Source organism: Sceloporus undulatus, chromosome 6 (assembly GCF_019175285.1).
Source record: "Sceloporus undulatus isolate JIND9_A2432 ecotype Alabama chromosome 6, SceUnd_v1.1, whole genome shotgun sequence".
In the NCBI taxonomy this organism is placed as follows: domain Eukaryota; kingdom Metazoa; phylum Chordata; class Lepidosauria; order Squamata; family Phrynosomatidae; genus Sceloporus; species Sceloporus undulatus.
The window spans coordinates 111,989,321-112,060,594 of record NC_056527.1 but is presented as its reverse complement, the minus strand read 5'-3'; the positions used below and the strand labels follow the sequence as shown (position 1 = coordinate 112,060,594).

The following is a 71,274-nucleotide window of genomic DNA, read 5'->3' as shown; positions in this document are numbered from 1 at the left end:
ACTGTTACAGCGGGCATTTTTTTTAAAAAAAATCTTTTGGATCTTCTTTGGTTTTGCTTGGCTTTTATAAGTGACTATATTGAGTTTAGTGCAGAGTAAAAAACGTAACTTATCTCTGCTGTTTTCAGTTCTAGTTCGGGATACATCTGGATATTATCACCTGCATTTTGCCACTGATGCCGCCAGCTGGGTGAATCCTGGGTAACTTCTGGCTAGAATCCAAGCTCAGCTGGCTGATTTGCAAAGGCAGGAGCTTCCCAGTTTTGAAAAGAGGCTGGCAGAGCACAGCTTCTAGCCAGAAATTACCCAGTATTCACCCGGCTGGCGGCATAAGCAGAAAAATGCAGGCAATAATATCTGGATGTATTCTGAATTAGAATTGAAAACAGTAGTGGTATGTCACAGTTTTTAGCTATGCACTAAACTCCTATGTCCAATCAGGTCACTGCCTCCCTACATTCCAAGGTGTGTTTTCTGTCTGCACTGTCCTTTTACTTTTTAAAAGCAGCATGCCCTTCATTCTTCCAGCCATTCTATTTTCAGGGGGAAGACTGTGTACTTTTAAAAGCTGTCTTTAAAACAGGGTGTAATCTGAGGCCCTTTCTGCATGGGCGGATGCTCTCAATGGGGAGTCTGGATGATGTACAGCTCAAATCCTGGTGCTGGTGTGAACATACCTGATGACATCCAGCCCATTCAGCATCAAACCTAGGGAATACCCCTCTTAAAACACAATATAATAACTTTCTGTTTGCTCTGGATCATCCTGGAAGATCTAGAGCCCTCTGCTGCGATGCCAGACACCTGCTTAAAATGTGCACCACTTATGAGATTAGAATAAAGTGACAAGCCAAGTGATAAAGGGTGGGCTCTTGATTCTGATCCAAGGGTGAGGTGACACTGTGGTGGCAGTGGAACTGAGTGGCACAGCAGGACTCTGGTGCAAACAGCTGCCCCACATTGAAATAGAAGGCTCCAGTAACAGTGATAAGTTTGGGAAGCTTTGGGGCCAGGATACTCCAGGTTGCCCACACGGTTTCCTGACCCATCCAGACACCATGCAAGGATAGGTAAAAGAATGGAAATAGACTTGTAGTAACAGCATTTCTATCATTTAATCTATACAGAAATGCAGTGCAAGTCTTTAAAAAAAAGCCCCTGCCTTAATAGCAGGGCAGTGTCAGGGCTAGCTATGAAAGGGAGTGCAATCTTTACTCTTTTACATCTCCCACTTGTGAGAAGGCTCACTGGGAGTGTAGTCACAATGCAGAATTAAAGCAATTTAACATCACTTAAACTGACATCTTAATTTGTAGTTTGAGGAGGTAGCCTGGTATGGTGCCCCACCAGACTACAAATCACAGGATTGTGTAGGGCTGACTCATGGTAGTTAAAGTGGTGTTGAACTTCTTTAATTCTGCACTGTGGCTACACCCTTCCACTTCTATGAGGATAGGTCAAGGGACAAAAATTTGCACTTATGGAACTTTCACTAAACTTTCTAAACCATTAGTGCTTTATAGTTAAAGTAGTTTTTAGAACATGCAGGAGGCACAGTGGATAGGAAATGCATCTGGTAAAATGGGGGTGGGGTAAGGTACACTAATTCTTCTAATATTTGGAAGGGTTGATCCTACCAGAAGTGACTGTAACAGCTTTTATTCACATCATAAAGCAAACAAACTGCAACGTATTGATTTGAGAAACCCACGTTTTTCTTCTCGTTCATTGAGAACTTGATGAGAATTTTTTAAATAAATATTCGTTCCACAAGTCCCCCTTTCAAAAGGTGATTTCTTCTCTCCCTTTCAGCAGCTAGAGAAATATTTTTCACAGATTTCTCGAATAACAATAAAAGACAAGTCGAATAATTACGCTAATTACTTTGCATTTCAAACTCAATTACCATGTCAAAAGGAAGTTTGGCAGAGGTTTAAAGAACATTCCCATGCTTAAAAAAAACCTGAAGGCACACACACAAAAGGGGGGAAAAGCCCAGTCTCAACAAATAAACTGTGATTGAAGCCCCAACAAGAAATGGTAGAGTTGAGGGGACCCTTCAGGACCATCCAGTCCAACCCCCTTCTGCTATGAAGTAATATATAGGAAAAAAATGGGATCCTAGAGGACATGTAGTCTGACCCCTGTTCAACATCAGGATGGCACTGGAAGATGGGACAAACCAAGGGTTTTCTTGGCATAAAGAGGAGTTATGCCATGGGATGCCCCTGAAGCTGAGACAGTGTGACCCTCACAGATGAGAAGGCACATTCCTGCTTGGCAGAAGTGGCAATGCTCTTCTGCCAAGCAGGAATCCTCAAGAAGGAGCAGAGTGGGGTGCGATGGCATGAATTCTGCCACGGATAAAACCTACCATGAAAGAATACCTAGGAGTTGGAGTTGAAGCCGAGAGCATGTCAATTGCCCAAGGTCAGCCAGTGAATTTCTATGGTGAACTGGGAGGCTAGTGTCCTGATCCCAGCTCAGCCATGTAAATCCACAGGGTGACATTGGGTAAGTCACACTCTCTCATTCATGGATATTCTGCACTCTAGCCTCCCATTTCACCATAGAAATTCACTGGCTGACCTTGGGCAATTGACATGCTCTCGGCTTCAACTCCAACTCCTAGGTATTCCTTCATGGTAGAAGAGGGGGGTGGTTGGATGACCCCATGGAATACCTTCGAATGCTAGGTTTTATCCATCATGGCAGAATTCCTGCCATTGCACCCCACCCTGCCCCTTCTTCTCTTTTGTGAGGGTCACATTCTCTCAGCTTTAAAGGCAGGGCATGACCAACTCTCTCTCTCTGCACCTCTCCCATGGTGAAGCTAAGGTCATGCAATAATAATAATAATAATAATTGACAAGGAGAGTGCACATTCTCTCAGCCTCAGAGGCAGGGCATGACAAACCTCTCTCCAGCTCTCTCAAGGTGATGCTAAGGCAAACCTACTTTTATTTTGCATTTTAATATATATATATATATATATATATATATATATATATGGGGTAAGGAGAGTTCAAAATATCCATGAATAAGAGTGTGTGATGCAACCAAAAAGAGCATGGCATAAAGGGCAGAATGTCTTATCTACCACCAACACACAAAATGCCTCCCCTTTTGTTCTCTTTTGTTTTTCAAAGTAAAGCTGTGAGTGAGCAAAGATGGGGGAGGAATCACCCTAACAAAGGAAATAGCCTCTGGTAAAACCCAGGATGAATGGTAGCTTTTCTTACACAAAATACTCCAAATCCCAGCCATTGTCAGCTGAAAGTTTCGTCTCTTCACTTCATTTGGAAATGATTAAAAATCAAAATTCTTACGATCAAGAAGTGATCAGAATTTCTTCTCTATAAAATGCTTTCGAAATTTTCGAATTAGACATATTTCTACTAATTTTCGAATTTTGGAGAATATTCTTTACATCCCTAAGTTCTGGACATTCTGAATCTGAGAATGGAAGGTTTCAGTATCCATACTTTCACATTTCAATGGGTTTTGAATAGCATGGCATGGCATCCAAATCACTGAATTACGACCTGAGATCAAGTTAGAATTGGGATTAGGACTGCTCAGCCTTGACAAAAATATTATCCTAAATTATGCTTATTTTTAGATTAACGTCATTACAAAAAACAAGCCATTAGTCACAACTGGTGAAAATCCCATTGTTTCTAATAGAATGCACAGCTGCTAAACTGGGTTTATATGATCTTTGAGTCTATTCCCCTTCTTATTATCTGTTCTGGCTTATTTAATTCAGGGAATACCAAAATAATAAAGCATTTGGGGATAAAAAGGAAGCTCAGTAAACCACCACAGGAGGCTAAGATGGAGAAGACCTCCACAGCCACCATGTATTTCCCCTTGGTGCTCAAATAGGATGGAACAAAGGACAACCAAACACTGCAGAAGACCAACATGCTGAAGGTGATCAGTTTGGCCTCATTGAAACTGCTAGGCAACTTCCTGGCTAAGAAAGCAACAGTGAAGCTGACAATGGCTAGCAGGCCCATGAAGCCCAAGACACAGTAAAGCATGATAGCTGAACCTTCATTACATTCCAGGACAATTTCTCCCTTCATGGAGTGCCTGTCAATATCTGGGAATGGGGGAGAGGTTGTCAGCCACACAGTGCAAAGAGTGGTTTGAAGCAGAGAACACGAAATGACAATAGACCAGGCAAGTCTCCTCCCCACCCATTTCCTCATGCTGGACCCTGGCTGGGTGGCCAGGAAAGCTAAAACAACAGTCATGGTTTTGGCCAATATGCATGAAAGGGCCACTGAGAAGATGACCCCAAAAGCAGGTTGTCGAAGGAGACAAGACACCTTCTGGGGCTGACCAATGAACAGCAAAGTGGAGAGGAAGGCAAGCAAGAGGGCAATCAGGAGAGTGTAGCTGAGGTTGCGGTTGTTGGCTTTGACTATGGGAGTGTCTGAATACTTTGAGAAGATCCCAAGCACCAAGGCTGTGGTGAAAGAAAAGGAGAGAGCAACCATGCCCAAGCTGATCCCCAAAGGTTCTTCATAAGACAAGAAATCTATCCGTTTCTGAATGCATTGGGTCTTCTCACTGTTTGGAAACAGCTCTTCCGCACATTGAGAGCATTCAGTCATATCTGGAGAACAGACAAAGAAAGAAAATGAGCTTCAGGAGAAAAGTCTACTATACAAAATGGCAGAACTGGTACCATCAAGTTTTATATTAAGACTTAGATAAGGAATTCACTGGAAGCTGTACTTAAAATCATTTCAGATACTTTTTGTTAGAATCAAGAAAGTTTTCTCTGGTGTAGAATTATTCCTTGCCTTGAAAGGTAAAGAAATAAGTGACCATACACTTGTATATATTTTACAACACAGCTAAATTGTTTTGTAGTGTGTATCTTACCTTTCTGAATTGAAACCTCTCCTTCAGGACATGAGAGACAGTCATAGCAGCAAAATGGATACCCTTCTTTCTCAACCTTCATATAGCCTGGGTTACACCTTTCGTTGCACAGAGAAATGGGCTGTGCCTGTCAAGATATGAAAGGAGAATGCTGTAATACCAATGTTGTGATGTAAAATAATTATACCGCTATGTTCAATTTGTTGCTCTGAATTTCTACCATTTGTTGCTCTGCAGAATACTATGCTTAGTATCACATACACTGCATCTGCTCTGCAGAAATAATGCATCAGGACATGCCTCTTTAACTGCCATGGCTCAATGCTATGGAATCATTGGATCTGAAGTTTGTCATGGCACAAGAAATCTCTGACAGAGAAGGCTAAATATCCCACAGAACTACAAATTCCAGTATTCCATAGCATTGAGCCATGGTAGTGAAACAGTGTGAAACTTCACTATTTCTGCAGTGCAAATCCAGCCATAGATATCATGGGCTAGAATATTACTAGAATCTCTTGGGCAAATCCATAAATCACATGGTTTCAAACAAATATTCACAGAGACCTAAAATGTTTAGAAGTTCAACAATATGAAACACTTGCACATGTTTTTTTTGTGATTATATGTCTACAGGAAAAGAGTACTCCTGTTAAGCAAGGCATAAAAAAAAAGAGATGCCATTCCTATGAATCAATCTTTAAGGAAGAAACCATTAGATGGAATCCTTTTTGAGTTTTAGCACAAAATTGAGAGTACTTCCCAAAGCCTTGGGACATAATACTTAAAAGAGGCTCAGGACTTTAGATACCTTAGTTAGAGTTTGCCCTAAAATTCAGGGCAAATTCTTAGCCATTCTGGCATGGAAGACACCAGTCACCACTTCTTCTGTAGCTGTGTTAGCACTATGATGCAGCCACTGTTTCTGAATATCCACATATTTTGCATGCAACCTGAGAGGTGGAAAAGACCTACCTGGTTGAACATTTGGGGCCAGGTAATAGCAGCTGCAGAAATGTCCAACAGCTTATCTGAGGGAACCATGGGGTCAACCTTTCCAACCTTGACTCTTCGGAAGGAATCATTTGTGATTGCAATCCAGTTGATGATATCAAATCCAGTTTCTATCTTCCCATTCTTATCGAAGGAAACCTTTTCCCCAGCACTGTTGTTGAATGAGACACCTTGCAGAAAATGATGTAGCTAAAAGGAATCAAACCAAGGTAATTCCTGAAGATATTCCACAATGTGTATGTATCGCTAATGTTTATTTACTTTTATAGACTCAGCATACTGACATGTTCCAATCAGAATCTGTATATTTACTATCACATCTAGTGATCTCTCTACTTGGAGGCACCTCTGTAATATAGCAGAGATGGCATGAATCAACTAGTGATTAAAGAGAGAAGTCTACACCAGAACAAGCGAAACTGGAGCAGATCTAGAATTCAGGTGCCAATATTCTAGACTGGGTGGATACAGTTAAACATAGGAATATTATGCACACTCCTGCCTGTAGTTCAGTATAGATTACCTTCCAAAGATGTTGAGTCAGTAGCATCTGCCCGCCATTATCAGCCATTGCCCTGAGAATGAATCTAGTTGAATGCAAGGCTTGCAAAGCATGGACCACAGTATAGACAGCATTGTAGACGCTGTAGCTCTGGCTAGTCAAACCCATTTCAAAGTCAGACCCAGGAAGGTTTTCTAGTTTCTCCTCCCCAGTGCAAGCATTGTCAGTTTTCTCCTTTGAGGTGGCACTAGGAAGCTTGCACTCAAATGCCTCTTCCCAAAAGATTCTCATCAAACCATCTTCTTTTTCAGAAAAAGGGTTCCTTGACTGAAGAAATGCCTGGAATCCTGCTACCTCTTTTGAGGGAACTGCAAAGAATATTGCGCCATGGAAGGCATCTAATGTTGTTCCTCTTAAAGGGGGAACTGAGGTGAATTCCATCTGAGCTGTCAGAATCCAGACTCTGCTCTTTGCTTGAGTGGCAGAAAAAGTTGGCGCATAGGTAATTAATCTCAAACCAATCATGACCTGGTTTTCTCCATGTATGATCACAACAGTGGCAGTGTGCTCCATGATCTGCTTGTATATTTTAAGATAGCCAAGCGCCATATCGTAAATTTCTAAGAAATAAGATTCTTTATTTATTGGTGTTACAAAGGCAAAGCATACACCATTCTCAGAAAACATGGGAACTATGTTCTGTATAAATCTTTGACCACTGTCATTATCTACATAAACCACTCCAACCCATGTCCAGTTGAAATGCAACAGCAACCGTAGAATCCCTTGGTTCTGATGGTGGTCACTTGGGAACATCTGGTGAAAGAACGCAGTCCAAACTGTATTATCCATCAAGGGAGCAGATCCATATATGAGCTAAGGAAAGAAGATTGGATGATGGTTTTAAAACAAAAACAAGCATGTCCCTATTTCCATCTGTATATTTCTCTGTAGAATAAACTACTCAGCCATGTAACGATCCCCCAATATATGTGATTACTTTGCCCACTGTTATTGTTTTATGTAATTTTAACCTTAAACTGTTAATTCTTTTTTAAGGGGGGGGGAGTATTTTGTATATATATCTTTTAGTATGGTAAGCCACTTTGATTGTTTTAACAAAAAGCGAGGTAGAAATAGAAGTTTTATTTATTCATTTATTTATTTATATTTATTCAGGAACTAAATTCTAATTTTTTCCTACTGATGGAGAAATCCCATAACCGGCACAAGAGACTATGCACACCGAACAGAAGAACAAGTAGCCACCCCCATGACTAACTACTGAAACTTTTTTCAACATAAAGAATGGGATAACAGCCTGAACGTCACCTTTGGGAGGCAGGGTACTTTGTCAGCACAGGGTAAGCTCTTTGGAATACAGATTTCTACTTCAGTGCTTTGCTGCCTCTCAATAAGCTACCAGAGACAATTGTTTAATTCATCATATTACTAGATTTCCTTTGGTTGTGTCTCCCCCCCCCCCCCCCGATCTCTGAAAGTTTAAGAGACGAATAGATTCTCATATCAGTAGATTTAAGTTCCACCTGTTGTTAATATTCTTTCAGACTTTCAGGAAGACAGCATTGGTTTTCTTTTTTTAGATTTGATCCATAAGCAACATGAAGAGGTAAATCATTTCCCCTTCTTCTTCCTTTATTTTTGGCATACTGGCTTCACCCTGCTCTCTCATTTCACTGGTGGAAGTCTGCTGCAGTCAGACAAGACTAGTTTGGCAACTGCCAGCTGCCCCTAAACTGTGGAACAACCTGCTGGAAGAGATCCAGCAGCCGAGTGCACTGTTTAAAAGAGCATAAAAGACAAATCTCTTCCTGTATCCAGATGATTTTTAAACTGTGAAATTTACATTAGGAATTTTAAATGTGGATGGTGCTAATATGTATACATTTATTTCTCCTTTAACTGATGTCTTTTAGCTAATATTGTTTGTCTGTTAATTGTTGTTTCCTGCCTTGAAGAAATTATTAAGAATTATTATTATAATTATTATTATTAGTAGTAGTAGTATCCATAAGCAATAAGAAAGAGCAAGGTTAGCGTGCAGGACTGGCTACCCTCCATAATTTTGGGAGCACATCTTACCTGTGGAATCTTGTAAAGATGGAGCGCTGTCGCCACATATTGACAGAACTGGGGATTGGGCCCCACAATAACTGAGACTACACTGTCCTTGGCATCACACTTATAGTTAGGGATGAATCTATTGTGTGTGGAAAGAAGCTCCATTGAGGCAAAATAGGTCCACCTTGCTGTGAAATAGTTGTTGGAGACAGAAAAGCCCAGGCTGATATTGGGTAAGATGTGGGGATTTTCATTGATCTCCTCTACTGCAAACACCAAGGCCAGGATCTGCTGGTAGTTTTGAAGAAAGTATCTATAAAGGGAGTAAATCTTTGTAATAGTACATCTGCTTCAAAAACTGATTTTTGCCATGTTTGATTGTAATATTATTTGCAAATGGCATTGCTCGCAAATAGCCTGAAGGGTAAGGAGGACAATTTGGGGAGAACTGGGACCAGGATGTCTTGTTCTTCCAAATATCAGCTGATCTACCAAACTAATTTCATGTCATCATCAACATAGCAATGTCCAGTGTTTGAACAGAGCATTTATGATGTTATTTTATTTACACTGACACAAATCCAGCCATGGATTGTGGAGCTGACCATGAAGTGTGAATATTAAATCTATCAGAGTGTCAAACCCAATTTAAAGTCCATCCCTATCAATTTAAATGGATGGATAGATTAAAGGATAGACTCAGTCAAAGAAATCATGGCCCTGAGCCTACAGGTCCTGAGCAGAGCAGCTGAGGACATGGGGTTTTTGGAGATATCTCATACACAGAGTTGTCATGAGTCAAATATTACTCAAAGGCAACTGACAGCAACAATACTCCAGACAGATGGTGATATTGACATGACATATTAGAAAATACAATAATGCTTGGCTCAGTGGAAGGCAACAGATAAAGAGACACTATGGTGTAGATAGATTGGTAAATAAAGAAGAGTATCCCTCTGCCTTTGCAAGCCCTGAGCCAGGCTTTGATGACTAGGATTGCTGACAGTCCTTCATTCATAGGATTTTCCTATGTCAAAGCCAGATTACAGGCAAATAACAGCAAGGTATCCCTTCTTATTACTTTTGGAGCTATACATAAGTATTATAGGACTATAATGATCTCACTAACAAGAACTATTGGAAAGAAAATGAAGATGGTAATATTCATAGCAATAACACCAACAAAACCTCATGACAGCAGTGGCAATATTACATCAAGAAGGGAAAATGGGCTTGTTTTAATGCCTCTCATTGACCATCCTAATAAATATAAAGTCATTCAAATGAGCATACAGGAAATATTAGATACAGTCCAACTCCAATGTTATAGCAAGGTGGTGGGATTTCTTTTTCAGGGCATAGGTTTGGTATGCAAACAGTAGGCTGGAAGATCAGATGAAGAATTCCTGGGCCAGTATGCTTTTTATAGCCAGAACTAGACACAATACCCCACTCTCCAACAGCCTATCACTTTCAAGGCATCACCAATTCTTTAAAGAAATTGGTTAATAAGAATTGGTACTTAGAGAAAAAGATTTGAAATATGGGGTATTAGGATGGACAGTTAGAACTGCTGGAATGAAATCAACCAACCTAGTAGCAACTGAAGCAAAACCAAACACAGTGAAAATCACAAATGCAACTTGATGGCAGGAGAAAATAATGGCTGCATCCACACTGTAGAAATAATCTAGTGTGACACCACTTTAACTGCCATGGCTCCATGCTATGGAAATCTGGGAAGTGTGGCATGTTGCAGCACCAGAGCAAAGCTCTGGAGCCACGGCAGTTAAAGTGGTGTCAAACCAGATTATTTCTTCAGTGCAGGTGCAGCCATGGAGTGCCTTTCTGATTTTCATGCCCCACCCAAGGAAAGTCAAAGTGAATTGAAGAAGCATGCTTGTAATATGATCTGAGAGAATGATTAAAAACAGCTACTCCATACAGGGGCTGATGAAGTGGTGCTGCAGATGGATCTGCTTGGAATGTTACCTCCTCCGTGAACAGGAAGAAATGAGGAATAATGCCACCAATGAGGAGATCTCCTGGACGATAATGCTTGGGCTTAATAAAAAGAGGATTGCTGGTGCCACATTTAGTAACTGGAATATTCATTCTCACTTGAAGTAACAAGACTAGTATAGACACCATGAATGGAACCATCTCGTGTGAAAGTGTATCATCCAGTCATCAGTTAACACCTCCAAAATGGTCTTTACATTGAGCCTTCATGATTAAGATAATCCAACAGCTATGCTCATTGACTCACTGAGTTGAAGACAGAACACAAGGCATATACGGAAAGTAAGGAATCAGACAGATGGAGCTGTGTCTGCTCTCTGCTCTGATTTACGCAAGATATAATAGCATCATACTTGTGATCAAGTTCATTATTTTCGTTTGTTTGCTAAAATTCTTTGCTAAAATTCTTCAGGGACTTGAGAAGAAGAAGTGGTAGAATTCAAGAGAATAATTATTTGGATAATTATAGAGTAGATAGCTGTATAGTCATGTTCTTACTGCTCTGTGACACTGAAGAAGAAAACAGTTATCTTAACAATAAACACCCTAGGGATCACACTAGGGATAGCAAGAGAAACAAGTAGACTTCTAGTAAACAGCAGGTGAACACTAGCGGAGGAGTAGCCAGTTATGAGAATGGGGGGGGGGGAATAACACATACAGTCGGCCCTCCATTTTTGCAGGGGATCCGTTCCAGGGACACACACACCCTGTGCATGAAAATGTAGACTCGCCTATATTCAAGCCATATAAGCTTGAATGATGCACATGCCCAAGAGCATGTGCAAGGCATGTGCCGCATGGGTGTACCCCACTGAAAATAGGAGAGGTCACCCCTCCATGAATATTCAAGACCGGGGACCTCAAGTCTATGAGAAATGGGGGTCAACTGTAAAGGGAAATGTTTGTTACAGCTGTATTTGTAGGGATGGCACAGGTTTTCTTCAGGTTCTAAACTGGGCCAGGTTTTCAGTATGAGAAAGCTTAAAAAACCAAATGAAGTTGCAGCTGAAATGGAGTGATGGCGGATTCTTCTGCCTCACTTTTTAAGTTCATGTCAGCAGACAACTTCCTTTACTTTGACTATACAAAGTTAAATAAGCAATTAATATCCTTTTAGATCAGATCTTTTCTATACCCTGGAATTATGAAGAGAGACACCTTAAATGGTTTGAACAAGGAACAAGAATTTTACTGTAGTTCATTTCTGCAATATCATTAAGCATTCTGTTCCCAACTTCATACCTTCCATACCTTCAGCTCAGTGCAGGTGTCATTGCTTACAATGGCGCGTTATAGAGTGCCGAAAAGTGGCGCTCTGCCTGCGCTGTCATTAGCTGCGCCGAGAAGCCCCAGCGGTCAAACCGTGAGGCTTCCCAGCGCAGCTAAAAAGAAGTGCCAAAATGGCGCTTATTCTTGCGTTGCAGAAATGACACGACAAGGCGCCAATGGCGCACTCGATGCATCATTCTCGCGACACTATGTGTGGACGTTAAGCGTCTGGCATGTAAAAATGGCTACTCCCGTGTGTATAGGGCGCGACCATTTTTACACCCCCGTCACGTGCTAGGGGTGAGGCTGGTATGGACGCTAGGTCCTCGGCCAACCCCTAGCACATGACGGGGGCACCACAAAGGCCAATGTAAAGTAAAATGCTTACTGCCTGTTCTGTTTTACAAGTTGTTCAGGTAATAAGAAGGTGGTATTCGGACTTTATCACACCAACCTGCTGTCCCATCATAATCGTACTATTTGAGGAATGGAAGTACACTGGTTTGGCATCATTTATTATCACACTTTTCACCCATGATAGTGCTTTGGCAATCCTCAGTTGCATGATCTGTCTTCTGCCAAACATTGCCTTCCAGGAGGAGGAAGGGAATGAGTAATCGCAGTTGCCAACCACTTCCTAAAGCTGGCTACTGTCTGAATATGCACACAGCAGTCAGCTTTGGAAAGGTGTTGGCAGCCATGATCACTGTTCCTCCTATCTCCTGAAGCATAGGATTGCTATGTACATATTTACACAGCATCCCCAAAAGGGGTGGGCAAGTGATCATAGCTGCCAATCACTGCCTGAAGCCGGCTGCTGTGTCTTCGGGAACCTGTTGACAACCACAATTGCTGCAAAGGGGAAGGGGAGAAGGAGAAGACAACCCAAATGTTTTGCCTCCAAATCTCCTATCTAGAGGTAGGTAAACTTTGTAGTTTTTCCAGACAGCTAAGGCCTTTTTTCTAACAGGAGGTGAACTGGAAGTTGACATCTGAGCCATTGCCTATGGCCAAAACAAGTACCACCTTGAGCCTGTAAGAGAGAATCAGGGTTTTTTTTGGAGGGGAGGGGGGCTGCAATTTAAATAATAAAATTGACCAATGACCATCCATTCAAATAGTTTAAACATGGCAAGAGTCTGACTATGACAAGAGTCTTGCATACTTTATGCAATTTAACAAAGAAATAGGATACTAGAGGTAGCATCTTTCCACAGATTACTATGTGCTCTTGGGGAATTGGTTCAGTGGCTGCCATAGCATATTAATGAAAATCATGCACAAAAAGTCATCATCAATGGCTGCACTTCAAACTACAAGGAGGTCTCAAGTGGAGTGCCTCAGGCTTCTTCCCAGGGGTATTATCTTCAACATTTTTATCAATGACTTAGATGACAGGATGGAGGAAATCTTTATCAGATGACTCAAAACTGGGGTAGTAGTGGTGGCTAACACATTGGAAGATAAGAGGAGAATTCAAATGGACCTAAATAAACTTTTTTAAAAGGCAGAAATTAATAAAATGAAATTCAATAGAGATGAATGTAAAATTTATGAATATAAAATTTGACATTTAGGCCACAAAAACCAAATATATACTTATAAGATAGGGAATACATGACTCAGCAATACTAGGTGCAAAAAAGGACCTTGAGATTATTGCTGATCATAATTTTTTGATAAATAAAAGATTATTTGCTGTGAACCGCCCTGATCTATGGAAGGGCGGTATAAAAATAATAAATTTATTATTATTTATTATAAATTGAACATGAGCCAACATTGTGATGCTGCAGCAAAAGTGGCAAATGTTGGCCTGCATTGTTTCCAAGTAATAGTCCCACTATATTCTGCACTGGATAGACCTCATATAAATTACTACATTCAATTCTGGGTGGCTCATTTTACAGACAAGTTAGAGTAGGTTCAGAAAAGAGTAACAAGGATAAAAATGGACATTAAGAACAAAACATATGAGGAAAGGTTGAAGAAGTTGGGCTTCTTCAGCTTGGTGAAGTGGAACCCATTGCATAGAGATGTAGTGGGGCCTCTTTCTCTGAATGTATTCAAAAAGAGAATGAAGTACTGAGAATGCTTTAGCTGGAGATCCTGTAATGAACAGGGTTTTTTACTCAATGGCCCATGAGGCTCCTTTATGATTGCATGATTCTATGAAAACCGCTTGCTGTAAAATCCAATTTCAGAAAATCCAGTTTTCATTAATTAACATTAAATAAGCATTTTCCATTAATCCAATGTCCCAAATTTCTTTGCCCAATTACCTAAAATTAAATCATCCACAGTTTAACTACACAGTATGTAAAGAATGGAAAGCAAGATCCATTTGGGTTTTGCAACTGTGATATGGGCTTAAATCTCATATATACTATTATTTTGCAAAATATGTGGATACAGATATTGTGGAGCTTATGGTTCCTATGTAGTTGTGGCATAAGGAGATAATTTTTTGCTGCTTTTCTGTGCGGTGACATTGTGGCTTGGAGTTGGCTTATCCTAACGCTCTAAGATATCATGAAGGATTCTTTTCCATTCTGTGTATTTACAAATCCTTGTTCAGGCAACTGCTAGTTCAAAACTATCACTACTACTTTCAGTACAGGTCTCTGATTATTTGACCCTGAAGAATGACTTGGGTATGCCAGGCATGACAGAGAGATAACCTGCAACAGACATTTGTGATCTATGCAGCCTTAAGTTTTCACACATCCACAAGACCACTATCATCTTTTTAGGCTGAGCACTCATCTACACTGGGCAGGGTGGGGAGGGTTCTGATGCAGAACTGTTCTTGCATCATGAAGATAGTTCTCACTCAAATCAGGGATTTGGCCCTGTGTTGTGAAGATAGTTCATTGTGAGGGTGGGGTGAGACCATTTTATTTCCCCTGTGTAGATGAGCCCTTAATCCTTGCTGGAGAAGCCAGTGACTGAATGGTCTTTTATGAAATTGGAAAATTCATTGGCTATGCCATGCTTCAATCCATGGGATTTCATGCTAAGAAAATTGTCTAAAGAGCAGACACCTCAACATGATTTCCCTTGTCATCCCCATTATCTTAGGTAGCTTATAGGTAAGGGAAATCATGGCAGAAACTGAGAACATGCTGAACACTATATAGAAATGTATCCAGAGGTCGCTGTGCTGTGCTGGCCATACAGCAAATACTCTCTCTCTCTCTCTCTCTCTGGCTTTGCTTCGCGAACAAAGATTCAGGAAGGACTCATCCCACGCTTTGTACAAGCATGTTGGTGACTAAAAAGGCCAATTCGGGATTAACAGGTCCGGTTGCAGAAAGCACAGCAGAAAGTCTCCTTGGGTGATGTTTCCAGGTTGCGGTTCTTTCTGCGTTGTCGTTTCTCTTCGAGGCTCGTTCGGCGTGAGCTTTCAAAGAAGGCTGCAGCGTCATGGATAGTGTGTCTCCATGCCTCCCGATGCAAGGCCAGGGAGGACCATTGTTGGTGATCTATCTGGCCAAGCCTGAGAAGTTGTTTCAGGGAGTCCTTGTATCTCTTCTTTGGAGCACCCTTCTTATGCTGACCCGTGGCGAGTTCACCATAGAATGCTATTTTGGGGAGGTGATGGTCCTTCATCCTAGAAACGTGTCCTGCCCAGTGCAGCTGCGTCCTCAATAGCATGGCCTCAATGCTGGTGATCCCTGCTTGTTCGAGGACAGCAACATTTGTCACATATTCAGTCCAGTGTATATTTAGAATTGTGCGTAAACAGCGCTGATGAAAGCGTTCAAGGAAAGCGTTCAAGGATTCGTAGGTGTTGCCGATAAGTGACCCATGTTTCAGACTCATAGAGGAGAATAGACAGTACAGTGGACCCTTGTTATACGCTGGAGTTTGGTTCCAAGATCTCCCGTGTATAACAAAATCCGTGTATGCTCAAGTCCCATTACATATAATGAAATAGCAAAATGGTGTCCCTTATAAAAAAATGGAAAAGTAAGGTAAATTTATACTTTTTGGGAACATTTTCAAACCATGTATGCTTAAATCCGTGTATAAGAAGGGCCGGCTGTACAATGGCTCTATACACACTGATTTTTGTGCTTCGCCTCAAGTGTTTGTTTCTCCAGACTCTTTGGTGAAGCCTTCCGAATGCGCTATATGCCTTTGCCAGTCTGTGATCAATCTCTTTATCAATCTTGGCGTCTGAGGAGATGATGCTTCCCAAGTAGGTGAACTGCTGGACAGACTTAAGCACAGATGTGCCTACGGTGATGTGGGGATGGTAGTGTTCTTCCTGTGGTGCAGGCTGGTAGAGAACTTCCGTTTTCTTCAGACTGACTTCCAGTCCAAAGAGTTCTGCAGCTGTAGCAAAACAAGATGTTAGGCATTGCAGAGCTGCTTCCATATGGGCAACGAGGGCAGCATCATCAGCAAAAAGCATCCAGAGGTCGCTGTGCTCTGCTGGCCATACAGCAAATACAATAACATCCAAAATCCACAAAAGAGTGTTTTTTTTTAGGCCAACCAAAGTGCACAAAATACATGGTGCAAGCTTTTGAAGCTCTGCTGGTTCTTCATCAAGCAAAGGTGCTACAAATCATACAGAAGAAATAAACATAGGCATGTAACTCTAACATTTTGTGCAGTCCAAGAAGAAGTAGTCTTCTAGAGTTTACAAGAGAAATGGGTGGAAGAAACTCCACTTTGCATTATTCTAACTCAGATCAAAGTTTCATCTGGGTTCTTTAACTGTCTCAGTTTGAAAACCTGGCCCAGTTTGGGACCTGATTCAAGCTTCTGAAATCTCAACAGTTACAGACATGACAGACTTTTTCTTCTATTTCCCTACTGGCTGTTTTTCTACCTGACCTTGTCTGGCTTTGCATTAAAAGATCATAGGTTTTTCTTGTTGTCAATCAGATGACCTCAAATTGTTTCTGTTGAGATGGGATCAACATAGTTTCTTCTTCACTATAACAGACAAAGTAAAGAAGAATGCATGGTTATCTACCATATAATTATGAAAATGCTACCTTCCAACTACTTCTGAGGTCTCTAAGAAGTATCAGAGAACAATGCAAAAACATGACTGGGTTTCTATTAATACTCCAGGCGTAATCCAGAACAGAAACAGTCATAGTTCCATCTGCCTGCTTCTTTGCAGTTCTCACTTGCAGTCAGTAAGTCAAAGCATCATAGTTGTCACACTGAGTTTTCCAGGCAAACAAGATGTTTTGACAATGTTGGAGGATGAATTTATGGCTACAAGGCAGAATTTTGTGCAGGATAAAGATTCTGTTCATGACACCAATATTAGTGTTCCTGACTCAAGTCATCTGCAATAAGCCTATTGCTAAATGTGTTGCCAGTGATCCTCTTTATATAAAGCACAGTCAGTATCATTCTGGAGATATCATCGTTGCTGGCATTGTTTCTCAGTTCTACAGATTCTCTGACCTGATAACATTTAGAAGACATCCTTTGGAAGAACAACATGATGAGATCATGTATGGAGTAGCCATTTTTATCCATTCCTTAAGATCATAGAATAGCTTCAAACAGGCTGGATTGATTGACCTTCACCCATTTGGAGAATGAGAGGCAGAAAAGCATTCAGACTTTCATTTGGCCTCTTAGGATGGTGGTTCGTCTTTCTGCTATTACTGTTACTAATGCCACTGTTGGTTTCTACAAATGAATCCTGATTCTACCATTATTCATCCTGATCTCTGATATTGCATGTCTTTCACTTTAGGATGGCTCAATTGATACTTTAGAAAATCCTATATAAAAAAAATCACGTCTTGAAAGTGGAAGTTTTGAGTGTGAAAATGTGTGATGGATCATAAATGTTATATATAATAGGTTAAAGTTAATTCCTTCATCTAGGCTCTAAGTTCCAATGTGGGGGCTGGCAAAAAAAAAAATACCTTCAGCTTCCTCCCTCCTCCTCCTCTAATATCTGGAGTTGGAGTCTTTTCTCTCAAAGCACAAAGTCCCTGTTTTAAGATGTTATCCTCTCACCAGCCTAATGCTGGATTTCTTTGTCAGAAAGAAATCTCAGACTTTTTTCCCGCAGGGTGTCCCAACTATGCCTAGCCACTTCCAGAAACAAGAGATTATGGGCCTGAACAGACAGGCCAAAATAAAGCTGCTTTGGGTCACTTTGGAGGTATGCTGTTTAAATGATGCATGGTGTCCTAAGAGGCTGGAAGCCGCGCCAAAGCCACGCTCCAGTCCTAAAGTCTGGAGCACAGGTTTGGTGCAACTTCTGGCCTCTTAAGATGTATGTGTCATTTAAACAGCATAACTCCAAAGTGACCTGAAGCAGCTTTATTTTGGCATGTCTGTTCGGGCCCTGTAATATCTAAGTAAAATATGAATTCCTCTTGCAATGGCTTTTGGGTTGAGGCATTAAGAAGAAACATTAGATACAGAATTTGGACAATCAATGGAGGAAAATAGAGTTTTAACAAGATAATAAGAATGATCAAAATTAGAAAAGCTTGTTCCAGTGTTACCAACAGTTGGAGGAGATTTCACAAAAACCTAGGCACACCTTGGTCCAGAGTAACTAACCTTAGGTTTCTTTGAATGATTGGTTTTATCTCTAAGCAGATTGTTCCTGTTCTTCACAAAGAAAAAGAGGAACCCTTGTAATGAATTGCTACTGCTCTCTTGTCGTTATTTTGCTATTCTCTGTGTTGCAGTATTTATATTACAAGCCTAGATAACACCCTTTTAGGCATTTCTTGGTAGTGTGGTTAATATGTATAACAGGAATGGAAAGGCTATTTGAATGTATCTCAAAGCTGGTTACAAAAATGGGTTTCTTCAATGTCAAAAATTGTTTTGGTAAAAATCTTCATGGTTTTGGAATTATTCTGCACGAAGCATGTGGGTAGGGTTTTTCACAGGAAAGAGCATTGATAAATTTCTCATGGTGAGGAGAAGAAATTGTAATAGTATTTATTTTGGCTTGCAAGAATGAAATTTGCAATTTTTATGTCCTTAGATTTTTTATGACATACTTTTTTGTTTTTACTGTTCACTGTTTTATTTATTGCTAGTATTCACTAATGCTACCTTTCAAGCTATCAATTCTGCCACCTTCATGAAACTTTGAGTCTTGAATGTGGCCAAGGTAAAGGCAGATATGGCATAGCTGCCCCACAGGATCTCAGCCAAAGTATGTTTGAAGCTATATTTTAACACTGTGCATCTCTGTGTCCCTCTGGATCCCCAATTAATGTTGCTGATCAGCGGATAACCAGAGGAGTAAAAGATCACAGTTCCAATTCCCATCATTCTTCCCCAAATTCACACTACTTGTATACAAAGCCACAATATTATATTAAAATATGTTAACTAGCAATTTCTGAAGCAGGTAAAGTGTCCCCACAAGATCTAAATCTCTTTATAGGTACTTTTATCAAAACTACCAGCATATCCTGGCCTTGGCATTTGCCATCGAGGAGATCAACAGTAGTCCTCTTCTTCTACCCAATATCACCCTGGGCATCCATGTCTTTAACACCTATTTCTCACCAAAATGGAGCTACCTTGCCACAATGAAACTTCTCTCAACTCATGACAGATTCATTCCTAACTACAAGTGTGATGCCCAGACCAACATAGCTTCTGTTATAGTGGGGCCAAACCCCCAATTCTGTCACTCTGCGGCAACCATTCTGCAATTTTACAAGCTTCCACAGGTAAGCTGTTGCTCATGATTTTTAGGACACCAAAAAGTCACTCACCCCCCCACCCCCTTTTGCTATTTATATCACTTTTTTGCAGACTTAGGATAGAAAGCATTAAGTGGAAAAGAAATGTTGAGAGAACCTTAAATGCTGGTGAGAGATCAACACCTGACCAAGGAGACAATTATTTGGATTTATTTGGGATTTTAAAGGATATACCTTACAGGTGTCATTTTATCCATATGTGCTGGTTATTGGAATGGAGATGATTGCACCATTTCTAGATTTTTCATGGTTGTTGTTAAACAAAAATCCAAAGGAAAATCTGATTTGATTTCTCATGGGGAGTCATATCAAAAGGCAGAGTGAGGCAGTTGCCTCAGGTGACATATGATGAGAGACAGCAGAAAGTTTCATCCAGAGAATAATGTGTGCTGTTCTGTTTTAACGAAATGACTATTGCTTATTGCTCAGGACAACGTTTTTCAATTATTTGTGTGGCAAGTCATCATCCTGGGTCCACAGGTCAGGTTAAGTTTTTCATGTTAATTTAGAATAAAAGTAACAAGGACAATGTAAAAGAAGAAAAATACATCATAAACCACACCTAGTCTTTGTAAGTGCTTACAAAATATTGTCAGGGAAACCTTCAAATAATGCATGGTTGTTGTTTTTTTGTTTTGTTTTGTTTTAAATTCTATATGGAAATACGTTAGATGATTCAAAAGTCCTAGGGACAGAATGCTCCAGGGATGATATCCAATGGATTCTGAATTTGTTTTTCAAAAAGGATGCTGTACTCCACTGCCCAAAATTTCAGGCAAAGCAGCTGGAATCCTGTTGTTAGTCTGATGTGAAACACATCAATTTAATCAAAAGGATTTATTTCATCTTGGGTCACCATTAAACAATTCATTCAGTGGGTATACTCTAGCTGGGACTTACCAACAGTATTTAGACCAAGTTGTTAATCATGCCAAAATCTAATAACTATGCCGAGATGTACATAATCCATGATCAATCCAAGTATGGATTTTCATATGTGACATCAATACTGTATATACTCGACTATAAGTCATCCTCATGTATAAGTCGAGGACAGATTTTGGGGCCAAAATTGTGGCTTTTGATATAACCCATGGATAAATCAAGGATAAAACTTAGAGGCACTTAACAAAGGATGTAAAGAATGAAACAAAAGGAAATGATGCCAAACAACTTACAAAGTTCAAGCAGACTTCACTGTTTGTGTTCACACTAAAAGCTGAATGAATAAGAAAAGAGAGGGGAATTAGTGCTTCCAGGACAGATTAAGCTCTTGCCTTTCATCAGAGGTTGGTTCGTTTTTTGGTAAGAGTGAGCACAGGGCACTTACATTGAGCCTTGGATAAGTCGATTCAGGTTTTGGGGGTCAATTTTTTGACTAAAATTTCTAGACTTATACATGAATATATACAGTATTTTGTTTTGGAAATGCATTTTCCAAAATTCTCATTTTCTCCACTTTCCTTAGCTGACATATGGATCTACCCCAATGGTGAATAATAATACAGAGGCTGTTTTTTCCTACCAGATGTTTCCCAATGAGTACCATCAAAATATGGGGATTCTCCAGTTGCTGTTGCATTTCAAGTGGACCTGGATTGGGGTGCTTTTTATAAACAATTATAGTGGTGAAAGATTTGTGCAAAATGTGCTCCCCATGTTTCCTCTAAAGGGTGTTTGCTTTGATTTCATCAAGTCATTACCTAGGGAGTCTTTTTCTTCAGATATTTGGAATATGGTAACTAGGAATTTTGAACTATACAAGCTAATCATGAACAGCAATGCTACAGCTGTGATCGGACATGGAGAAAATCAGATGATGATCTCTCTTAGAATGCTACACTTGATTCCAGATTATGTGGGCATTCCAGCAAATAGAAAAGTCTGGATTCTGACTGCCGAGATGGAATTCACATCCCTTCCCTTTCAGAGAATGATGAGCATAGAGTCCTTCCACGGCACAATATCCTTTGCTGTTTCCTCAAAGGAGGTACCAGGCTTCCAGAAATTTCTTCAAGCAAGGAATCCTATTTCAGAAAAAAAGGACAGCTTATTGAGGATTTTTTGGGAACAGGCATTTCAGTGTTCTTTCCCAAGTTCTATTTCAAATGAGAATTTTGGAAATAGGTGCACTGGAGAGGAGAAATTAGCAAGTCTTCCTAGCTCTGTGTTTGAAATGGGTATGACCGGCCACAGTTACAGTGTTTACAATGCTGTCTATGCAATGGCACATGCTTTGCAAGCCATGCATTCACTGAAAGTTAAACACAAAAGAATGGCAGATGGTATGGGAGTGAAGCTTCAGACTCATCAATTGTGGCAGGTAATGTCTTCTGCGCATAATGCAGGAGTGCTGTGCAACTTATCTTTTAGGTTTGTTCTTCTGCTTTGTTTGCATCCTGCCTATACATGTCCCAAGATATTCCAAACTAAATAGAATAACAATGCATATGTCCTGTGTGCATTTGCAGGAGCCCTGTGTGTGCTTTGTTGTCATCATAGCTATGTGTGTGTAACAAGATATTTAAAACTGCATAGAATGTTGTGTGTCAAATAAGAAATGACAAATGCATTTCACTTTTGCCCACTAGACTTGAAACCTTGGCACACCAATGTATAAAGAAAACTGTTACCCACACTTTTATTCTTAAAGTCAGACATACCTGCTGCACTGAAGACATTTACCATAAAACAACCAGGGGACACTGATTGTGTATTCCTGCATGGCAGGGGCCTGGACTGGATGCCCCTCGGTATTTCTTCCAACTCTATGATTCTATGATCTCCTTCAGAGAGAGTTTCCTTCTCATATCATTGGTAGGAAGAGAATAGCCAACTTTCCAAGAAATTATCTTCTCTGTGTAAAAGACCAGCAAAGCAACATAAGAACATAATTATGAAAAGGGATATTGGAGCAAAGACGCATTGGTGTATCATTGAGATTAACTGGGACAAAGGAAGAAATTGGTAGCATAAATTTTCATAGACTTCAGTTTACTTCCACAGCTGCATCTGAGAAAATCAATTAAAATCTATTAAGTTTATGCTAACTTCTTTCATTCTCTCGCTTAGTCCCAAAAGTGTTCCAGTACCCCTTTGCTACAATATCCCCTTGCAAACTGATCTAGACTAACATGGATATGCCTTTGAATGAGAACATAAGAAAAGCCTCACTGAATTATACCAAGACCTATTTAGTCCCACATTCTGGAGAAACAGTGGCCAAGCAATTGCCTACAGTAAATCCAGCAATCCTCCTATTTTCACCCCTCTTCCTTCTTTAGAAAATAGAATGATAGAAAATAGTTACATAAGAGCTAAATAGAAGGTATAAGTATGTCTATTTCCCAGCCTGATGATCACTAATGATATTATAGTCATTATAATTGTGATAAAAATATGAATGATACAGTTAATGATGTTCTATAATAGTTCTGATATTCTAGAATATTTCAAGTGTTGGATTAGTACTCTGGTGGCATGTGTAGCAATTTAAAGGGGAGCATTGTCTACCTTCTTGAAAGATTTTTGTATGTTCCAGCATACGTTTGCTAATTGTCTTCTTTTGATTCCTTTTAGCTCCACCACCATCTGAGAAGTGTTTCATTTAACAATAGTGTCAGAGAGAAGGTGTCCTTTAATCAAAATGGGGAAATAGATGCTGGTTTTGATATTATGAACTGGATCACATTCCCAAACATGTCTTTCCACAGAGTCAGAATTGGAAAAGTGGACCCCCATGCTCCCCTAGAGAAGCTGTTAAGCATGTTTGAAAGTGGCATCACCTGGCCCAGGAAGTTTAATCAGGTGAACAGCGCTCTCCTCAATCAAGGGGGAGCAAGGCTATGTTACGCCCATCTCTTGACACCAGGTTTCTCATTAGCATGTTGAACATAGGTAGATGAACAGCTCATGGGCAAAATGTTCTAGTATTATGTTCCAAAAGCTCATTGTATTCCAAATGTTCTGAAAGCAAAACTAGTACGTAACCATTTTGGATCTGTGTAGCAAAACAAAACAAAAAAACCAATGTTTTTTTTAAAAAATCTTCTCCCATTTATTGACAGACACAGCCCATTTCCTTGTGTAACGACAATTGTCATCCAGGCTACAGTAAGATAAAGGTGGAAGGGAAGCCATTTTGTTGCTATGACTGTCTTCCATGTCCTGAGGGAAAGATGTCAAATCAAGAAGGTAGGATGTACAGGATATAAATGTTTTTTTTAAATATTAGGTATGTTACAAACTATGGGCACGCGCAATGGATAGAACAGATCTAGTTGTGTTAATGTTATCAAAAAAGTTATACAGAGTTTGAGAATCTTTTTCATTGCTTATATAGTTATGTCACTGTACGTTGGAGATCTGGTTCTCCCTGACTCTGGACTCATTTTGTCAGGAAAACGGAGAAAGTGACACTAAATCAATCCAAAAATTATTTGAAAAGAATATCAACTTAGCACTGAGGGATCAAGCTAGATACATAACTCATTACCAATTTATGAATTCATTAGTGCTTAATTCCTTACAACACTCATTTATTCATTAATGTTAACTGCTCATTATTATCATGTACTATAAATATATTTATCCTGTAAAAATCGTTTTCTTTTCCAGATATGGATGACTGTTTGGCATGCCAAGAAGATCAATATCCAAACAATGGAAAGGACCAATGCATCCAGAAAGATATAAGTTTCTTGTCTTATAAAGAATCTTTGGGGATCAGTTTGAGCACTCTTGCAATCACCTTTTCTTTCATCACAGTTCTGGTGTTTGGGATCTTCCTTAAGTACTCCAACACTCCCATAGTCAAAGCCAACAACCGCAGCCTGAGCTACACTCTCCTCATTGCTCTCTTGCTCTCCTTCCTTTCCACGTTCCTATTTATTGGCCAGCCTCAGAAGGTCACCTGCCTCCTTCGACAAACTGCTTTCGGGATCATCTTCTCAGTGGCTGTTTCTTGCATATTGGCCAAAACCATCACTGTTGTTTTAGCTTTCCTGGCCACTCAGCCAGGGTCCAGAATTAGGAAATGGGTGGGGAGAAGACTTACCAGCTCCATTGTAATTTCCTGCTCCTTTATTCAAACTATTATTTGCACAGCGTGGCTGGTAATCTCTCCCCCATTCCCACATTTAGACAAACACTCCATATCTGAAGAAATGGTACTGGAATGTAATGAAGGTTCAAATGTCTGGTTTTATTTGGTCTTGAGCTTCATGGGCTTGCTAGCCTTTGTGAGTTTCATGGTGGCTTACTTAGCCAGAAAGCTACCAGACGCTTTTAATGAAGCCAAATTTATCACCTTCAGCATGTTGGTTTTCTGCAGTGTTTGGATCTCCTTTGTTCCAACGTACTTGAGCACCAAGGGGAAATACATGGTGGCTGTGGAGGTCTTCTCCATCTTAGCCTCCAGTGGTGGTTTATTGGGTTGTATTTTTTCTCCAAAATGCTTTGTTATTTTGGTGCACCCTGCATTAAACAAGCAGGAGCAGTTGATAATACGAAAAAGAGAGAGAAAGTAAGCTTATATAACATCATTTAATCAGAGATAAACTCAATATCACAATACAAGCAGTGGGATGTAGCCAATTGGGACTGATTGATCGCTTTAATCAATAGTCAATAAATAGCTGGTTTAATCAAATGATGAACACACAATGCAACTTCATATTTACATTATGTCTATATGAAAATGTAGCCATTTTCTGCAGTTTTGATGTGCATGTGCATATTGAAATCCTAAGAAATGTTGGGATATGCAGTTATATTTGTTCTTTGCTGTCCGTTTATCTTAATCTTAAATCCAATAGTCAAGGATGCCTTCTCCCCTTTCCTTGTTGAGGGGAAATCTACTGGAAATGCAATACATTCCCAAAGGACCAACTACAACAAGTTCTCATGGCCCTCCACCAACCAAATCTCCATTGGACCTCCAGCTTATTCTGAGGCTCAATATTTTCTGGAGAAGCCATTAATTAGATACAGTGAAAATACTGGAAAATCCATTGGCTGTGCCATTGTCCAGGCACATTCCATGCTCATATAATGAAATGTATGTTAAAGCATAGTTATCTCAATATAAATTTCCTTACCAACGTGCCATGCCAGGTGTTTGGATAATTGGACCAAACAAGCCCAAAGTATTAGATATATCCAACAGCATAGAAGGGAATGGTGGTTAAAGATGAGATAAACAAGAAACTCATCCCTTCTGCCTATGCTGTCCATCAGTTGCTATTGCTAATGCCTCACTGACCACAGACATGGACACTGAACCCAAAGCCTCAGAATGAATCAGAGATTATTTTTGCTAGTACGTAAGGCATCTTTCCAGAAATGCACATCTTGTTATGCATTATAGCAATAATTTCCTTTTCTAAATCTAGAGTTTGTGTAGCATGGACTGATAATGTTTCATCATACCAAAACTACATAGGAGCCATAAGCTCCACAATATCTGTGTCCAGATATTTTACAAACAAATGTATATGTTAGGTTTAGGCCCATATCACAGATTGCAAAATCCAATGGCCATCTTGCTTTCTATTCTTTACACAGCATGTAGTTAAACTGTGCAGCTCATTACCACAAGATGAAATGATGAGTCCAAGCTTGGGTGGGTTTAAAGGGACAATAGGAAAAATAATCATGAAAGTGAAATTTGCAAATGGCTACAAGTAAGGATGCCACCAGTATCAAAAGCAGCATATCTCACTATATCAGTTACTGATGACCAGGGGAGAGAGTGTGGTGTTAGACTCAGGTCTTGCTTGTGGAATTCCCATTGGGAACTGGTTGGCCAGTATATAATCTAGCTGTAATAGATGAAAGGGATCTAGGAGTCCAAGTAGACCCCAAATTGAACATGAGTCAACAATGTGATGCAGCAGATAAAAAGGCCAATGCGATTTTAGGCTGCTTCAATAGAAATATAGTGTCTAGATCAAGGGAAGTAATAGTGCCACTGTATTCTGCTCTGCTCAGGCCCCACCTGTCCAGTTCTGGGCACCACAATTAAAAAAGGACATTGAGAAACTGGAGTGTGTCCAAAGGAGAGTAACTAAAATGGTGAAAGGTTTGGAAACCATGCCCTATGAGGAACGACTTAGGGAGCTGGGGATGTTTAGCCTGGAGAAGAGAAGGTTAAGAGGTGATATAATAGCCCTATTTAAATATTTGAAGGGATGTCATATTGAGAAGGGAGCAAGCTTGTTTTCTGTTGCTCCAGAGACTGGAACGCGGAATGATGAATGCAAACTGTAGGAAAAGAGATTCCACCTCAACATTAGGAGGAACTTCTTGACAATAAGGGCTGTTTGACAGTGGAACACACTCCCTTGGAATGTAGTGGAGTCTCCTTCCTTGAAGGTCTTCACACTGAGGCTGGATGGCCATCTGTTAGAGATGCTTTGATTTAGATTTCCTGCATGGCAGGGGGTTGGACTGGATAGCCCTTGAGGTCTCTTCCAACTATGATTCTATGATTCTATGAACCACCATGACTTTTTTTTGTGGCCTTATGTTGTTTCTAGCAAGTATAAGTGTACGGTCAGTCTGAATTCTGGAGGGGAAGATGATCATGAAATAGAAAATTATGTTGGAAATGCACTTTCTGAAATGTTAATAAATTTGTGGTTCCTTGTGCAAGCTATTTGAAAGGTTTTGTGTACTTATTCTGGATGCAGAGGACATTCAAACTGGAAGAATATTAAACATTTCTGTAAGGATATTTACTAATTATTTTATTTTTGTGAAGTCAAAGAGAAAACAATACGCTTCCTGAGTCTGCAATGCAGAGAAGACTTTTGCTTGTATCTTGTTTCTTCTGACACTGAAGATTCCATTTAAGTGTTGAAACTTACTTGTATTGAAATCCTGGAGTGATTTGGAAGTTGCCACCAATGTTATGCACAGATATAAATGGAAACCCAGCAACATGTTCCTTATTGTGTCAGTCTATCATCTTAATTCAGTTCTTAAGTCTTGGTCTACAGTGGCTTTTCTGAAGTACTGCAGGACATTACGTCTTTGGTTGACTGCCATCTGTTCTGTAATTATCGAAGTAACCATTGTTAATTCTACTTCTTCATATGAAGCCCCTAGGAGTTCTGGTGAACAAAGGAAAACAATAAGCTGAAACGGATAGATGTGGTCAGTATTGGTTAAGGTATTCAGCGCTGCAGCTTGATGCAGACATTGCCCCCATATTTTCTGATTCTTTCCACTGAACATTTCTAGTTTCAAATCTCAGATGCATCTGAGGAGTAGACTAAAATCTACAAAAGCTCATGCTGCCAACGTCTTTATTTCAGTTAGTCTCAAAGGTGCTACAAGATCTCTCTACACCTACCACAACTTTCTAATCTGTTGTGAAAAGTCAAAGAGGACTTCCCCTGCTAAACAAATTTTCTTTGGCGATGCCAGTTACAACCTAACAATTCCAAATAGGTCATTATCTCCCTTGCAATTAGCAAATTCACCTATTTAGTCTTCTTCTTCTCAAATCCCTAGAGGATTCTAGTAGCCACTAGTATGGCTATGAAGCAAAACTAGAGGAAGCTATTAATATTTCCTTTGACAATCAGGGTGCAGGGAACACAGAGTAAAAGATCTATCTGATTTTTCAACACTATACATAATATATTCCACATGCATAACCAGTCAAGTGGGCTGTGGTTCAAGGCAGGTTTTTTCATTCAGTTATTTGAATGGATATAGAGGTCATCCAGCACCTAGAATTAATGTTTCCATTAATAATGGCTATATTTCTGACGTTGGTATTGGTGCTGCTTCCAGTTGGTGTGTGTAAGATTCCCGTTGCTAAATATACCATCAGTGGACCCATGCCTATTCTTCACAAGTATTATCAAGCAGGAGATCTTACCATTGCCAGCATAATTTCTCAGTCCCTCCTCATTTCAGATGTGGTAACATTCAGAAGACATCCTAATGAAGAAATGATCCATGAGACCATGTAAGGAATTTTTTGTCTCAGTCTTTAACCTCTTTCTAGGTAATCTCCACAAAACTGGCTTGTTCTTTCAATTCACATTTGTTTCAGTTGCCTGGGGAATATTACCTTAGTGTAATATGTATTCTGTAACATGTATTCCTATGCAGCAAACTTGAAAAGTTCCAAAGTGAACTAGGTACAATGGGCATGGAATTAAGGTGACTGCAGACTAGTTTTTAATGGTAATCTGTCCCATCCTTGTCCCACTGAATCTCATCTGTAATCTATATTTCTGGCCTATTCCTTCTGCAGACATGTCTGTACTCTCTCTCATTTTCAGAAGAAACATCCACAAGAACCTTAAGGGGATAAATGCATCCTTTGATGACAAAAATATATATTTAGAGTAATGAGAACAGAAGTAGATTATTAAATAGTCCAAATGGACTCTCCTGATTGTGGAAATGGAAATTAAAATAACAAATGAAATTCAATCTAAGCAAATGTAAAATGATGCATATTGGGGCAACTGCTGCCCAATGAGCAATAATTTCCATATATCTAGCGATCAAATCTGAGCTGCCAGTAACTGACCAAGAACAGGATCTTTTATGTGTGATATATAGCTCAATGGAAATGTCAAGTCAGTGGGACTGCTATTTTTTTAAAAAAAAGACAAATTCATTATTAGGCACAATGGGAAAGTGGAGAAAACAAGGAGAAAATTTATATTGTTTTGTCATAGTACTAGAGCCCAGAGTCATTCACTGAAGCTGAACAGTGGGAGACGCAGGGTGAATATTTCTGCATATAACACTAACTGTGATATTCGTTACCATAAGAGATTGTAATGGCTGTTTACTTGTGAGATCTTTAGAAAAAGAAATGAAAATAAAACTAGCTCTATCATCCTGCTCTCAGCCCCATTTATAGTGTAATCATATCTGGCATTCAGTGTCATTTTCTACTATCTGAACCTAAAAGACTTGGTGGTATTTTATTATTTTCTTATAGTAAAAAAATCTATCCATTGCCTACTGTACATAGAGTGTAAATTTTGGAGGAATCAGTCTTTATTCTTGGCTCAGAAAGCCAGCAGTCATGGTTACCAACACAATATTTTGTCATTTTAAGGATTCTGTTCTGAGTTATTGTTGTCACTTTTTCTTTTCTGAGTCCTTTTCTAGTTTTGTTTGTGTTAAAAATGATATACCATGTGTGTGTGAGAGAGAGTGTGTGTGTCTATCTATCTATCTATCTATCTATCTATCTATCTATCTATCTATCTATCTAGGTTAACCTGAGGAGAGATATTGTAGAGCTGGGAAAAGTGACAAAAATCAGCCACAGAGGGCCTGAAGCAACTCCCTTGTGAAAAAAGAATGACTATATTTGGAGATATAGGAGAATTTGGTTGTTTTTGTTGCTGTTGTTGTTGTGTGCCTTCAAGTCTTTTCTGACATATGGCAAAACTATGGTGAACCTATCACAGGGTTTCCTGGGGTTGAGAGTGTGTGATGTGCCTGAGTTTCCATGGCAGAATGACAATCACATCTCCAGTTCTCCTGATCTCCAGTCATAGTCCAATGTTCAAACCACTATACCAACTTGTTTAACTCAGGCAAAGAATTAATAAGGGAAGAAATTACAAAGTTGTATACAATTATGCTTGATGTAGAGAAATTAGACAGGAGAAAGCTTTATTTCCCACTCCCCCAATAATACTTGAAGCCAAGATCATCTACAGCAGATGAACACTAGGAGATTTGGGAGAGATAAAAAAACAGTGCTTCTTCTCACAGTGCATAAACAATGGGAACTACTGGCACACATTGTAGTTGGCAGTAATAAATGCCATAGAGAATAGGGTAAAGTCATTGAGGTTTGGGCCATCTTTGGCTAGTAGTCAGGATCCCTACATGTTACCTCCAGTATCAGAAGCACTGTGAGATAAAGCATGAAAGAAAAATCCCTGATGGCCACTGTGGGAACAGAATGTTAAGACTAGAGAGATCACTGGTCTGATCCAGCAGGGTCATTCTTATTTTCCTTTATTCTTCACATGGCAATGCAAAATATCTCTGTACCTACAATATTTGTCAGAAACTCGACCACGTTGATTCCCTCAGAACAGGCAACTTTCCATGAAGATTCCAGTTTTGTAAAAGACTAAAATAATCATTGGAACTTCATTCATTTACATGAAAATTGTCCAGTTCTTCACAAAGGGTCAAAATTCTAATGTGTATATGTCTGTCTCTGTGTCTCTGTGTAAAAATCTCCTTCCTGAACTTTACTAAAAATTGTTCAAAAATTATACTAGATCATACATTTTAGTATAATAGAGAGGCTCACAGTGTTGAAATTCTTGTGAGTCCTGAGTTCTTCATAATTGCCTGTGTTGGTTTCAAGCATTGTGCTTATTCATGTTTGTGTGGTAAGTATTAGCTTCATATATCTGTCCATCCCTCTTTAGGCTTTCCTGGACTGAGATTAAACCATCTAAAGAGATTATCTCACTGCCCTTTTCTGTCCTTCCCTTCAGACATAGGCGAGGGCTGAAACCTTTTAAGCATGGATTTTATCACATGCCTCCATGCCAAGATCGGAAGCATTCCATACCCGATCATGGATCCAGCACCTGATCTGGACTTCTCCAACACATTTTGAAAGAAGGGGTTTTTCTTGTTCTTTACAAAGTATGGGAGAAGTCCAGATTGGGTACGGGATGCCATGATCGGGTACATGATACCTGTGACCTGGGCACAGAGTTGCTTGATAAAATCCATGCTTAAAAGGTTTCATCCCACATGTAGGTCCGGAGAGGACAGAAAAGGGCAGTGCGTTTTAGTTTAATGGTGTTCATAAACCTACACTGAAATGATAAGTGGCTGGCTTCACATTCTGAAGTTGAGGCACCATGTTGTAACTCTCATTGCAGGGTATTCACTCAAATCTATCAGCACATTCTCGCCTTGGTATTTGCTGTAAAGGAGATCAATGAAAATGTTCAAATCCTACCCAACATCAGCTTGGGATTCAACATTTATAATAATTATTTTAGACCAAGTTTAACTTTTCAGTCCTCAATGGAACTTCTTTCTTCAAGGGGTAAATTTATTCCTAACTACAAATGTGATATACAGAATATTCCAGTAGCAGTCATTGGGGGACCTAACTCTAACATCTGTCTTCACATGGCAGCCATCCTGAGAAACTACAAGATACCACAGGTAAGTTGTGTACAAGAAACATTAGAGATCAACCAGTCATTCACAATTCTCTTGCTATTCAATGTAGCTTGACTGTTTGGAGATTAAAACTGCTTTGACAGAAACAGGAACAGTGCATAGTGCTTGACTTGCTTCAACATGTGAAATAAACAAATTCAGGGCATTCCTTTATTCATGTGTGTCCCCAATAGTATGATGGAGTACATTTCATGTTTTCCAAATCCTGTTGATACAACTTTCAAGGTAAAAGATGTAGATAGGGATAGATGGAGTGGAGGGAGCATAGAGATTTTTTTGACTAGCAGTATCAATTTGCAAATTATTTGTGAATCACAATTTTGATCCTGGAGTCAGACCTCATTGTTGATTCAGACACCAGTTTGAGAAATGCCTTGGACCTTTATGGTTGTCAGAACTGATGAAGCCTATGCCTGGTTAGGGATGGATAAATCTGAAAGGCTTGTTCTCACCATTGCAAAGCTGCATACTGATTCTGTATGAGTTGTGGGGGTGCATATAAATGTATACATGTTCGCCTGTGCATTGTTTGATGGCTTTTCCCCCCAATGTGCATATCTTTGAACTCATGCAGCCATTGACTGAAGTGCGTTGTACATTTTAGAACTGTACATAGTTTTTTTCCCCTAAAAACATATTTGAAGTGACTTTTGTCTTGGTGTTCAAGAATATCTGGTACTTTCAGGGTGCTCTGTCACTTAGGGTAGCTGTTTCACTCTGCCTTATGGCTAATTTTGGGTGTTTTACCACCACCACCCTGGTTTAATTTGTTGCATTATCATTTTAACTTTTCATAAACTGCTTTCAGCAATCTGTGGAGGTTACATATAAAACTTTAACACAGAAATGTTTTAACTTTCCTCTTTTGACCTCCTATGTTTCCCTTAGGTCACCTATGCCCCAGCTCCAGAAATAAATAGCCAAACCCAAGGCCGTTTCTTCCACTGGATGTTTCCCAATGGGCACCATCAATATACAGGAATTGTCCAGCTGCTGCTGTATTTCAAGTGGACATGGATTGGGGTGGTTTATCTCAGTGTTGACAGTGCAGAGACTTTTATACACAATATGCTACCCATCTTTATCCAGAGTGGTATTTGCCTTGATTTTATAGAAAAAATACATCTTTCTAGTGATGTTGCTGGAACAATCATATCAGGGATTGCAATGTACAACATCATCCTGGAAAGCAGTGCCAATACAGTGGTCTTTCATGGTGAAATTCAGGATATGACCTATTGGAGAATTTTGCACCGTTTGTTTGAATTTGAGGAAATGTCAATGAAGAAACAAGGCACTGTCTGGATTATGACTGCAGAAATGGATTTCACCTCAGTTTCCTTTCAAAAAAGTTGGGACACAGATTTTCTCCATGGCGCTCTGTCCTTTTCAGTTCAGTCAAAGGATGTGCCAGGATTCAAGAAATTTGTTGAGTCAAGAAAGCCATATTTGGATAAAGAAGATGGTTGCATCATGGACTTCTGGGAGCAGGCATTTAACTGTTTTTTCCCCACATCCATGGTACAGAAGGCTGGAAATGTCTGCACTGGTGAGGAGAAAATAGAGACTCTCCCAGGATCTGTTTTTGAAACTGGCATGACCAGCCACAGCTATAGCATCTACAATGCTGTCTATGCTGTGGCATATGCTTTGCATGCCATCCTTTTATCCATTTTGAAGCACAAAACAAGGGTGCACAGAGAGAGATGGATACTTCTGAATCATCACTCACTTCAGGTAACTTTAAGAGCATAACATTCAGGAGAGCTTATCATTTGTGTGGGTGTTAACAACTGAGATTGGACAGTGTGGATATTGTCTCTTTCCCTCTCTTTTCTTTCATGCCCAGATATAGAGATATCCCATATGTAGGCTAATACACTGCAATGGTCTAGTGCAATGCAATCCTGTTTGAGAAATAGCAGTGATTACTCTAGATGCTCTAGAATTCAGAGACATAGGACTTTATTACACAGAGAAAATCAGGGAAAAGTGGGGGTTTAAATGGACATTAGCCCGTGAAAATCACACGATCACAGTGAAGATTTTCACATGCATCACAATTAAAGAGGATTTATTCCAGAAATAAACAGGTAATAAACAGCAACAAATCATTCACAATCATTGTGAATGATTTGGTGCTGGTTATTACCTGTTTATTGCCAGAATAAGTCCTCCTTACCATGATGCATGTGAAAATCTTCACTGCAATCATGAAATTTTCACGGGCTAATGTTTAAATTTTAAACCCCCGCTTTCCCCCCAATTTCCCTCTGTGTGATAAAGTCTATAGCTGTGTTAGTCTGGAATATCAGTATGGGATAAAGGGATATTGGGGCACCTTTGGGACAGTGTGAAAGAAGTTGTAGCATGAGCTTTCATAGACTTGGTCCGTAGATGAATCTAAGGGAGTTGACCAAGTCTAATAAGGCTCATGCTACTTCTTTTGCATGGTCTCAAAGGTGCTGCAAGATTCCTTTGCATCTGGATACTCTAGCATGGTTGAAAAGGAAAGAAAAAAACTTGTGTTTATTGTTTCAGGAAATCCCTCTAAGGATAGGGAATGATATAAATGGAAGAATTAATCCACAATACAAGAGGCCTGTGCATGAAAGCAAGCTGGCATTAGGATTAAAACCCTAATGCCTGAAAAAAATGTGGGTGGGATCTAAAGAGACTGTCTAGCCTCGTTGAAGAAAAAAGCAAGTAGAAAGTAAGCCAAAAAAGGGAGGGACTGCATAAATATACCTGAGAAAAAGACAAAGGGGGAAACACTAGTGACTAACCATCTATCTATTGACCCTCACACTGATGAATTGGTGGCACTCTCTCCAACATTTCATACATGAAAACTGGGACATGTGTAGCCAAGTGACATGGGAGTAGGGTCAAGATGGCAACAGTTCTTAATATGGAAGAACACACCAACTAGGAGAGGCTGCAGCAGTTTGCTTTTGTCTCAGCCTACTTGGAAAAGGAAGCCCATGCCCCCTTTCTCTCTGCTGAGTTAATGGAGTGTAGGCTACCTTTGCACTTTGAATTCAACTTGAACCAACAGAAATAAGTAAAGAAGGAAGGAGGAAAGTAGGAGGAGGAGAAAAAAAACTGGGATATTTTTTAAAGTGTGGTGACAGAGGTTTAATTGGAACCGCCTCTGCCAAAATAGGACAGTTGGAGGACACAATAGCCAGGTTACACCCCAAAGACAATACTCAATGAAATGTCTGCACTTTTCTGGGGTTGCTCTAAAGTGGCATGCTGTAATGGAATATGGCAGATATATATAATTTTTCCCCCTTCCATTCTCCTTGCTTCAACTTGGTATAGTTTGTTCCTACTTCAGGGTTGCAATTGGGAAGCAGCCAATACTGAAGCAAAGTAGGCGTAAGTCACTGGCAGACAAATTGTGGCCTGAGGCCCACATGTCATTACAAACCTGTTTTATGCCCCCTCATTCCTTATAGACACAGAGTGGGTCCACTGAGAGAGATAAAATGGAAATACTTCTCCATTGCAATGTAAAAATAGTTCTTCTACTAATCACACCACCATTATAAGATGACATTAATCTCTATTTAGTCTACAAGTGTATTTATGTCTTTACATTATTCTCATTCTTATTCTTGGTTTAGCTTCACCATTTTCTGAGAAGCGTCTCATTTAACAACAGTGCTGGAGAAGTGGTTTCCTTTGACCAAACTGGAGAATTAGTAGGCGGATTCAATATTATAAACTGGGTCACTTTTTCAAACCAAACTTTTCTTAGAGTAAAAGTTGGAAGAATAGATCCCAACGCTCCTCCAGATAAAGTGTTTGAAATTTCTGAGGATGCCATTGTTTGGCCCAGCATATTTAACCAGGTAGGTTTCCAGCACAAGCCAACACATCAACAGTGATTTCTCCAGTGTTTAAAGACTGGTTCACATCCTATGGTAACCACACCATGTTCTGCAATGATCCAGCCTAGAACACAAAATTAGTGTGATTGGAAAGAATGAGATGATTTCAAACTGGGATATTCCATTCCTTCTACAGTTCTTCTTAGCCTCAAACCTTCAAAGATAGAAATTCCTTGATGTATTTTCCAAACTCTAAAGTATGTCTTTTTCATTTATGAATAGATTAAGCCTCTTTCATTGTGTAATGACAATTGCCACCCAGGTTATAGAAGGACCAAGGAAGAAGGGAGACCATTTTGCTGCTACAGCTGCCTTCCATGTCCAGAAGGGAAAATTTCAAACCAAACAGGTGAGAATGGTATGTACAACCTTTATCAGATATGTTGGCAGTGATCTACCATTGAAATGTTACATTAAAACTGAAAAGACTGCATGGTGAAAGCAGTAGTTGGTAATATGAAACTTAACCTGCTGTCTCAGATGTCAATGTCGTATTAGCTATACAGTATTTAGGACCTTATCACACTAGCTCAGAAACAGGATTTAAAGTAGATTTAAAGTAGAATATGCTCAAAATGGCATGTGTCAAAATACAACCTGTCTGGATGCGCACATTTTCTTTTCCAGACACAGATGACTGTTTTCAGTGTCCAGAAGATCAGTATTCAAGCAGTGACCATAATTTATGCATATCAAAAACTCTAAATTTCTTGTCTTACCAAGAACCTTTGGGGATTTGTTTGGCCATTTCTGCTCTTGCTTTTTCTTTCATCACAGCTGTAGTACTAGGAACCTTCATGAAGTATCACAAAACTCCTCTAGTCAAGGCCAACAACCAGAACTTATCCTATACTCTTCTCATCTCCCTTCTGCTCTCCTTCCTTTGTACATTGCTTTTCATTGGACATCCTGATAAGGTAACTTGTCTTCTTCAACAACCAACCTTTGGCATTATCTTTTGTGTGGCAGTTTCTTGCATGCTGGCCAAAACAGTCACTGTGATTATAGCTTTCATGACCACCAAACCAGGATCCAGAATTCAGAAATGGATAGGGAAAAAACTGAGTGGCTTCATTGTCCTTTTCTGTGCCTTCATCCAAGCTGCTATTTGTACTATCTGGCTGGCAACCTTTCCTCCCTTTCCAGATTTTGACACGTATTCAGTAACTGGAGAAATCATTGTGGAATGCAATGAGGGATCATTCATCATGTTTTACTGTGTACTGGGCTTTGTGAGTTTCCTGGCCCTTGTCTGTCTCACTGTAGCATATTTAGCCAGGAAGTTACCTGACACTTTCCAGGAATCCAAATCTATCGCTTTTAGTATGTTGTTATTTTGTAGTGTTTGGTTGACCTTTATTCCTACCTATCTTAGCACCAAGGGGAAATATATGGTGGCGGTGGAGGTCTTCTCCATTTTGGCTTCCAGCGCTGGATTATTGGTCTGTGTATTTTTTCCAAAATTTTATATCATTTTGCTGAGGCCTCATCTGAACAAAAGAGAACAGCTGATAATTAGAAAAGAGTGGAACATGAAGGATGAAGAATGAAATCATTCTGATACATGCTGATGGAGAAAAGTGAGTGAACATACAGACAGATTCCTTGCAGACGTTTCCTCTCACCAGGGTTTGGCTCCATTATTAAGCAATGTAAAGAGGACTTTGTTGAATAGAAATTTCACCATTCATTACCCAATAGTCAATTGTATTATGAGGATGGTGATGATGATTTTCAAGATGAGGGGTGTCCTCTGGATATTTTTTACAGCTCTACATAATTGTTCAGGTGATGAAAGTCATTATAAGCCCATGATATTTGCTACCACCGAAAGGAAAATGAAATCTTGTACTGTAAGAACGGACAACTGGGGCAGATACTGTTGAGCTATTTCAGACAGATGTAGATGGAAGCATTAATTGCAAAATATATACAAGGAAATAACGAAGGTGGAATTATGTCAAGGTTGAAATGATGCAACAAAGTTTGCTTCAAATAGAATCAAAGAGTGTCAGATGGTCCTTATTACAGTCGGACCTTCTTATCTACGGGTTTTTTATACACAGATTCAAGCATCCACGGTTTGAAAATGTTCCAAAAAAGTATAAATTTCAAATATTAAACCTTGATTTTCTATTTTATGTAAGGAACACCATTTGCTATGTCATTATATTTAATGAGACTTGAGCATCCATGGATTTTGGTATCCACAGAGGATCTTGGAACCAAACCCCAGCGTATAACAAGGATCCACTGTATTATGAGATAAGGACCAAAGCCAAGCAATAATTCTAAACTCTGCAAAGTTGCTTTGTTTTTGGGTCAGCAAGTTCACCAAACAAGCCATACAAGGGACAAATTCTAAGAGGGCATAACATCAGAAGCTTTGTTATATCTTCTAGGGTTAAAAGACCTATTATGCATATACACACTTAGAACTTATCTTATAAGGAACAAGGACTATTAATCATATGATTCATTATTAATTAGTGGATGTAACATCACAGACTGTCAAATGGTGAGGAGCACTGTGTTTGAAGTCCTAAAAGGCATACATTTTAATCCTGGCAAAATTCTGTTTAAAGGTCCAGCTATAGAGACACACCTTTTCTTGGTAGAAATCTGTAAGCTGTATCCACACTGCAAAATGAAGGTGGGTTGACAGCACTCTTAACTGCCATGATTCCATCCTAGAGAATCTTGGGATGTTTACTTTAGTGAGGAACCTGAGCTCTCTGACAGATCAGGCTGAATACCACACCAAACTATAAATCTCAGGATTCTGTAGGAAAGGGTCATGGCAGTTAAAGTAGTGTCAAACTGCTTTGATCCCAAAGTTTGGATACACCCTGAATCTTCTACTGAATCTGGTTGGAATACTTGCAAATAAATACATTGTTATTATCTCTCTAGTCTTGTTTTACTTGCATCAAAATATGCTTTCATATTCTTGGGATACCTGCAGTGAAATTTATTTTTATTGGTTGTGCCTATAGTTTTGTATTTCCACTTGTTGCATTGTTTGATATTATAAAATTTTGCAAGTAAACTGTTTAACTCTGGTGGTGAAGGTGTCTCTCATATTTACTAATTGTAGGTGTGTACTCTGGTAGATCACAGAGTTTATCCAGGTGTAACACTTGGTCCAGTGGGAAAACAATATGTTCAGCTAACCACTCAGCCTGGAGTTGACAATCTGCAGACAGCATGCTTTCAGAAGAAGTCTGCACTAGCATAATTTGCCATGAAACTTGTGTCTCTCCAATTGCTAATGGATTGAACTCCCACCAGCTCTAGCCAGCATGAGCAACAATGAAATATGCAACAAGCGAAGACTGCATCTTCACTGTATAATTAATACAGTGTAGCTCAATGCTATGGAATTCTGGGATTTGTAGTTTTGTGAGATATTTAGCCTTCTCTATCTGAGATCTCTGGTGCCACAACAGACTGCAATGCCCAGGATTCCATAGCACTGAGCCATGGCGGTTAAAATGGTGTCACACCGCATTAACTCTGCCCTGTGGCAACAGCCTTTGAAACCTTGGAGAAAAAAGCATGTGTATCCCATCGTCGCAGAAATCTCTTTTTCTCCTCCCCAATAAGATAACTGGCTTATGTTGATCTATATCAAAGAAAAGGAAGGATGAAAACAACCCCTTTAAAGATATACTCTGAAGAGGGATCAGTCTGCAAAGCATTACTTATATAGTTACTATTTATTACCCCACCTTTCTCTCAAGGTGATTATGTACCATGTTTAGACACTTACTCTAGAATACTGTGGTTCAAGATGCAAAATGAAAACTTCGGGTGGCTTAGAGAACCAACTAGGATTTTTCCTTGGTTTTATTTTCATTTTCAACTGCTAACTAAAGGAGCCTGAAACATTTTATTCAATGCTCAGTCCTCTAAAATAAGCAAGTAGTTGATTATTTTGCCAGACTGGTGCTTAGCTACACAAAAGACCTTGGTAGATGAGGATGTTGGGGATAATGCCCAAAGAAGGCTGAAGGAGTGTGTTTGTCTGTACAAAAGTACTGCAAGTACAAAGAAGAAGAAGAAGAAGAAGAAGAAGAGCTAGCCTGTGTGTATTTTTGTGCATGCACAGTTGAGGATTGACTGGTTTCTGAAATACCAATGGTAAACATCTTCACCCATTAGCCTTCCTCCAACCTCCAACTATCTTTTAAAATGCATTTTCCATTCAGCCTCTCTGTATGTTTTGACATTGGTGCTGCAGGCGCATGCCCCTCAGTGACCATGACACAGTTTCTTGGGTGGAGGGAGAGGGAGGTGAAGAGAGGATGCAGGGAGTTTGAGAGCTCACAGTTAAGTTGGAGGGCACATGTCGCACAAGAGGCCCATAAGCATGAGAGAGGTATTATCAATAGGGCATTATCTCTGAGGTGAATGAAAATATTTGCACTACACAAACAAAAATATTTTTATTCATATACTACATAGATGGAAAGGGGGTCACAGGAGCAAAAAAGTGTGAGAACCAATGGTATAAATAATTATTCCTTAAAAGAAATTTTCTAAGCTCCGTATGGGCCATGGAGAGCTAGTGAAGAAACAAATTAGTCCTACAAAGAAAAAGTCTGATCATGACTTCAATGGATCAGTACATTTAGAGATTTCTTTTTCTTTCACTTTGAAATCTAGTCATTTATGTGATCATCATGAACATGTTCCTTTAGGAAGTCAGAGTTAGGGCCATGATGTTACATATCAATGTGATGTGTTTCTCAGGTGAAAATGGCAGAAATAAATCATCACACCCATGAGACTCTTTAAAAAATATACATTTATCTCAGCAATTTATTCAAGTTAAGAACTCTGAGGAAGCTTAAACATTAAAACAGCATATTCTTTTACATCACAACTGGATTCACACAAAGGCTTCTGCTACACTGACATTCAAAGGAAGGCATACTTTTACAAAGTGGTCTTCTCTGCAGGTGAAGTCAGTCATGGTAAAATCTCATTGGAAGAATGAAGCAAGGGGTTGCATTCAATTCAGCATCCAAAACTAATGAAAAATGGATGGGTAATCTTAGTTGAATCAATGCTAAAAATTATTAGACTGTTCAGTTTGTTCTCCTTATAAGAAGCTCCTTTTGGTTTAGTTCAGGCCTTAATGTAATGATATAGCACTTGGGCAAAAATAGACAGGCCAGTAAGCCAGCAGTGGAGGTTAAGAGGGAGAAGATCTCCACCACCACTGTGTATTTCCCTTTGGAACTGAAGTAGGTGGGGATAAAGGTGACCCAAATACAGCAGAAAATCAGCATGCTGAAAGTGATAAATTTGGCTTCATTAAAACTATCAGGCAATTTTCTGGCCAGAAAAGCCACTGTGAAGGTGACAATGGCCAGGAATCCCAAGAAACCCAAGACACAGTAAAACATGGTAACGGACCCTTCATTACATCCAAGCACAATTTCTCCAGTCATTGAATCCATATCATTGTCAAGGAATGGGGGGAAAGTTGCCAGCCATATAGTACATATAGAAGCTTGAATAAAGGCGCAGGAAAGGACAATGAAGAATGAGAGTCTTTTCTGCATCCATTTTATCATCTGGAATCCTGGCTTGGTGACCTTGAAAGCCACAACTACCAAGATGGTTTTGGCCAACACTGAAGAAACTGCTACGGAGAAAACAATGCCAAAAGCAGATTGCCGAAAGAGGCAAGTAACTAACTTAGGCTGACCAATGAATAGCAAATTGCAAAGGAAGCAGAGAAGGATTGAGATGAGAAGAACATAGGTGAGGTTCTGGTTGTTTGCTTTGACTATGGGAGTGTCCCTGTGCTTAATAAAAATCCCAAACACCAAAAGTGTGATGAAAAAACAAGAAAGAGCAGCAGTGGTCAAGCCAACACCTAAAGGTTCTTCATAAGCCAGAAAGGTAATCTGTTTTGAAACACATACATTCTTTTCATGGTTTGGATACTGATCTTTTGGGCATTGGAAACAGTCATCCATGTCTGAAAGAAAAGCCCACTGAATTTGAGTTTGAAACCTGGCACCTGGATGACAGCCAACACATGAAGTTATGTCTTACCGTGTTTGTCCGAAATCTTTCCTTCTGGACAGGGAATACAGTCATAGCAGCAAAACGGCTCCCCTTCCTTTTTTGTCTTACTGTAGCCTGGCATGCAATTGCTGTTACAAACAGAGCGTGGCCTATCCTGGACATTAATGAGAAAGAAGAATGTTTACAACTAATACTCAGAAAGACTGCTTTTGGTTTTTTATGGCTGAAATCCGATTTATTTGTCCCCCACTGGATCAGTTTTTGAAACATGATCCATTTATAATGAAGTGACTCAATAGATAAGCAAATCCAGTTGATTTAACAGCACCTCTCTAGTTAGGACTAAGAAGAATATTTGGGCTTGTAACTCATTGTTCCTTTTACGATTTCATGAATCCATGAAATAGTTTCCAGAGAAGTGGAAACAGTGGTGTCACTAGCAGTGTGCAGATGGTGCAGTCCACACTGGATGACACCATCAGAAGGGGTGAGTGCCCAGTGGGGCAGTTTCTTACTGTCCATTTGACACAGACACCCAGGCTCTTCCCTCCATCAGCCAGAGAGCCTCTGCCAACTGTCTGCTGCAGCTGCTGTTGGGGTACTGCTGCCACATGGCATTCCCTCCTGCATTTGGCAGAGCTAGTGGCCCAGCTGGGAAAGAGAGGTGCCAACAGAAGTGGCAGAACTAGTGACCACAGACTCATTCCTTTTCCAGAAGGGAAAGAGTCCTTGGGTGCCACTGCTCCCACTGCTGAATGGACCTGCTGCAAGTATTCGCCACTTTATCCATGCCACTCCCTCCCCTAGTTACCTAGGTTTATCCTGGATTCCTTAACTGTTCCAGATTCACAACTCTACCTAGGGCCTCAACAGACAGGCCAAAATAATGTTGCTTCGTGTCACTTTGGAGGTATGTTTTTAAATGACACATGCATCTTAAGAGGCCAGAAGCTGCGCCAAAGCTACACCAAAGAGGCTTCTGGCCTCTTAGGATGCATGCAGCATTTAAACAGCATACCCCCAAAGTGACCCAAAACAACTTTATTTTGGCCTGTCTGTATGGGCCCTTAGTCATAATAGTGACACTATTGCATGAGAAGAAAGCTGCATGTGGAGAAAGAGTTCCATTCTGCACATGGACAAATAACATTTCCATCAGTTTAGCTGGGGATTGGTCCAGGAGAGGTTACATAGATTATTGCACTACACTCTTAAAGCATTGCTATTCCACCTGAACCGCTCTGGCTGCCTCTTGTTGAATTCTGAGACTTGCCGTTTAGGAAGGGGCATTTAGAATATTCAGCCAGATTGGTTTTAGGCTTCACTGAATTACCAACCCCAAAATGTAACAAGAGGCAGTCAGAGCAGTTCAAGTGGAATAGCATTACTTTAAGAGTGTAGTGCAATAATCTCCCTGGTCAAATATCCTTAACTAAATAGCTGATATGGAATACAGGCTGCTGTTTGTAAAAAAAAAAAAAAATCTACTTCTCCTCAGCCATCTAAATGTAACTAGGCTGACATTGGGATTGGGACGCAGTCAGTGGTCCATGTGACATCACCACAGTCATGTCTCCACTGCTACTTAGAAATGTGGAGGCTCCTTTTAGTTGAATGATTCATGCAGAGACCTAATAACTGGACTTTGGGGCAGAGTGCCTAAAAGCTGGACCACTTTTTGAATATTGGTTGAAAAAGCTTGATGTATCACAAAAAGTTTGTGGCCCTTACCTTGTTGAACTCATTGGGCCAAATGATGGCATCTTCAGAAATAGTGAAACCATTGATTGAGAGGGCATCTGGTTCAGTCCTTCCAATTCTAACCCTACAAAAAGACTGGTTTGGGAAAGTGACCCAATTTATAATATCAAACCCAGCTATTAATTCTCCATTTTGGTTGAAGGAAACCATTTTCCCAGCACTGTTGTTAAATGAGACCTTTCTCAGATAGCGATGGAGCTAAATCAGAAAAAGAGGGATTAATGCAAATATACGCCATAGAAAACACAGAGCTGGGAGCTGAAGTATGTCTTTAACTTTCAAAGAGAAATAGTAATAGGAGTCATTGCATTTGTTACATAGTCAGAAAAACATGAAAAGCTAAGTGGTGGTGGTGGTGGTGTTACTTTTGTCCCCTGTCAATGTACATGACATTTCATCATGGAACTGAAATCAGCATCAATATGGCTCAGTTCTCAAAAAGTACAAAAGTACCAGACATAGATGCCAAAACAACTCTGTGTGTGCGTGTGCGTGTGCGTGTGTGTCTGTTTAAGAGTCATAGGGAGGTGTACAGTATCTACACAGTTTAGGACCATTTTATTGTTTTCTTTTATGGAAAGGTTTGGGATTTGTTTTTGCATTATTTTTCTCACAATGTTACCTGCCATGGCTGTTGATTCAGAAGCTTCTGTCGTCCTCCCTCCACCATTTCTCCATGTTTGGCTATAGATGCCTGCAAAGCATGTGCCACAGCATAAGCTGCGTTGTAGATGCTGTAGCTGTGATAAGTCATGCTCATTTCAAAAACAGACCCAGGAAGTGTCTCCAGCTTCTCTTCCCCGGTGCAGGTATTTTCAAATTTCCTACCAAACCTGGAGTTTGGAAATGAACAATTGAATGCATGTTCCCAGAAGTCAAGGATGAAGCCATCTTTCTGTTCCAAACCAGGGTGGCTAGTTTCAAGAAATTTCTGGAATGCAAATATCTCTTCTGAGGGTGTTGCGAATGAAATAGAACCATGGAGATAATGTAAGTCCCAATGTCTTTGAATGAAATATGATACGAAATCCATTTGGGCAGTCATTATCAGGACTTTTGCCATTTTTGGCATATCCAGAAATTCTAGTGCCTTGATTATGTTTTGCAGACTCATCATTGAATGAGTCTCACCATGTAAGAGCCATACATTAGCAGTACTTCTCATGACAACTTTCACGGTTTCTGTCAATTCCTCTGCCACTTCAACAAGAGCATTGTAGAAAGGCATTGTTATAAATTTTCTTATGAAGTCAAAGCAGATCCCTGTCTTGTAAAATTCTGGAAGGACTTCCTGTACAAACCTCTTTCCACTGTCATCATCCAGAAAAAGAACTCCAATCCATGTCCACTGGAAATGAAGTAGTAACTCTAGAATTCCCTTATACTGTTGGGCTACACTTGGGAACATCTGTTGGAAGAATGCTCCTTTGCTTTCATCAGTCATCTGTGGAGCAAAGCCATACATCACCTAAAAAAAACAAGAAAGAGAGCAGATGCACATATTTCAAATGTAAAAGTTTTGTGTTTCTGCATATTGGTATTATCAACTGAGTGAATATGAAATCGAAGGCTTTCAAGGTCGGCATCCATATATTTTGGTGGGTTTTTGGGGCTATGTGGCCATGTTCTAGAAGAGTTTATTCCTGATGTTTCGTCAGCCACAAATGCTGGTGAAACAACAAGAATAAACTATTCTAGAACATGGCCACATAGCCTGAAAAACCCACAAAAAACAACTGAATGAATAATTTATTTATCTTGTGGTCTGGGGAATATGTATCCAATTTAAGCAGTAAGCAAACCAAAACTTAATTATCCTTCCAAATTTGCCTTCTTGACATTTTATAGTAGTATTCTCCAAAGCATATTCTGGGCTTCACAGTGTCAAGATCAAGGGAAATAACAATGCTACTATTCTGCTTTGGTCAGATTTTATATGGAGAACTGTGTCCAGTTCTAGTTCACGAAGGGTTTTGGCGAGCTGAAACATGCCCAGAGGACAAGAGTCAAGATGATTAAAAGACTGGAAACCAAGAAATGGCTTATGGAGCTGGGTATGTTTAGCTTGGTGAAGAGAAGATTGAAAGGTGACATGATCACTAATTTTCAATATCTCAAGGGCTATCATGTAGAAGACAGAGCAAGCTTATCTTCTTCAGGGACAAAACCATAATTCGGTGGATTCAAATTACAAGGAGAGATGTTCTATCTAAAAATTCAGAAGAACCTCTTTACTGTAACAGCTGTTTGAGAGTGGAATAGACTGCTTGAAGGTGATGGACTCTCCATTTTTGGATGGGAATATTTCAGTAGTCCTTTAGTTGTGTATTCCTGTATGGACTTTATAACACAGGGGAAAATCAAGGGAAAAGCAGAGGTTTAAACTAACATTATCCTGTGAAAATTGTGCGATTATGGTGAAGATTTTCACACACATAGTATTTAAAGAGGACTTATTCCAGCAATAAGCAGGTAATAACCAGCAACAAATCATTTATGGGATTTCCCTGTGAATGATTTGTTACTGGTTATTGTTTGGGCTAACTCCTCTTTCATTGTGATATTTTGTGAAAATCATTACTGTGATCACATAATTTTCATGGTTCATTTAAACCCCCGCTTTCCCCTGGTTTTCCCCTTGTGGTAAAGTCTTATGAACTAGAGAATCCTTGCAATTTCTTCCAGCTCTAAGATTCTAGGACCGAAAATGTGGTTATTAGAAGAAAGTGCACGTAAAATTTTGAATATCAGTGAAAATAACATTTAAATGAATTGTATTTAGAAAATTGTTTCAAAACGTGTACATAAGGCAAAAAAGTGTAGGAAAAACTATGTTAGGGAAATGCACAAAAAATGTTTATAGATTTCAGTTCAAATTAGAACAAAGGATATATATTTGGTGAAATAACCTTAAGATGAGAAAAACTGAGGAGAAATTAACTTATGACTAGAAAAATGAGAAAGTGAGAGGAATTCAGGCTCTAACTGCCAAATAACAGTTGTAGTAGTAGTAGTAGTAGTAGTAGTTGTTGTTGTTGTGTGTCTTCAAGTTATTTCCAACTTATGATGACGCTAAGTTGAATCTATCATGGGGTTTTCTTGGCAAGTTTCTTCAGAGGGGTTTGCCATTGCCATCCTCTGAAGCTGAGACAGTTGACTTCCCCAAGGTCACCCAACGGGTTTCCACAGCCAAGCCAGGATTGAACACTGGTCTCCAAAGTCATTGTCCAACACTCAAACTACTACACCACACTGGCTCTCCCCATGTTACACGCATCTAGTACACATTTGGCTTTTAAAAACAACAACCCACAGCTTGTTATTTATCATCAAAGTGATAAATGTAGTTGTAGATATGTAGCTGTGCAGCTCTCTGAAGTCTGTCCTGAATTTTCACCTCTTGGAACGTCACACAAAGCAAAACAAAACCCACATCTGCATGGTTCAGTTCCATGCAGACATGTTACCTGTGGAATCTTGTAGATATTCAGGATGGTTGCCATATGGAAGCCAGTCTCAGAATCAGATCCTGCAATGACGGCTCTCACATTGTTCTCCTGACCACATTTGTAATTTGGTATTGATTTAACCCTTGTTGAGAAGAGCTCCATGGAAGCCAGGTAGGTCCAGCTTGCACTGAAATAGCTGTTAATGATGTGTAAGCCCAAAGTTATGTTTGGTAAGATGGATGGGTTTTCATTGATCTCCTTCACTGCATATTTCAAGGCCAGGATGTGCTGGTAGTTCTGAGTTACCACCCTAAAAGAAAAACTACATGTTTTCCTTTTCTTTCAAGATATATGCATTGCATTTTAATTTGTTATGCACTGCAGACTACTTTATCTTCAACTGGATTGTACTGCAGGAGGCCAGGAAAGTTGACATTTAACTTTGGCCCCATACAGACAGGCCAAAATAAAGCTGCTTCGGGTCATTTTGGAGATATGCTGTTTAAATGATGCATTAAGAGTTTGGAAGCCATGCCAAAGCCGTGATCCAGTCCTAAGGACTAGACCACAGCTTTGGCGCAGCTTCCAGACTCTTAGGACGCATGCATCATTGAAACAGCATACCTCCAAAGTGACTTGAAGCAGCTTTATTTTGGGCTGTCTGTATGGGGCTTTAGACAATTTGACTAATGACTTACCCAAGCATGGCTGCCACTTAACATAGGTACACAGAAATCAATATATACATTGTATAAGAGTCTGAGCCTGCTTATAGACATACCCATGTTTTGATACTTGTTTTTTTTAAATAAATATGAAAATCTATAATGTGTTGTGTGAGATGAAATGAGAAAAATGGCTGGAGGCCACTCATCCACTGACTAATATTATTTCAATAATTAATAAGTATCCCTATATAACTTAGCCCTTGACTTAAAAAAGCTAAAATGGGGTTTAGGAACATCTAGTCTGCACTTATTCCTGAGGGAGGCATAAGTTCTCTATACCCACAGTCTCCATAGGGCTGCCTGGATGATCTTTGCTAAGGACTTGATGTTTGACCTCAGTATTTACCTGTGTTCCCTGTCTCAGCTGTATTCATATTGGATAGATTCCAGGTTTATTTGTATTTAGAGCAAAACAATTGAAATTCATGCAGATTAACTCAACCCTTATAACCCATTTATGTTAGTTCATCTACTCTCTGTGTGAATAGATCTAGATGCCACATGTTATATTTTTATTAAATAGACTGTTTTACATGAAGTTGTACTTTAAATCTGTTTTCAGCAGTGAATGGACCAGGCATTGGCATCTTCTGAGGACCATTTTTGCTCTCCCCAGATATTGTTGGGAAATATGCCCTTTTCTAGGGGAACACTATTTGCAGTTTAGAGATACTCCTGTGAGCCTATTTTAGGACAGAGGAGCCATTTGAAGGACTAACAAAGGCCAGGGACAAGATTATGTTAAAATTTGAGGCTTCCTCTAGCTTCTAGGTCTGCCCTTTGCCCTTTGAGGGGACAATATAGATAGTTGATATGTGGAATAGAACCTCCTATATAAATAACTCAAATAGTCCAAAGTCAGAATTTAGTGCAAAAACAGAACATTCAGCTGGGGTTGTTCCATTGTCTGTTATCACATACCCAAACAAATTTGGATAGATGGTAGCTTGTATTATGAAAAACACATATATGATAGTGGAATACTGACTTGATTTCTTATTTCTCTTTTTCTCTTACTGAATGGTGCAAAAGAAGTTGGTTAGCCTGCCTTATTTTGCAGTGGGATGGAGGGAAATAGTAATGTGCCAGGCTAGACATCCCCAAGGCTCTCTTAAGTCCAAATGATTTTTTACCTGCCATTTGATTGGAAAAATATAAGTAACTAAATGAAAAGGGGTCCTTACTCGAGTTCATTCAGCAGTTCTTCAGTGGGAGGCATTTCAAAGTCTATTGGACTGGAGAAAATGTAGATCTGTGAAAGGATACCAGCAATGAGGAGTTCCCCTGAGAAATAATATTTGTGAAGAATGGCATGGCTATCGATGGTACATTGATCAATCAGGATGGTACAAAGCACCAGCGGCAAGAGCAATAATGTCACTGTCAGTATCTTTGTTTTGGATGCCAGTTCATTAATAAATAGTTGTGAAGAGCAGCAAGGCCACTGGTAGTCCATAGAGCATGAGGACATATTCATATCACCAGAGGCAACAGCATAAATATCAGCATCACAGGTAGCAACACTTGAAAGGGACACTTTTCCTTTAGGCCCCAGTTCATATATTCCCCCATTGTCAGTCCAGCTTCACCTCTCAACTTGAATACATTAGTTTGAATCACTTTGAATCTCCTTGAGAATCCCCCTGATGTATGGCACAGGCTATGTTGTTGAATGTACCAGCTAAACTACTGGCTGGTACTGGCTAAACTCTGCCTATCCTTCCTCCCAATTCTGAATGCTGCAGGTACTATTTATTGTATTGTTCTATGCAGCTCTGTTGTTCATCTACTCAGCTCTGGAACCCTCTTGGGATTTGGACAAGGCTGGAAACAATCATATGTAATTTTAAAATTACAAGGAAGGAAATCATACCAGCATAATATGATCTGGCAGACATTACAGGAAAATAGCAAAATCAACACAGTTGGTGACTTGTGGCCTGTCTATCCAAGCTACAGAAGACCCTCAATAGAATTTATCTATGTTTTCACTCATGATTCAGGAATTGATTCAATGGGTTTACTCTACTTGGAACTAACCAATTCAGGCCTATATGTCAGTGAGTTTATAATCTTCTTGGTTTTAATGTGAACCTTGAATGAATTCTGCAAGGTTCTGAACCTATTTTGGAACCTTGAAAATCCTCTTTAAAGTTCATGTAGGACACCAGGCACAAATGAGGGACAATGGGCCGAGACACATTGGCCAAAAGTAGTGTGCAGATGTTGAAACTAGAGTTCTAGAGCATACGGCAACCGTATGCTCCAGAACTCTAGTGCATATGGGCGTTATAATCATGGTGGCATCCTGTCCACATGGGAACTGCCATGATGCCGCCACCACTGCACATTGCTGCATGTTGCGTATGTCACGAATGTGCCAATGGCGCACTCGTGACGTACGCAACACGCCACAAAAGAACCCGGAAGAAGCAGGTTCTTTTTACTGCAGAGGGACAGTACGTGGTTTGGTGGCTGTGCCATCCTTCCACAGTTAACACAGGTGATTCCAGCTTGCCATTTCGGGGCAGTCTGTACTGCCCCAATGTCCTTTTTCAGCAGAATGCCATTCTAGTTATACATTGTGGAGGCACAAGGACAAACTGAATGAGGTGTTAAATTCATCCAACCATCCATCCATTCATATGCTGCCCTTTATTTGAAAAGAGCCTGCATGATGTAGTGGACTATGATTCTGGAGATAAGGGGTCAGGTTCCTGCTTGGCCACAGATACCTACTAGGTGACCTTGGGTGAGTTGCATACTTTCAACCCAGGGATAAGTTCACCCTAGGGTCTCCATCAGTCAGAAACAACTTAAAGGCATACAACAACAAAGAAAACAGCCTTCTCCCAAAGAGGAATCCAAGGTGGCTCACAAAAAGAATCAGCTAAAACATGATAAAATTTTAAACACGGTTAAAAATCATCATATTAAAAAGCATAAAATAATTTTAACAACCTACAAAAGAAAAATAAATAAAAAAGACCTCCCCCCCTCCCCCATTAGAAGGTTCACTTCAAGCAATTATACAGTAAAGGCCTGGATAAAAGTATCTTTGCTTGCTATCAAAATGACAGAGAGCCAACCTAGCCTCCTGCAGAAGGTAATTCTAGAAGCTAGGAGGAACCACTGTGAAGGCTTTCTCCCATATCCTCACCAAATGAGTCTATGAGGGTGGTGGAAGTGAGTGAAAGCCAGCCCCTCCGGATCTTAAGATTTTGTCAGGTTCATATGGAGACATATGGTTTTTCAGAATGTGTGGACCTAGGGCTTTCCATCTCTCTATCTCATATGCAAGAGGCTTTTTAAAGAAGCTGGCTTATACAGAGAATATTACTCCTTGCAGAGCTAAGAAAAATCTGTGCAGCTTGAATTTATAATGAGAGGAAAACACAAGTCTGCACCAAAAACTCAGAGATGGAAAACCTATGACTAGGATAGGATCGTTGGAAAAGCTTATGACTTTGTTTCATTTATTTGAGGGGGGAAATTTGTGAGAATAATATCTTGTCTCTATGAAGAATGAATTAGTTCACTTGAGTCTTCAATGCACAATGTGTGTTTAAACAAATAACAGCAGCTGCAAACTTCCGTCAGGAATAAAAGGGCCTCTGTGCATGGAAGACATGTCCCTGTGTTGCTATGCTCTTTCCTACCGCCAAAGAGAAACATCCATTGTGCCCTTATCCCTCCAACCATTGGATCTAGGGTTGAACATGGTGCACTTTAGATGTAACATTGCACTTTCTCTTGTGGTAAGGTGATTTATATTTCAAGAGTAGAAAGGCAAACATTCATCATCCACCATTCCCTGAGAGGATAAAGATTTATTATGGTACAGAGCAGCGTAAGAACAACAAAATACACCATGCAAAATACTATATACAATAACAAAACTCATAAAAGATGTAAAATACATATAAAATAAATATATACAAATACAGATAATCATCTGTCAAAGGACAGAACTGACAAAGCCCAACTAGATGTTCAATTACTAATCCGATGTGCAAGTCTTCACCTGTCAGATTTTAATTACTGCTGCACAATATTTTACTACTTTATGAATTATAGTAGGATTAATATCTGACAGCGACAAGGTAACAAAATGCTACTCTGAACATCCTGAATGTTTGTGCAGTATTGGCAAAATAAACGTAGGGTGCAGATGTCTTTACTATAGACACTGAAAAAGTACATGTTCCACTGACTCTATTTGACCAGAACCACAAGGACAGTGCCTTTCCAGTTATGGGAACTTCCTATAGCAACCTTCAAGGACAGATGAAGAAAGACCACAAGATCAAGTCAAGGTGAAGGCATTATGGCGTATGGGCACTTCTACATTACTTATATGTGCCATAAAAGCTATAAAATATATGATATTTTCACTGGAAATAAAGGAGGTCCTAGGTATATTGGTGTTCTATGTCAGTGAAACATTGTTTAATAGCTATTTTAGCCTGATCATATCCCCTACTAAGCATTCTCTGAAGATGCCAGCTACAGATGATGGCGAAACGTCAGGAAGAAACTCTTATAGAACATGGCCACATACCCTGAAAAACCCACAAAAAACAATGAATTAATTGTTAAATGATCAGTCAACACTTTCATACATTCTGTTGATTCAATGGACCTAGTTTGAGGAATCCAGATGATTTAGGTCATTTTCATCCCATATTAATGTCTATGCCTAACCTATAATTATATTCTAAGTGCTTCCCTCCCTCCCTCCCTCCCTCTTTTTTTCCTTCCTTTTTTCCTATTTCATTCCTTCCCTTTCCTCTTTTCCTTTCTATCATTTTTCCTTTTCCCCTCCCTTCCTCTCTCCCTTCTTTCCCTCTGTTCTTTCCAATCTTTTGTATTTGCAATAAAACATACATGATTCTCTGTTGTGATATGGGGAATAATCCTCAAGATTATTTTCACGTATGAGTTTGCAAAAATAAATGAACTCCTAGGTGAACTCTACAGTATCAGCCACATTTGCACCCTAGAGCTGAGAGTGGGGGTAAATCTAACAAGCCAGTGCAGAACACTATCTAGGTATATGTCAACATGACTAAACTTCACAGGAGGAAAAGTGGACTTGTTTACCAACAGATGCCACATTGCTAACAAAGAGTGACTAATGTGTCACGAGCCTTGGAAATTGCATTCCACATATTGGGCACCAGGACTAAACTGAACTTTCTTATGTCACAGCTGCCATAGGATTTCACTGTGCTTGTGGTTCAAAGTAGTCTTTCATAAGTTCAGTACTTTCTTATCATTAACTGCTGCTTGTTGTTCAGCTCAGGCCTCAACACAATGATAAAGCATTTGGGGAAAAAGATGCAAACCAGCAAACCAGCACTAGAGGCCAAGATTGAAAAAATCTCCACAACCACCATGTATTTCCCCTTCGTGCTCAGATAGGTAGGAAGAAAAGACACCCAAACGCTGCAGAAAACCAACATGCTGAAGGTGATAAACTTGGCTTCATTAAAACTATCTGGCAGTTTTCTAGCTAGAAAAGCAACAGTGAAGCTGACCATAGCTAGAAATCCCAAAAAACCCAAGACAGCGTAGAACATAGCAGCTGACCCTTCATCACATCCCAATACTATTTCTTTAGGCATCAAATGCATGTCAGAATTTGGGAATGGAGGAGAAAGGGACAGCCATAGTGTACAAATCATGGCTTGGATAATGGAGCCGGAAATAACAATGGAGCTGGCTATCCTTCTCCCCACCCATTTCTTCATGCTTGACCCTGGTTTCGTGGCCAGGAAAGCTAGGACCACAGTAATGGTTTTTGCCAATACACAAGAAACGGCCACTGAGAAGATGATGCCAAAAATTGGTTGTCGAACGAGACATGTGAATTTATCAGGTTGTCCAATAAATAGCAAAACACAAAGGAAGGATAGCAATAGTGAGTTGAGAAGAAGGTATGTGAGGCTCCGGTTGTTGGCTTTGACAATAGGTGTTTCCCGATATTTAATGAAGACTCCAAGCACTGAAGCTGTGAGGGAAGAGAAAGCAAACACAAAAAGGGTCAAGCTAATCCTCAACGGTTCTCCATATGTCAAGAAAGTTAGATTTTTTGGAATGCATAAATTCCGGTTGTGGTTTGCATAGCTATCTTCTGGGCATTGAAAACAGTCGCTCATGTCTGAAAAAGAAAACCTGGGTTGCATGACAATGCTTCATATAATCTTCACAGTGTTCACACTGAATGCCATGCTGGAAATGTCCAAATCTGGAATGCAAACATGTTGCCTTCTCACTCAATCACATTCCCATTCCCAAACATCCATACTGAAGGATATTTCTCAATAGTCTTTCCAGCCCTAAATCTTGAGGCTGCTGAACATGTTGAATGTCATCTTTTCGTTCTGATTCTCTTTGGCTGCTGTCAAATTGCAGATTTAATGCAGTTTGACCCCATTTTAACTTCAATGCAAGCTTTTTTCCCTGCATTTATTTTCATTTTAATACATAAAATATACACACATAGAAAAACACATATCTACTAATACATTATTATCCTTTCTCCATTATAATTCCTTTTCTTCCTGTCTTCTCCTAGCCATCTGTTACCTTTTTTATCTATCTTATCTTATCCAGTTTTATCTTATCTAGTCTTATCTAGTTTTGCTGACCCTTATCTCGATCTTCATTATTTCAACTTTTTATCTAGGTCTTTCTTAATTAACCTTTACTATCTGTCTCTATATTTTCCATGCAGTAATTGGCATTATTGTTTTTTGTATACATAACTTATAATTGGTTGCAGCTCCTTTTCAGTCAAATCTTATGGTTTGTCATGTATTAAATTCATTAATTGGCCCATCTCCATCATCTCTTTATTTTCTCAAATCAATCTTCACCTAAAATTCCTCTTTAGATTTCCAATTCTTTGTTATAATTAATCTACCTTCTGTTACCAAGTATGAAAAACAGTGCTGTTCCCTGCTTGGCATCTCCAAGCCTGATTTATCAATTTGATTTATTGCCCATGATGAAAGATACTATCTGTTTACGATTTTGAAGTAGTTCTCCTTTAGATTTTGGGATGCTCTAAATTTGTTAGTATATTTCCAAGCCTTTCCCCATTTTTCTGGATCTATATTGTATCCTTCAACTTGCGCCCACTTTATCATTGTTGGCTTGATCAGTTCTTGTTCTAAATTCCTTTTCCAAAAAAGATTGTACAGTTTAGCTACTTTTTGTTTATCTATCACCCAAAATGCAATGCAAGATTTTAAATCAAACCCAATGAGGGTTATGAGGGAAGAACGTATTCACATACAGTAATGTGCACATGTTAGATCACAACAAATAACTGCCATACATTCTGTATACAACCCCTCTTACCTGTTTGGTTTGAGATCTTCCCTTCTGGACATGGTGAACAATCATAGCAGCAAAATGGTTTTTCTTCCTTCTTTGACTTACTGTGGCCTAAATGGCAGTTGTCATTGCACAAAGAAAGAGGTTGTACCTGCCCATAAGCAAAGAAGGAGACTATTTTAACATGGTGGAGGAAGATACTTTGACAGATTGTGTCTTAATGGGGAATGTATAATTAAGCAACGGATGGATTGATGGATGACATTTCATAGTTTAATGATATCACCTTTTCAAAGAAAACCTGAGAATAGAAAAATTCCTTTTTTGGGCTAGAACTATTAGAACCCCACAGCCAACATGAGCAATGGCTATACTGGCTAAAGTATTCTGATTATTGTAGCAAAACAGGAAGAGAAGAAGAGAGAACGCTCTCATGCATAGAATGCAGTGACCCCCACATAAAGAAGGGGGCACTCCCAAAAATTTGGGACTGACACCACATTCCTAGAGCGGAAAATTTATGGACTGAGATCCTGGTCAACAGCAATAGATCATATATTTCTATATGCATATTTAAATAAATGGCAAGAACAGCGATGGCCATTTTGTTTCCATTCCTGTTAATGTTATTGCTCTCATAGGAGTGGAGAACTGTCAGCATGAAGAACGGTGCCTGCATGCTGACTGGCCTTTAAGCCAGTCCATTGCATTGCAGGTGAATGGGGCACTGGAAATTACCTTACACAAATGTGAAAAGAGCACAGCCAGCAGCTTTATCAAGAGAGATCTTGTAGCACCTTTCAGACCAACTGAAATAAAGAAGGTGGCAGCATGAGCTTTCGTGGACTTCAGTCTACTCCCTCAGATGTTTTACAGGCTATTCTACAGACTAACACAGCTCTATCTTTGAATTCTAGCATTCTCAAGAGTAACACTACCATAATACCTCAGCAAGATGATATCTCTAGTGATGACCTGCACTTTTTCTTACAATGCCAGTGTGTCCACATTTGCCCAATGGCTGTACAGCCCGGCTTTAGCCGAATGTGGATGGCAACTGCTAAAGCTGAGTTCTTAGGGTGCATCTATACTGTAGAAGTAATGCAGCTTGACATCACTTTAAAGGCCATGGCTCCATCCTACAGAAACTTGGGATTTGTAGTTTTACAAGGTTTTTGGCCTTCTCTGCCAAAAAGTGCTGGTTCCTCAGAAAATTCCAAAGCCCAGGATTCTACAGATTGGAACGATGGCAGTTAAAGTGATATCAAACTGTATTATTTCTAAAGTGCAGATACATCTCAAGTTGATAATTGATTCTCCAGTAAAGACAGGCTATCCAAAGGACTCTGTGAATTTTCCTTAGGAACAAATCCCTCTTTCTTCAGTGTGGCTTGCAATATTGCCCCCTTGCAATATGGATGACTCAGAGCCAAAATGTTCACAAAGCTTCAGTAATTTGCAGAGACAGAAATATATGCAAGAGTCATATAGACAAGTCTCTTTAACAGTATATCCCACTGGGATATCTATTTCCAGGTAAGTATACAGTATGCAAGGTTGCACCCCCAGTTTTAAAACTTTAAAATCTTTCATATTTTCTTAATAGGTAGTATGCATCCAAGCTGTTCAAACAATCTGTTCTTGTGACATGTAGTATGCATCCATGGAACAAGGGTTTATTTCTCTAATTTTAGTCATTGGAGGTGGTCCTTATAAGAAATGTATAATATGCAGAGAGCACTAGGGATGGAAAGAATATTTAAAAATATTCATAAAATGGTCAAAATGCATCTGAGGAAATAGACTGAAATTGATGAAAGCTTATGCTGTTCTTTCTTTCAGTTAGTCTTAAAGCTGCTACAAGATCTGTCTGTATACTGATTCCAGAGACTAACAAGGCTATATCTTTCAGTTGGTCAAAAACATGTTTCTCAAGTGCTGAGAAGCCCTCACAAAAAGAATCCTGGGCTGCAAGAATCTTCACAGTTTGGGAGTTATTCTCTACAAAATTTGCACATGCCATCTTCTGTGGGAAAATAGTGTGTGCGTATTTTATATAAAATGAGTCCCAAATTGACAATAATCTTCAAGATTGTGCAGTGTTCAGATTCTTTTGCAGTGGGAAGAAAATTACTCAAAAGAAGAAAATACCCCCAATATATATACATTCCTAGAAAGGAGAAATATCCCTTATCTCTGTACCATGAACAGAGCTAAATCTCTCTGGTTCTTCTTGCCTTATGGAGGTAGCTACAACACTTGGGAAAGACATATTTAGCACTGAGTCTGACCCAGGAGTGGAACTAAAAATAATGCTTTGAACTATTGTGAAACAAAAGGAAACATAAGAATGCAGCTCTTACCTGGTTAAACCAGCTGGGCCATATGATGGCATTCTCTGAAATATGGAGCATACTGTCTTTGGGACCCATGGGGTCTACACTTCCAACTTTGACTCTAAGAAAGGATCCGTTTGAGAATGTCACCCAATTAATAATATCAAATCCTGCAACTAATTCCCCATTATGGTCAAAGGAAATCCTTGTCCCAGCACTGTTGTTAAATGAGACACCTCTTAGGAAGCGGTGTAGCTACATTGAAAGAAAGAGATACATTTAAAAAAAGATGTAAATAAACAATAAGCAGAGATCACCATAGATGAGAATACCTATGATCTTCTTGGTAGAGTATTAGCTCCCTTTGGATTAATGTCCTGGGTAATAATAGTATTGAATAGTGAATAAACCAGTGTGGTATAGTGGTTTGAATGCTGGGTTAGGACACTGAGAGACCAGGTTTCAAACGTCCAGTGAGCCATGGAAACCCACGGGATGATCATTCACACTGTCTCAGCCTAAGAAGAAGGCAATGGCAAATCTGTGAATAACCTTGCCAAGTAAAACCCATGATAAAATGGGGCTGACTTGAAGTGGCATAACATACACAGTAAAGAAGCACTAGAAATGCTGTCGGTTGTATCAATAGCAGCAGCAAGAACAACAACAGCGAGAACAGCAACATTCAACCCACTGCAGTTCCTGTGATATAATAGGAACACCACGTGGGTACAGAAGTAGTTGGCAAGTTCTCCATGGATTTAATATGCATTTAATACATCAATGCATTAAATTTAAGGTGCATTGAATGCAACTTCAAAAGGGAATTTATGACAGGTCCAGCGTTTCAGTTCCTTAACGCCATCCCCCTTAGAGCAAAGATTGACAACTGTGGTAGATAGGCGGGGTGCAATTCTCTGCTCTTAGGAGTCTCTAGGTCCCAAATGGATGGTTAAAAAGATGGCAATAACACCTTGCTCCAAGAAAATGAAACCTGATGTGGGTGGCCGTCCTTTTCTGGTTATTGGTTTTAAATAGTACATTGGGGCCCTATTATTGAAAAGATGTGTTGATACTACCAGAGGCTTCCAAAAGGTCGAATCTTCAATACAGAAATAATTTAATTTCACACTGCTTTAACTGTCATGGCTGCATCCTATGGAATCCTGGATCTGTACCTCATTGTGGCACCAGAGCTCTCTGACAGAAATATCTCACAAAACTACAAATCTCAGAATTCCATCACATCAAGCCATGGCAGTTACAGTAGCATGAAACTGCATTATTTCTACAGTGCAGATTAGATCAAAGACAATTAGTCGGGGGGGGGGGGGGGAGAAGAGCCGTTTGAAAAATCTGGAGACATTGCGTGCTTCAAAAGCAGGCTTGAGAGCCCCATATGATCCCTGGTGCACACCCTTCCTTAGAAGAGCCATCTTTCTACATAGTCCAGGCACTAACACTGCAACCCCAAATAGGATGAGCTTCCCATATTTGATTACTCAGGACAGGCTACCTGCCATGGCTCTTGATTCTGAAGCTTTTGCCTCCTTCTATTCACTGCTGGTCTCTGCTTGGGTTTGGATGACTGCAATGATTGCAAAGCATGTGCCACAGTGTAGACAGCATTGTACACATTGTAGCTGTGTCCAGACATGGTCATTTCAAAAGTAGATGCAGGAAGAGTCTCCAGCTTCTCCCTACCAGTGCAGGTTCTCTCAGATTGCTCTTGGGTTTCAGGGCTGAAGAAATAACAATTGAAAGCCTGCTCCCAGAAATCCCTAATAAAGCCATCATGTTCTTGTGAAGCAGGATTTCTGATCTGAAGAAATTCCTGGAATCCTAACCCTTTCTTTGAGGGAGCTGCAAAGGATATAGCTCCATGGAGGAAGTCTATGTTCCAGTTTCTTTGAACGGAAATTGATTCAAAATCCATCTGGGCAGTCATAATCCAGATCTTTGTCTTCTTTGGTATATCATCCTCCACTTCATGCAATTGGAGCAATGTCCAGAACAGTGCCATAGTCTGAATTTCACCATACAAGACCAGCACATTGGCTGTGCTTTCCATGACAACTCTGTACATGTCTGTTCCTTCATCCATTACTTTGAGGAAGTCGCTGTAAAAAATCATTAAGAGGAATTTTCCTATGAAGTCAAAGCACACACCATGCTGGGAAAGCATGGGAAGCACATCCCGTTCAAACCTTTCTCCATTGTCATTATTCACAGAAAGAACACCAATCCATGTCCACCTAAAATATAGCAGTAACTGTAGAATCCCTCTGTACTGATGGACCTCATTTGGAAACATTTGTTGAAAGAAAACTGACTCAGTTGGATTGTTCATTACTGGAGCAGAGCCATACGTTAGCTGGAAAAAGCAGAGGACATAAATAATAAGGTTTGTATATTCTGTTTCTGAACTCTAATAGGTTCAGTTCTTTGAAATGTTACTGGTTTTTGGAGCACAACCTCTCTTCTTTCAAGCTCAGCTAGTGACAAAGGTACCACATACCCTCCAACTACTCTGATTAATTAGGACAGTCTTAATGTTTAAACCACTTCAAAAATGTTCCAGTTTCTTTCTCTTCCACCATCTTTCTCCCTTTGCCCTTGGCTTACTTTGGAGGTTTTTAAACAGAGGCTGGATAGCCATCAGTCAGGGATGCTTTGATTGTGAATTCCTGCATGGCAGAATGGGGTTGGACCTTGTGGTCTCTTCCAACTCCATGGTCCTATGTCTCCAGAACATTCTGAGTTCTCCCTCTATGAGTTTGCCCATAGGGGGATCCTCAGAGGAAATGTGTCTCTCCATCCTGCCACCATCACAAGTGTATTTCGTGGGGATTTGGGTCAGACCCTCTTAGTTGCTGCTCTTGACTTAAGCAATTTTCTCCCATAGAAGTGATGGATGGCCCTTTGTTTGCTAACAAATATATGTGACAGGTCCCTTTACCTTTACTCCAACCCTTAGCAATCCTGTCTCTCACCCTGCCCTTGTTTCCCCATTTTTTCTTCCTGGGATGGTTATAAATGACCCATAAAATTCCCAAACTATGTTCCATATGCTCGACTTACCAGTGGCATTTTATAGAGGCTAAGGGTGGGTGTCATGTGGAGACAAATGTCAGGTCCCCCAATAGCTACTATTGGGTTTTTCTCCAAGTTACATTTATAGTTAGGGGTGAATCTCCTCCCTGAGGAGAGAAGTTCCATGGATGCAAGATGAGTCCAACTTGGACTGAAATGGCTGTTATAGATGCTGAAGCCCAGGGTGATGTTGGGTAAGATCTGGGAGTTTTCATTAATCTCCTCTACAGCAAATACCAAGGCCGAAATGTGCTGATAAGTCTGAAAAAGTACTCTGCATTGAATGGCACATGTCGTGTTACAGCACATCTGCTTCAGAAGAGGACACTTCTAAATCTCAATTCAATAAAGAGCCAATAATTATGACATTGATTATTTGGTTACGGTCCATGAAAGTGCAAAATGACATTTCTCCATGCACTTTCCATTTTTTTTTACTTCTCTGAACACTCGAAAAATACTGGCATTGCTTTGGAAAATATCCATTATGCATCTGAGGAAGTAGTCATATCTACAAAAGTACATGCTACAGCCTTTTCTGAACAGTTAGTCTCAAAGCTGCTGCAAGATCCCTTTGTATACTGCCACCTGTTACTCAGTCGATGCATGCACAATTCACAGTAGCCCAAACCAGGTTCAAGAAATTGAATGTGATTGAGCCTAAGGCACTCAGAATTTAACCCCAAGCAAAGAAATTAGGTACGGCTAAATTAAGACCCCTGAATTTCTTTACAAATGAGTGTAGCTCACTTAATCTCTGCCCATTTCTAACCTTCTAATCTGTTGTCTAAGGTTAGAGAAAATAAGACAGTGTGGAGTCATTCATTCCCTGACTCATGAAACATCAACATTAATGAGGCATTTCCAGTTATTAGAAATCATGAAATTTATAAAACAAGACTGCTCAGACATCCTGCATTTATGCATTTATTTGAAAGATATGTGTTATAATAACCCACTGTAGTCTAACTTGAGAATCATTTGATTCAAAGGAGAATACCAGCCTTTCTTGTTGTTAATTGCCATCAACTTGATTTTGACTTATGATGACCCTACAAATGTGAGGTTTCCAAAACACTCGGTCATCAACTGCCCTGCTCAGGTTTGACACATTTAGGACCTTGTCTTACTTGATTCGGTCTATACACCCATAATACAGTATTTCTCTTTTCTTATTGGCTCTTCTTTAACTAGCATTATTTTCTTTTCTAATGACCTGTGTCTTTTCATGATGTGTCCAATCTCACTTTAGTCATCTTGGCTTCTAAGACAGTCTCAGTTTAGTTATCTTGGCTGCTAAGGAGAGGTCATCTTGTATTAATCTTGTAAGTAAATAAATGAAGAACTTACACCGGTTGACCACCGAGTTCTCCAGAGGGATGTTTTTGGAAACTCATTGGATTAGAAAATCTGTAGATGTGAGAAACAACGGCAGCAATGCTGAGATCTCCAAACTGATTGTACTTGTGAAGAATAGGAATAGGATCACTAATATTGCATTTCACAACAGGGACATAGCATACTGACTGAGGCAGCAAAATGAATAAGCACACCATCAACAGCACAATCTTGCATGAAAGTCTTCTTCCTTTATATTGATTGATTGGATTCCATAGTGTCGTTTCAATGTGTCTACATGACTGCCTCACTTGGTTTAAGCCCAGAATTGTAGAGCATAACATATTAATGAACAAACAGACAAAGCCTTGATTGTCTCCTCAGCTCTGAGGAGTACCAGAAGATATTAATTGTGTGTATGGAGCTAGGTTATACTTTTGCTGGTGTTTCTACAAACCCCTTGTGGATTTGGAGACGTACTATAAGCAATCATAGCTAATATGATAATTATAGAGAAGATGTAATGACATATTTACTATTTCTTTCTTGGTCACATTATAGAAGAAATATCACAACACAACATGCCTGGTCCACCTGAATAAGGAGTAAACAAGTGGCCCACATCTGGGAAATGCCTACAGAAAACAGTGAACCTTTTAGCACACTAGATACAAGTCTGCAAAACATTTACTTGTATGTTTAAAAAGTGGAATGCTTGAAAATCTAATGGGAAGACCTCATTTGCAATAGTGTGTGTGTGTGTGTGTATGTGTGTATGCGTACACTTTCAAGTTACTTACTGACCTATAGTGATCACATGAAATTTACAGAGTTTTCGTGGGCAAAGCATACTCAGAGATGGTTTGGCATTGACCTCCCCTAAAATACAGCACCTAGTATTCTTTGATGGGCCCCTGTCCAAGGATTAACTGGACCTGCTTTAGATTCCAAAATCAGATAGGATCTGGTGCTTGCAATGGATTAATCCATATTAATATTACACACTTTGTCTTGCTAGTGTCAAACATCTGTGGTATTGACAAACTGCTAAATTGAAATTAAAGGAAAATCATAAGTTTATATTCTTTATCGGTCCAGGAAAGAAAAATACCTAAAGTGAGCACAGGTTGTTGGTTTTTTAAATAAGATCAATAGTTAAAAAGATAAAATAGTATGTACTACAAGTTCAACATTGTCATTTTGGTGCAGTCACCAATGTGTGACAGTAGAACAACTAAAGTGGAGCATACCAATGAGCACAGTGGAGATAGTGCAGAAGATGAACAGTGCTGACTGGTGACTTCCATGTCAGTGAGGTGATGAGTCTGCTCCAAATTTGAGTATGAACTTTAAATAGGTTCAAATTAAAATAAATTAGAACATTGGGTGATTAAGTTTGAGCTAAAACCAAGCATGGAGTCATTACCCTTCTGACCCAGAAGCCTGCAGCCACCACTAGGAAGAACACACTTAATGCCACATCAGAACATGGTTGGGTCCATATTGCATAATTTTACAGCAAACCTCTATGTTGGATAAACAGTTGCCTCTCCCACCGACTATATGATGCAGGTGGAGGAGCCACTAAACTATTGATTGCATTTTGTCATTTCTTTTTTGTTCATTGATATATCAATAATTATTTGAACTGCAGAAGAAATCTACATGTGTGAGGTACGCTTGGGCAATGAGTGTAGGAGCACTGGAAAGAATTTTCAGAAAAAATATAATAATAATAATAATAATAATAATAATAATAATAAAATATTTATTTGTATCCCGCCTCTTCCTATTGGTGTATCAAGGCAGGTAACAGCAGACCAAAAAAACCAACAATTGCAAAGAATAATAAAGCATACAAAAGGCATTCCCTTATTAACTACCACCCTCCAACCCTCCCTCCCTCCCTCCCTCCCTCCCTAAAAGGACAAAAAAAATCATAAAATTCAAATAAAAATCCCAACAGCAGTGCAGTACATGACAACAAGGTTAAGCCAGAGTGACCCTATTAAGAGGAGGGGGGAGGACAGGTAGATCAGATGGATGGATCGATTCTTTAAGAGATCAGTCTGGGAAGGCCCATCGGAAGAGATTAGTTTTTATCACCTTTTTAAAGGCATCAAGAGATGTGATATGACGGATCTCTTCCAGCTCATCATTCCAAATTTTCATTTTAAACCTGTCTTTCCCCACTCTCAACGACCACCCAAGAAAGCAGAGGGTTAGCTACTGAACTCAAGACTTTGGAACCAGAAGATCCAGAATTTTTCTGGCCCCAGAACAAAATAAGGCCAATGAAGTTCCATTTAACTGACAAATACCCCGCCACATTATATGCTATATGAGATGTCTATCAGAGAGGAAGAGGTCTTGACTGGAGTGTACCCACTGAACTGATGGGATTCACCTACATGTTGACTGACCACTCAATAGTTAATTGAATGGGTCTGCTGTAGTTGCAATAACCAACATGATGCTAACCTGTACATGTTAACCTATATGGAAGCTGGGGTCTGGAGTCCTTAATAAAAGATCATCTTAAGTTATTTATTAGAGAACTGTTGGGGTAGGGGTTGCTGTGACTTGGTAGAACATGAGTTGGAAAGGAGTTCACAGGAGGAAGTGAATTGTGAAGTCAAGACAGAGAGCATCAATTCTCAATATGAAAGCAATAGAATGGACAAGATAAAGAGGACATTCACCAAGGAACTGTAAGAACCTGTTGCTATCTCTTTTGTCCTGTGTAATCCCACAATTACTTCTGCAAGTGCAGTTGCACATTTCATGGCATTCAAAATGTAGACTTTCAACTGGGCTCCATAAACACATTTGCTTAGAAGAGCTTCCTGATAAAAGAAAAGTAACTTTGTTGAATCCTGTTTGGAGAATAACTCTGCTCTGTAGGATTGTGGTGAGAACTGAGCTAAGGTGAAACAGTCCTGTGCGTTGAAGTCGAAGGTTTTCATGGCCAGCATCCATAGTTAGTTTTTTAAAATTTTTAATTTTTGCTTTTCTCACATACACACATAGACTAATTACATAACACATTGATAGACATAAATCCAACATGACATAACACCTTTTACAATTACATGTCTAAAATAACATATAACATACATCAGCACTTCCCATTGCTGAAATCTCTACTTTTCCAGTAATTATTCTCTTTGTTTTATCTTAAGTTTTTGTCTTTATCTACAGTGACCCTTCATCAAAACATAAAAGTTTCCCTTAAGATTTATCGTACAAAGAAAAACGTGATCCTATTCTCCTCTATTCTGGAAAGTATTTACTTTAGTTTTATAACTACAAAAGTAAACTTCTTTTTCTCATTACTTCTAAATGGATTCTATCATTTGGCATTTTAGCAAGTTTATGAAGGGGTTGTATTGTATTTCCCCTTAAAAATTCTTTTTCCTCTAAACTTAATGTTTTACTTTATCTACCTTTCCCTTCTTCCCTTCTTATTTACAGATATTCAGTACTGTATAAGGTATGGGTACTTGGGTACTAATCTTGCTTATTATAAATATAAGACATGTCAGTAAATTACATCAGATCAACACAGTATCAATCCATTTCCTTTTTAGATAGAGATAAAAAGGTTCCCATTCTTCTTTTATACATTCTTTGTTTTTTTCTTTTATCCAGCAAGTTATTCTGTCCAGTTCTGCCATCTCAAATACTTTCATCAGCCATTTTTCCATAGAGGGAACTTGATTCGATTTCCAAAATCTTGCATAAACAATTCTGGCACATGTAAACAAATAGAACAAAAGTTTGCCATATTTTCCCCCATGTTTCCCTCAATCATCCCTAGCAAACATACCTCTGGGAGAAATGAAATTTGGATGTTTAGTTCTTTACTAATTATTTAATACACATTTAACCAAAATCGTTTAGCTATTTCACAGGTCCACCACATATGGTAGTAGGTCCCTATTGATTTTAAGCACGTCCAGCATTCTGGGTTGCTATTTTTATGTATTAATATGATTCTTTGCGGAGGGAGATGCCATCTGTAAATCATCTTATAAACGTGTTCCTTCAGATCTTGATTAACTGTATTCTTTAATCCTTTAATCCAAATGTTTTCCCAACTTTTATATGGGATATTGTGCCCCACATTTTGAGCCCATTTCACCATACTATGTCTTATGACCTCTTACTCCGTATTCCAACAAAGAATAATTTTGTAAAACCTAGCAATAGCCTTTTTCTTCCCTTTTCCCATTATTTCTTCCCATTCAGTTTTTGTCCTTAATAAACCTGGTTCCAACATATCTAATTTCCATCTTTCTTTCAATTGTCTAAACAAGTACCAGTGGCAGTTAATACCAGATGCTAGTAACTCTTCCTGAGTTTTAAATTCAGTTTTCTCTTGTGTGTCTTTATTTATATCTGAGTATCTAAGCCACTTCTTTCTTGGGATACCCTCTCTACCAAAGAAAGCCTCGTGTGGGGAACAACTTTGAAGAATTTGGTTACACAGCCTCGGTTTCAATTTTTCCCATACTTTTAACATTGCTCTTATTAGGATATGATGTTTACTCTCCCTATGTATTTTGGCTTTATTGTAAAATAAATAACCGTGTAATCCAAATCTTAAGTTTTCTCCCTCTAGATCAGGGGTAGGCAACCTTTTTGAGCCAGGGGCCGGGTTGCTGTCCCTCAGACAACTGGGGGTCCGAATCGGGGGGGAGCTTCCACCCTCCGGGGGCGGGGTCGCATGCCGGGGGCGGAGCTTCCACCCTCTGGGGGTGGGGCTTTCTCTGCTCCCTTTCCCGACCTCCAGCTGTCTGAGAGACAGCTAGAAGGGGGGGGGGGTTGGGAGAGGGGGTGACAGACGCGTGCCTGCTCCTCCTGCCCTTCCTTGGCCCCCAGCTGCCTCTCAGAGACATCTGGGGACCAGTAAGGGGCCGTGAGGGGCAGGAGCAACAGGCGTGCGGCCCCTGCTCCTGTCCTCGGGGCTTTGCCAGGCCTGAGGTGTTCTCTGAAGGACACCTCAGGGCTGCCAAAGCCCCTCGGGGAGGAGGAGGCATGTGCCTGCCCTCTCCTCCTTGGCCCCTTCCTTTGGCCGAACGGGCTCCAAGGGGCACTTTCGGCCGAAGGGGACTGCCGAAACCACTCTCATTGTTAAAGCAGAACTTTTAGCATTAAAAGCACTGAAAATACACAGAAATGCGCTTTGGAAAGTCACACTGTCTCACCTGCAGAAAGAGTGCATGTCCCACAAACTGACATATCATCATCATCATCATCATCATCATCATCATCATCATCACCACTCTCATTGTTAAAGCAGACCTTTTAGCATTGAAAGCACTGAAAATACACAGAAATGCACTTTGGAAAGTCACACTGTCTCACCTGCAGAAAGAGCGCATGTCTTCTTCTTCCTCCTCCTCCTCCTCCTCCTCCTCCTTCTTTCCTCCTTCCTCCTCCCTCCCTCCCTCCCTCCCTCCCTCCCTCCTCCTCCTGCTCCTTCCTTCCTTCCTTCCTCCCTCCTCCTTCTCCTCCTCCTCTTCCCCTGCGGACCCCCGCCTCCTTCTCCCCAGGCCCACGGCTGTGCAGCAACTGCGGGCTTGAAAAGAAGGACGAGGGGGACCCCCGCCTCCTTCTCCCCAGGCCCGCGGCTGTTTAGCAACTGTGGGCTTGGGGAGAAGGACGAGGGGGACCCCCGCCTCCTTCTCCCCAGGCCCACAGCTGTTTAGCAACCTCGGGCTTGGGGAGAAGGACGAGGGGGACCCCTGCCTCCTTCTCCCCAGGCCCGCGGCTGTGGAGCAACCGTGGGCTTGGGGAGAAGGAACTAGGGCCCCACTGCCCTCCCCCGCCCTGTGGGAGGGCCAAGGCTTCCCCACAGGGCGGGGGGAAGGGGAGCGCCGCCGGCCCCAGCTCTTTCCCCCACCCCTCTGGGAGGACAGAGGCCATCCCAGAGGGCTGGGGAAGGAGCGCGCTGCTGGCCCCAGCTCTTTCCCACGCCCCTCTGGGAGGGCAGAGGCCATCCCAGAGGGCGGGGGAAGGAGCATGCCGCCGGTGGCAATCAGTGGCAGGGCCGGCCTGGGGCTGCTCCCACGGTGCCCGCAGGCCGGATCAGGCCTGCGGGCCGTAGGTTACCGACCCCTGCTCTAGATTCAACAACTGGTCATCTTCTAGCAATATCCAATCCATTAGCCACCACAAAACTGCCGAGAAATAATATATTTTCAGATCTGGTACTCCTAAACCACCTCTGTTTTTTCTTTTTACTTATTCTAGCTTTCCTCTTGTTCCATATGAATTTCATTATTACATTTTGCCACATATCTAGTGGTTTAAGTGTATGTAATATTGGAATTTTCTGGAACAAAAAGAAGATCTTAGGCAGAACACACATTTGCACAGTTGAAATCTTCCCCATCCATGACAATTGTATCTTTCCCCATCTATCCAAGTCTTTCTCAATCTCTTTCCAAACTTTAGTATACAGTAATTATTATGGAATAGGTCCGTATTTCTATTGGTTAGAGTTACACCAAGATATTTCACTTTCTTCCACTTTGAATCCAGACTTTTGTTCCAAATATCTAATACCTTCTTCACTCAAATTCTTAGTTAACATATTGGTCTTATCTCTATTTACTTTGTGTCCCGAAATCTTTTCAAATTCTAAAAGTATGTTGACCAGACGATTAATGCTATTTGAAGGATTTTCCAAAATGTATACCACATCGTCAGCAAACAGTCTCATCTTGTATTCTGTTTTTTTAATTTTCATTCCTTGAATCTGTTCTTCTCCTTGAATATATTGGTTCAATGCTTCCAGAACAAATATGAAGAGGAGTGGCGACAGAGGGCAGCCTTGCCGTGTTCCTCTTCTTATTTCAAACTCATCAGATTTGCTGTTGTTTATTATCAGCCTTACCCTCTGTTGGTTATAGATTTCTTGGATCCATTCTCGAAACTGAGACCCTGCTTCCATATGTTCTAACATTGTAAATAATACCTTCTGGCTAACATTATCGAATGCCTTCTCAAAGTCTATAAAGATTAATGCCAATTCCTTTTCATTGTGTTTTTCAAAGTATTCGAGTGTATTTAAGATAATTCGGATGTTATCTTTGATATGTCTTTTCTGCCAAAAAGCATCCATAGTTTTTTGTGGGGTTTTCGGTCTATGTGGCCATGGTCTAGAAGAGTTTATTCCTGATGTTTTGCCAGCATCTGTGGCTGGATTATCTGAAGATGCCATGTCCTGTGTGCTGTTTGTGCAAGTGTAAACCCCTAACAAAATTCCACACAGTTTCTATTTTCCTAGGATGCAGCATCCTTGTTTGTTTTAATTAAATTTATTGATACTAAGAACTTTATCACACAAGGATCGATAAGTGGAATTAGAGTAGGATAGTACCATCTGTGGCTGTACCTTCTCACACAACACTGTGTCTGTCCAGTAGCTTGTCTGCAATCCATTTGTTACTGGAGTGCTCCTCCTCACTGATGGGCAAAAACCATCAATACATTTCAATCACTCTGCTTTTCCACTGTTCATGCATGTGTGATATGTTTAAACCAAAGCAGTTTCAATAAATGTCCAGTCACAGAGTGCAATGGGGCATGATTCTAGTCCTCTTCAATGTGTTTGTGGGGCCTGGGGAGCCTGATGTGATGAAGTCCTAACAAGCTTTTGATAATGGAGGAATTTCTCTTAATTTCGAATGAAAATAAAGTGGGGCCAGAATATTTACGTGAATTCACTAGTTCAGCAAATTTACATGAATGCGAATTGTGTTCGAACTGGCTTCCCATTGCCCAAAAATAGCATGCCATTGCCTGAATTTGCATAGTGGTAGTCTATCACGCAATAATGTTAAACCCCATGATTGCATTTGGATTGCCATTGGATTATACTTCCAATTTCCCTTGTCTGATAATGTCAAATGCTGGTTCTTGTGTTGATCTAATTTCTATTATATAGTCATATCTGGTGATCAATTGTAGCTTTTGAATGTGTGGGATGCTTTGATTGTGAGTTCCTGCATAGCAGGGGGGTTGGACTAGATGGTCCTTGTGGTCTTTTCCAACTCTAGGATTCTATGGTTCTATGATAGAAGCAAAAATGACTAAACTGAAGCTATCATACTTTGGACATATCATGTGAACACCCTACCCTGATAAACTGTGTCCTGCCACCCCTTTCTGTGCCAGATCGGGGCTACACCAACCACACATCACAGGCCTGATCCAGCAGTTTGCCACCCTAAAAAGAAGCAGCAAAAATGGTGTTCCTTTTTAGAATGGCAAAAAGCTGCTCTTGTTGTGCCAGCAGCAGCTCTTCTGGGTTTCTTAGGCACAGTGCGTCTAAATGCACCGCCAAAGAAAGGGTGTAATGCCACCCACTGTGTGGTTCAGTGGGCAGTGTGACACTGGCATCAGGGTGGAGTTAGGGCATGCAGCATGTGGTTGCCACCCCCCAACTCCACCCCGATGCCGGCGTTTTATGCCAGTCTGTTTAGCCCCTCAATCAAAGAAGCCCAAACCCTAAGTTTGCAGTCCTCATAGAATCAACACAAGTTGAAGCAGATGACAGGAATTAACAACAACAGAACAACAACAACAAAAGATGCATACTAATGATCAAAAGATCAGAAAGACAGTAGATCCTCTTGTGAATAGCTGCCATTAAACTGCTTTCTCAGATTAACAACACACATTAGGCAATGTGATGCCTTACATGTGCTAGGAGTGCATGAAGATTTCGTTGCATCTGATTTCTGAGAAGAATTTTCCAATGAGTTTGCCAGTTATAGAAACCACAAACAACAGACTCATCCATTCAGGCTTTGAGTGCATAACTCTTAAATGCTTGTCAGTGCTCCAAGCTGAGAACAGCTGTAGCTGTCAAATTTGGCTGGTATAAATGAGTGATAATTTTATTTCAGGAGGTTGGAGATTTGTTTCTTTGAGGAATTTACAAAAAAAAAAAAAAAAAACCCCAAATTTCTTCCTGTTCTGGATGGTGGTTCAAAGGAGTAGGGGGTGTTAGAAGAAAGTTCAGCCAACAGATTTATCTATCCCTTGTGGTACTACAAGTTATTCATGTCTGCTTCACTACCCCAAAACATCCCGGAAGGGATTATTCCTCCCTTGTAATTATGAAAATTGCTATCATCAGTTTACAGGCCCAAAGTGCCAGTGTGGCTCCAGAGGGAGAACCATCACAACAATAATCATGGTTATTTGATTATATAAAACCCAAGAGTGTTGCATCAGACTAAGATTGTGGGTTAAAGATGGCAGGGCTCTGTCAGTTTGAACTCTCACACTTTCCCCTTTGGGTCACCTAGGAACAGATCATAGTGGGCATCATTGCCATGAGACTGTCACCTGACGCACATTATTCTGATCCTTTTGATGCTAAAAACAAACTGAATACTTGTCCCTTTCAGATTTTCAGTGCCATACAAGCCAGCTGGTTTCAGCCAGACTGGTGCTGACTAGAAAGGAGAAGCTAGATCTCAAGAGGACACTTTACATTGAAGGAAAGTGGAGTTCTGTGATCATGTTGTTG

General features: G+C 40.0%; 5 protein-coding genes across 5 annotated transcripts; 2 read left to right on the top strand and 3 right to left on the bottom strand.

Annotated features, from left to right (window-relative positions):
• Positions 1-3,710: 3,710 nt before the first annotated feature.
• On the bottom strand, positions 3,711-8,689 carry LOC121933854 (vomeronasal type-2 receptor 26-like). The gene is made up of 5 exons (XM_042473846.1): positions 8,519-8,689; positions 6,437-7,291; positions 5,875-6,102; positions 4,900-5,026; positions 3,711-4,627 (listed from the first exon to the last, which is right to left on the bottom strand). The coding sequence occupies exons 1-5, from the start codon at positions 8,660-8,662 to the stop codon at positions 3,711-3,713; spliced, it is 2,271 nt and encodes a 756-aa protein (XP_042329780.1). The 5' UTR covers positions 8,663-8,689.
• An 8,385-nt stretch (positions 8,690-17,074) lies between these two features.
• On the top strand, positions 17,075-25,049 carry LOC121933853 (vomeronasal type-2 receptor 26-like). Its single transcript, XM_042473845.1, has 6 exons — positions 17,075-17,278; positions 19,309-19,488; positions 20,990-21,844; positions 23,101-23,328; positions 23,589-23,715; positions 24,139-25,049. The coding sequence occupies exons 1-6, from the start codon at positions 17,075-17,077 to the stop codon at positions 25,047-25,049; spliced, it is 2,505 nt and encodes an 834-aa protein (XP_042329779.1).
• A 3,321-nt stretch (positions 25,050-28,370) lies between these two features.
• Positions 28,371-37,180, top strand: LOC121933852 (vomeronasal type-2 receptor 26-like). The gene is made up of 6 exons (XM_042473844.1): positions 28,371-28,501; positions 31,512-31,713; positions 32,620-33,468; positions 35,364-35,591; positions 35,853-35,979; positions 36,258-37,180. Exons 1-6 carry the CDS (start codon positions 28,371-28,373, stop codon positions 37,178-37,180), a joined length of 2,460 nt encoding a protein of 819 aa, XP_042329778.1.
• A 3,543-nt stretch (positions 37,181-40,723) lies between these two features.
• LOC121933384 (vomeronasal type-2 receptor 26-like) lies at positions 40,724-48,910 on the bottom strand. The gene is made up of 6 exons (XM_042473030.1): positions 48,798-48,910; positions 46,904-47,081; positions 44,059-44,904; positions 43,407-43,634; positions 41,703-41,829; positions 40,724-41,625 (listed from the first exon to the last, which is right to left on the bottom strand). The coding sequence occupies exons 1-6, from the start codon at positions 48,830-48,832 to the stop codon at positions 40,724-40,726; spliced, it is 2,316 nt and encodes a 771-aa protein (XP_042328964.1). The 5' UTR covers positions 48,833-48,910.
• A 2,011-nt stretch (positions 48,911-50,921) lies between these two features.
• Positions 50,922-68,856, bottom strand: LOC121933851 (vomeronasal type-2 receptor 26-like). Its single transcript, XM_042473843.1, has 10 exons — positions 68,347-68,856; positions 64,427-64,570; positions 61,750-61,912; positions 61,463-61,475; positions 60,375-60,546; positions 58,810-59,667; positions 57,321-57,548; positions 54,982-55,108; positions 52,882-53,776; positions 50,922-50,964 (listed from the first exon to the last, which is right to left on the bottom strand). Exons 1-10 carry the CDS (start codon positions 68,854-68,856, stop codon positions 50,922-50,924), a joined length of 3,153 nt encoding a protein of 1,050 aa, XP_042329777.1.
• Between the last annotated feature and the right edge of the window lie 2,418 nt (positions 68,857-71,274).

Coding starts and splice junctions, on each gene's coding strand:
- LOC121933852 (XM_042473844.1), top strand. CDS start 28,371: ATGCCTATTCTTCACAAGTATTATCAAGCAGGAGATCTTACCATTGCC. Junction 31,714..32,619: donor GAAACTACAAGATACCACAG/GTAAGTTGTGTA, acceptor TGTTTCCCTTAG/GTCACCTATGCCCCAGCTCC. Junction 35,980..36,257: donor GAAAATTTCAAACCAAACAG/GTGAGAATGGTA, acceptor TTTCTTTTCCAG/ACACAGATGACTGTTTTCAG.
- LOC121933851 (XM_042473843.1), bottom strand. CDS start 68,856: ATGGATGCTTTTTGGCAGAAAAGACATATCAAAGATAACATCCGAATT. Junction 61,913..64,426: donor CAGGTTCTTACAGTTCCTTG/GTGAATGTCCTC, acceptor TTGCTGCCTCAG/TCAGTATGCTATGTCCCTGT. Junction 50,965..52,881: donor CAGCAGTTAATGATAAGAAA/GTACTGAACTTA, acceptor GATTTTTCTTAG/CTCTGCAAGGAGTAATATTC.
- LOC121933854 (XM_042473846.1), bottom strand. CDS start 8,662: ATGGAGCTTCTTTCCACACACAATAGATTCATCCCTAACTATAAGTGT. Junction 6,103..6,436: donor TGACTCAACATCTTTGGAAG/GTAATCTATACT, acceptor GATTCCTTTTAG/CTACATCATTTTCTGCAAGG. Junction 5,027..5,874: donor GGCCCCAAATGTTCAACCAG/GTAGGTCTTTTC, acceptor ATATCTTGACAG/GCACAGCCCATTTCTCTGTG.
- LOC121933384 (XM_042473030.1), bottom strand. CDS start 48,832: ATGCCTCCCACTGAAGAACTGCTGAATGAACTCGA. Junction 43,635..44,058: donor TGAATCAACAGCCATGGCAG/GTAACATTGTGA, acceptor TTTCTGATTTAG/CTCCATCGCTATCTGAGAAA. Junction 41,830..43,406: donor GGCCCAATGAGTTCAACAAG/GTAAGGGCCACA, acceptor ATTAATGTCCAG/GATAGGCCACGCTCTGTTTG.
- LOC121933853 (XM_042473845.1), top strand. CDS start 17,075: ATGACACCAATATTAGTGTTCCTGACTCAAGTCATCTGCAATAAGCCT. Junction 21,845..23,100: donor AGACTCATCAATTGTGGCAG/GTAATGTCTTCT, acceptor GATTCCTTTTAG/CTCCACCACCATCTGAGAAG. Junction 23,329..23,588: donor GGCCCAGGAAGTTTAATCAG/GTGAACAGCGCT, acceptor ATTTATTGACAG/ACACAGCCCATTTCCTTGTG.